The 72,089-nt window shown below is 31.2% G+C and overlaps 3 protein-coding genes across 9 annotated transcripts; all 3 read left to right on the top strand.

Annotated features, from left to right (window-relative positions):
* Window positions 1-13,908: 13,908 nt before the first annotated feature.
* LOC129303017 (pentatricopeptide repeat-containing protein At1g77360, mitochondrial) lies at window positions 13,909-20,018 on the top strand. Of its 5 annotated transcripts, none has more exons than XR_008591383.1 (4): window positions 13,909-14,315; window positions 15,500-16,358; window positions 17,222-19,191; window positions 19,462-20,018. XR_008591383.1 is itself a non-coding variant. In XM_054942006.1 (4 exons), the coding sequence occupies exon 4, from the start codon at window positions 17,261-17,263 to the stop codon at window positions 18,701-18,703; it is 1,443 nt and encodes a 480-aa protein (XP_054797981.1). In that variant the 5' UTR covers window positions 13,909-14,113; window positions 14,186-14,315; window positions 15,500-16,358; window positions 17,222-17,260; the 3' UTR covers window positions 18,704-19,304. The 5 variants fall into 5 exon arrangements, 4 of the variants coding, with proteins under 4 accessions (XP_054797981.1, XP_054797980.1, XP_054797982.1 ...); XM_054942006.1 differs by lacking the exon at window positions 19,462-20,018 and having other exon boundaries at window positions 13,909-14,113; window positions 14,186-14,315; window positions 17,222-19,304; XM_054942005.1 differs by lacking the exon at window positions 19,462-20,018 and having other exon boundaries at window positions 15,500-15,686; window positions 16,019-16,358; window positions 17,222-19,304.
* Window positions 20,019-23,895: 3,877 nt separating this feature from the next.
* Window positions 23,896-43,259, top strand: LOC129298264 (villin-1). 3 transcript variants are annotated; one of them, XM_054936650.1, is made up of 23 exons: window positions 23,896-24,192; window positions 25,066-25,172; window positions 25,616-25,715; window positions 25,994-26,062; window positions 28,312-28,545; window positions 29,227-29,404; window positions 29,486-29,615; window positions 30,012-30,177; window positions 31,007-31,157; window positions 31,244-31,329; window positions 31,407-31,562; window positions 31,858-31,926; window positions 32,159-32,227; window positions 32,344-32,481; window positions 37,012-37,140; window positions 37,349-37,496; window positions 37,633-37,643; window positions 38,574-38,714; window positions 39,149-39,274; window positions 39,537-39,599; window positions 40,895-41,102; window positions 41,839-42,008; window positions 42,914-43,259. In XM_054936650.1, exons 2-23 carry the CDS (start codon window positions 25,117-25,119, stop codon window positions 43,025-43,027), a joined length of 2,712 nt encoding a protein of 903 aa, XP_054792625.1. In that variant the 5' UTR covers window positions 23,896-24,192; window positions 25,066-25,116; the 3' UTR covers window positions 43,028-43,259. The 3 variants fall into 3 exon arrangements, with proteins under 3 accessions (XP_054792625.1, XP_054792642.1, XP_054792632.1); XM_054936667.1 differs by having other exon boundaries at window positions 23,908-24,192; window positions 41,851-42,008; XM_054936657.1 differs by lacking the exon at window positions 23,896-24,192 and adding an exon at window positions 24,372-24,390.
* A 10,037-nt stretch (window positions 43,260-53,296) lies between these two features.
* Window positions 53,297-60,608, top strand: LOC129303159 (non-specific phospholipase C1-like). Its single transcript, XM_054942267.1, has 3 exons — window positions 53,297-54,528; window positions 55,582-55,758; window positions 60,078-60,608. Exons 1-3 carry the CDS (start codon window positions 53,421-53,423, stop codon window positions 60,398-60,400), a joined length of 1,608 nt encoding a protein of 535 aa, XP_054798242.1. The 5' UTR covers window positions 53,297-53,420; the 3' UTR covers window positions 60,401-60,608.
* The last annotated feature ends 11,481 nt before the right edge of the window (window positions 60,609-72,089 follow it).

Raw genomic sequence — 72,089 nt, 5'->3', positions numbered from 1 at the left:
TTTCATACAACACGCCGCGACGTGTGGCACAGAGAACAACACACCCCGACGTAGCGTGCACAAGCCGCGATGTACTGCTCTGTCACACATTATAAGAGTCATTTTTCACTTGTTTTCAATTTCTTTCACTCTTCTGAGGTATCCCATGCTTCTGTAACTTATTTTTACTCTGATATAAAGGATTTGGTGGTTGTTTTAAACTCATTTTTATTTAGAAAACTTGGGATCCCTTGAATTTAGACAAAAGCTTGGTAATCATTTTTATGTATTAATCTTTTGATTACCATGAGTTCTAATGTTTAATGTGTTTAATAGAGTGAGATATAACACACTAAAACACTAAAAAACTATAAGATTAAAATTTAATTGAATTCATCTATAATTTTTTTCCAAATTTTAATAAAATTATGCACTAAGCAACACTTTTTTAGCTAGTTATTTACAAAGTAAAATCCATAAAATATGATTTTAATAAAATAGATAAAATTTGTTTTATATAGAACTTATTGAAATAAACCCGTTTAAAATTATATATATATATATATATATATATATATATTACAGCCATTTTGTTTTGATGAATTTTATTTTCTTCTGATGTTTAATTAGGATTTATTTTTAGTGTGACTTCCATTGCTATAATGACAATTATTTTGTGCTTTATAAATTTAAGGGTTCATTATAAATTCACTTATTTTCACCTTTTTTATATCTCTCACATGTGAATTATAATTGTGTTGTTTAATGGATCAAAATATTTACTACAGTTTTGTACCAAAAAAAAAAAGACATATATGCTGCAATTAGGTTATTTCCTCCCAAAATATCAAAATATAATATTAACACAAATTAGTAGTTTTAAATAATAAAATAGAGACTATTAATTATAAATTTCAATTAGCAATAGGGAAGCTACGAAACACATCATGTTCCTAATGCAACTACTAAATTGATATAATATATACTGGCAAAAAAAAAAGATATAATATATATTATGTTAAAAGATACTATGTGAGACATGTAGTATATTTTTGGTTTTGCATATATAAAAATATTATTTATTTATTTTTTAAAAATAAAAATAATTTAATATATTCTTAACATAGGATAATATGAGTAAATAAGATATTACCCCCAATTAGTGGCATCCTATTTTATAGATATTTTACATATACTAAATTGCTTCATGTTAGATATTATTTGTTTCTTTTAGTGTTTGTTTTTATTAAAGTATTAAATATTTGATTAACTCACATGTTAAAAAGGTCTAATTAATTATTGGATTATAAGGTCTAGGGTTCAAACCCTACTTTATCACTTAGATGTGTGAGTTGCATGTTTAAATAAAAAATTTAATGATTAAATTGTGCTTGGACACGTCATAATTCAATTAAAATTTTGTATTTATATATTAAAAATGAAAATTTTAAAAATAATAACAAAAATATATAAAAAATATATAATTCAAATAAAAATAGAAAAAAATTGTTAACAAAGTAAGCGAGAGAACATGATAAAAGTGCGGTATTGTTAATTTAAATTTAAAATTTAAAAAGACTAATATTTTCTAATTAAATAATGTTATTATATTTTCTAATTATAGTATTAATTAATTTAATGATGCTTCTTTTTAATTGATTTTTTTATTAGTAAATATTAGGATGTGAAATTCAAATATGTCACCAAGATAAATTAAAGGTGCAAAACAATATCAAGGTGAAAACAATTATCATAGTCATGTATTTTCATAAAATGATTTTCCCAAATTGATCATAACTTTAGGAAGTATTTGAAATTTTGGTAATACTGCAATTTATGTATGCTAAGTTAATAATATTAATTAATATATTCAACTACGTTGAATTGTCAATATAATGTACTTAATAATAAAAAAACTTTAGATTTAAATTTTTAATTTTAAGCTAAGTCAACAGATTCAATATATCGTGATTGGATAATATTTTCAATTTTAATTCAAATTTTGCTTCCAAATAGATGCTATCTTAATTATAAATAAATAGTATTAGCTATTATTTCATTCCAACATATATTATACCAATTAAATAATATTATTTATATTATTTTCTTAAATAATGTCCTTTATATTTGCTAATTAAATAATAGTACTCATCAATTTAATGATAATCATTTGTTAATTCATAATTTTATTTAATTAGTGAATATTAAAATTTCAAGTCAAATTATTGAACCTATATAAGTTAACGGTGTAAAAAATCGGTTTGTTAAAGGCGTAAAAAATTCTCATAAACATATATCTTTGGAAAAAAATATTTTTTTAGAATTAATCATACCTTTTGGAAGTATTTAAAATTTTTGAAATATTATAATTTGGTTAGGATATATTAATAATATCAGTCAATATGTTCAGTCATTTTGGATTGCTAGCATTAGATAATTATAAAAGGGCTTTAAGTTTAAATTCTAGATTTTAAGCCTGGTCAGTTAAAGTTACAATATCTAGTGATTAGATAAAATTGATAATCTAATTCAAATTTTCCTTCCATTTATTCGTTATACCAGTTATAAATCAATAGTATTCGTTCAGGCAAAAAAAAAAAAAAAATCAATGGTATTCATGACTATTTAATTCCACACTGATAATATACCATTTATATAATATTATTAGTATTTTTTGATTAAATAATGTTCTTTATATTTTTTGATGAAACAATAATATTCATTAATTTAATTATAATTTTTTGTTAACTAATAATTTTAGTAAATTAGTAAATTAGTAAATATTGGGTGATGAAAACCAAATATGGAACTAAGTTGAAGATGCAAAAAATATCAACTAATTAAATATGCAAAAAATTATCAAAGTCACATATATTTGAAAAAAATGATTTTTCACAATTAGTCATGCCTTCAAGAAGGGCTAGCAAAGGATATTATTAATTACATTATGTTGATATTTTTTAAATACTGTAATTTAAAAAGGATAAGTTAATAATCTTGGTCAATCTATTAAACCATTCTGGATAGCCAACATAATGTAATTAATAATATCAAATAAATTATATGTGTTATTATGCTAATATGGATGCATGGGCTAAAAATAAAAATGATAATCAGGATCGTATATTGATCCCTTGTGGCGAGTAACAAATTAGAAATCATGTGATATGGGTATATTGGTTGACTAGAGTATGATATATTTGCATAGTAAGTATGACTCTTGAAAAAAAGATAAACTAATGGTTATATTTATCTAGCATTTTGAATGGCCACCAATTTACTAACTTAAAAGAATTAAAAGTTATTATACAATACTATTTTCAAGAATTGGTATGATATTAAACCATTTGAGCTCTATATTTAATGTGCAGTTTTGACAAAATTTGTCTACCTTAAAGAAATTAAAATGTGCCTTTATTTAACATGTCAAGTTTGGATGCAAGTGAGTATAGATTAATAAGAAATAAACTAAATTATAGTAAGATTGTATTGTCTGTTGAATTGACAAGGTTGCTTTAGACCTTGACTTCTAAACAAATGATGATTTATGATAAAATCATTGATGTTGTTGTATATAGCGAAAGAGGAGTTTTTTTCTTGCATTAATATGGTGGTACTCAAAAGAAGTATGTTTGGAGGACATTATCTGCTTCATTACAATCTAAAAATAAAATTATTCTCAATGTGGTATCAAGTAGATAGCTTCTTTATTACTTCCAAGAGCATAGATAGCTTACTCAGAATTTTGTGTTTCTCTAACAGAATACATTGTATATAGCATAAGACAAAAGAGTAACTTGGTTCACACACCATTAATTATATTAAATGTGACTCAAATAATGCATAAGTTTTGTTTTGAACCTCTTGATAAATGATTAAATGATATTTTAAAGCTGAGAAACTCATTAGTCGCCAATCTTTTATTTAGAGGAAAAGTTGTTGTGTTTGGTTGAAAATTCAGGCAAATCCTTCCTAGTATTATAGGGGGGTCCAAAGAAAATATTATTTTTGCTACCATTAACTCTTTGTATATTTGGGTTAATTGTCAATTGCTTATACTAACAAGAGATATGAGACTTTTGGCAACAAATAATGGAGTCTCTATTAATGTTCTAATTGGATTATATCAATTGATAATGGGACTACTAATACAGTTAATGAAGGATATGTGAATATTAAGATTCTAACTGATTTGTTAATAGATAGTTCATATAATCCAATAAAGTCCATTGTTGATTTGTGATGACTTTCGATATTTTATTGAATTTATTGGTGTTTTTAATATAATTGAAAGTCATTTATTTGAATTTTGTTAGCAAAAATATGATTAAGTAAATAAATGTGTGTAAAAATGGGCTTGGAAATGTGTTATAAGTTAGTGAACTAATTCTAGCATTAATTTTAGATTTTATGCATATAAGAAGGCTCAATTTAGGGGCTTAAAGAAGAAAATTTTGGGGCCCAAGTCAAAAGAATTACATCTAAAAAGAAACTCTAAGCAATTTGTTGCAGCGAAGTGTGATTTCAGTAAAACACACAATTTTGATTATCAACAAATTTTTAAGGCTTGGGCACCTCATTTTCAACCATTCTTCACTCCAGCAATTGCAGAATGTCCAGGAAAATGGAAAAGAGCCAAATAGGGGTTGGAAAAGCTTGGGTTTAGACGAAAATCAAGAGTTTCACTCAAAATTGCTCAAATTAAGCTTTTCTTCTCTTTCTTCTCTTTACTATATGTATTGCTGATTTTGCTATCATGAAAGCCATGTTTGGCTGATTTTCTCTTAATCTAGAGTAGCTATGAATTGATTCTTAGATTAGAGCATGTCTGAACCATTTATTTGAGCTTAATATTAGTTTTGTTTATTTAATCTTGTGCTTATTTTTCTATTTAATGCTGGGCTATCATTGAGTGTGAATTTGAGAGTTTGAGTTTTGCCTTAGAAGAGAAAAATCTGAATTTGACCATTAGATTGAGTAATGTGGGATAAATTTATTCTAATTTGCCAATAAAATAGGAATACACCTATTGGACCCATATAATTATATTAAAGTGAATTTGTTTCATTTTGCCTCTTGGGTAATTATGTTAGAAATAGCAAATTAATTCAAGAGAGGGGTGTAATTAATTGAAAGATAATTATTCCTATTAATATTCTAGATTAACATATTAATATTAAGTAAATTTACTTAGGTAATTACATGCTCTATGAATTGAAGAAGGGATTAACCACCCTAAGTTGCCTTAATTGTTTGTGTGCATCAAGTGCTGTTGTCGGGGAATCTAGGCAATTGGTGATTAGAAATAGAAGACCTTGAGTAGTTTTAGCTTGAGCATTCATTTTATCATTTTTTTTGTTTTGTTTGTTCAGTTAGATCCTTGATCTTGTCTTATTTTTGCAGGACTATTTTGCATGCCATGTAAAGCTAGATTGAAAAAGACACTTGTGAGAACAAGGAGTCTCAAAGAAATCTTGGAAGCTATTTCACCTCAAACTCAACCTCCAATTGATGAAAAAGTTACAAGTGAAGAGATGGCTGAGGATGAGAATGACAGGCTGTGTCACTAATTTCTTGTGTAGACAAGCTAGAGGATACCAGTCTGGGATTAAAGTGCCTAACTTCCAAGCGAACAACTTTGAGATTAAGCAAACCATGCTTAAGATGATCGAGATGAATAGGCAATTTGCGAGAAATCAAGATGAGGATCCTCATAGATATTTAGTGAACTTCCTTGACATATGTGATTCATTCAAGAAAAATGGGGTTCCTTAAGATGTCATCTTTCTTCGCCTCTTCCCTTACTCTCCATAAGGGAAAGCTAAGAATTGGCTCAACAATTTCGATGACAATAGTGTCTCATCATAGGAGGAAATGCAAGGCAAGTTTAGATCTAGATTTTTTCCACATAACAAGATGGTCAATTCTAAAGCCAACATTTTTAATTTTAATCAACAATTTAGTGAAAATTTGTATGAAGCTTGGGAAATGTTAAAGTAATTGGTGAAGTAGAGTCCTGGGCATAATCAAGAAAAATAGGTTTTGATTTAAGTTTTCAATAGCCAGTTGACACCTGAGTCTAAGTCTGAAATGAATGCGGTCACAAATGGTGGTATTATAAAGTAACCAGTAAACTATGTTTGAAATTGTTTGGATGATCTAGCTACTAATTACATCTAAAACAATAGTGAGAGGAGATTTGGGAGACCATTAGAGAGAGTCGCTAATGACTCTTCATCTTCCCAAGTAGTGGCTATGCTTTAAACTCTTAATAAGAGATTTGATCACCTTAAAGCCCGAGTTGATCAATTCAATAATAGACATATGGGAGTTCACGCTATATATGCTCTTTATGATTATTGTAGAAATGCATATGTTATTAGACAATGCCCTTTCTCTCAACAAGTAGAAATAGTAAACTATGCTAGAAATTATCATAGTAACAATCAAGGTAATCCCTACTCAAATACCTACAATTCTTAGTGGAATAGTCTACCTAACCTTTCTTGGAAACCTAATGCATCATTTAACCAAGCATTTACTTCTGGTGTAAGGCCAACTAATCTACCGAGTTTCTCACAAGTTGAAAAGCAAGTTATTCCAATTCAAGGGTCAAAAGTTAACTTAGAAGATATGATGGCTAAGTTGATAAGTTCTCAGATAAAGAGTAATCAAGAGCAAGCTAACATTAATGCAAGGGTTGACTCATCTCTTAAAAATATTGAAACACAAATTGGTCAATTAGCTACTGTTATAAATGCCTTGAGACAAGGTAGCCTACCAAGTGACACAATTCAAAACCCAAGACAAGGAGAAAAGAGACCTATGGAAGAATGCAATGCTATCATGATAAAGAATGAGAAAGAACTAAATGATAGCTCATCGAGACTTCAACTTGTTGAAAAGAAAAGAAAAACTGAAATGATGGATTTTGAAAATGAAGGACAAAGTCAATGGTTATCTCATGGTGTCAAGAGTAGTGAAGAATTTGTTCAAAGGAAGAAAGACAATAAAGAAGAAGTTCACATAAGAGGTGAGAAGAGGAAGAAAGAAAGTGCACCAGAAATAGAGAAAGAGGTAAAGTCAAAGCCACTATTTGTTCTTCCTTTACCTTTTTCTCAAAGATTTGTTAAGAAGAAGATTGATGAAGAATATTTTAAGTTTTTAGAAGTGTTGAAGCAGTTGCCTGTCAATATTCCATTTATGGAGATGCTTGAAATGTGCCAAGCGATGTAAAATTTATGAAGGAAGTATTTTTTAAGAAGAAAAAATTTCATGAATTTGAAATAGTAGCACTTACTGAAAAGTGCTCTTTCATGATAAACAAAAGATTCCACCAAAAGTTCTAGATCCAGGACAATTTATAGTTCCATGTAATGTTGGAGATATTTTTAATGGTAATGCACTTTGTGACCTAATAGGAAGTGTGAATTTGATGCCACTTTTTGTGTGCAAGCAACTAGGTCTTAGAATTGCCAAACCCACCACTGTTATCTTAAAATTAGCAGATCAATGCTTACAATATCCAATGGGGGTTCTTGAAGATGTCTTGGTGAAGATAGATAATTTAATAATCCCAGTAGATTTTATTGTGGTTGATTTTTAGGGGGATAAGGAAGCACCACTTATTTTCGGTCATCCTGCATTAGCGATAGCAAGAACTATTGTGGATGTTTATAAAGGAAAAATTACCATGAGGGTATTGGTATAAGAGGTCAAATTCAAGGTTGCAAAAGAGATAAAGGGAAGAAACAAAAAAAACGAGTAAAGAATGAGAATGCACAAGAAGATGAAAAAATTAGTTTTGGGAGCCTTACAAATACCATGGTGTTCAATAGGAATGAATGGAATCCACCTTGACAATTTGAGAAAGTCTAGCTGATGACTATAAACTAAGCGCTTTTTGGGAGGCAACTCAAGTTTTATTTCTTTTTTACTTGTATTTTTTTGTTTGTTTATTTAGTTGTCTTTTGTATGATCTTCTTTTATTTTGGTGTGTTTGTAGGAGTGTAGAGTTCTTGAAGAATTTGGAAGCTCAAAGCCAAGTTTTGGAATCAAATGAGTCAATATTTTAAGGGAGTATTCTATCCTTGTACTTAATTGATGATATTTATATGTGTTTATATGGGATCAAGATCTTGTGTTGATGAATTTTTGGATTGAAAGTTGTTAATTAAATGTTAGGAGATGTGGAAGCGAGTTTGATATGATAATTGTGTTGATTGGGAGATGTTTGGGCTATTTTCTTTATAAGTTTTTAGTTTATTTGCATATTTTTCTTAAATTTTGAGTATTTTTGTTCTTTGTTTTGTTCACTTCAGTAAAAGAAGATTTTACCCCAACAAAGGGTCTCCCTATGTTCTTGTCAAAAATTTCAAAGAACATTTTCACTGTAGTAAAATCTCATTTTGCTCTAGTAATAGATGCTTTTGTGACTTTTTATCAAAAATTTCAGAGAGTACTTTTGCTATAGTAAAATCTTATTTCGCTCTAGCGGTAGATGCCTCTGTGACTTTTCATCAAAAATTTCAGAGAGCACCTTCGCTGGAGCGAAACTTTGTTTTGCGAGAGCAAAAAACTATTCTGTGAAATGCTTAATCAATTTATAAAAAGCATCTTTATTAGAGTGAAACTTTGCTTTACTGGAGCGAAATCTTTGGTTGAGTTAAAAAAATTCTTAATTTTCTTTTTAGTTTAATAAGAACAAATTTGTAAATATTTGTTAAAAAAATTCATATTTAAAAAATAAAAAAATTAATTCAAAAAAATTTGTAAATGTTTGTTTTAATTACTTTGGAAAAAAATTAAAAATTACTTAAAAAAACTTATTGCTTTGTTTGTGTATGTATATTTTTTCATATACATTTAAAACTAAAAAAATATTTTCTTTTCTTTTTATTGCTTGCACCTTTCCTGTTTTAAATTTTATCATAGAGATTTACTCTTCTCTTATTCCTTTAGTCATCAACCCTCCTATTTGTAATATTTGGTGGCACTTACCTTGTTATTTACTGAAGGATGACATGCTTTTATTCATAGTTGGGTGGCTAAGAAAGGACAAACATCAAAGAATTCTAATCAAATATCATCAAATGAAAGTTAAGCCATCTAGATGAAGTAATAATTAGATTCCATGCAAGATTTAATTAAAACAATGGAAGAGAATTAATGTGCTAGATTTTGAGCTTTGAGCTCCATCATTGGTTCCTTCTCTTGTTACTCTTGTTGTTACCCTGAGCTTCTATTCTGATGGAATTTTGTCTTTTCTCTTATTTTTAGATTTTTTTTCTTTGACTACTTAGTTTGGCTCTTATTCTCTTAGGGTTGTAATTGATAATTCAAAACTTACTATTTGATGGTCTGTATTTAATTTTTTTATCTCCAACTTATCCACTTTTCTATTGGATGCTATTAGCAGGTACTGTATTTTCTTGAGGATATGTCACTCTCATCCCTCTCTCAAAGTCTTTCTATCTGTTAACTCGCCACGTCTGTTAGTCAGGGAAGTTTCAGTGTCCCTATCTTCTTATTTGTTTTCTTTCTTTAAACATTTAGGACAATGTTTAATTTAAGTGTGGGGGAAGGGGTACTTGCTATTACATTTGGTATTTTGCTTGTCTTTAAATTTTTTTAAGAGTTGGTTGTATATTTTGTATATAGTAAAAAAATGATAAAAAAATTTTAAAATTTTAAAAATCTCGTAAACATTTTGTTTTAATCATTTTGTTGGTTTGTTTTTCTTGTGAATGTGGAAAAGGTTGGATTGATTTGACCTTGAAAAAATTAAATTTGATTAGAAGTCAATCTTACCTTCCTAGAATTTTAGTAAATAGGCAATGGATTAAGTTTGGATGATTGACAATAGTTTGTCCAAAAAACTTATGAGAATTTTGAGCCTAAATATTCATTTCCTTTAAGAGAGAGTATACTTATTATGATTTCATCTCTAGAACTTATTTTGAATCTTTGTTGAGACTTATAATAGCCATTTGCATGCACAACAATGATTTAGGCATTCATTTTTTTAGCTAGTATGGCCAAATATCCATCCCTTTTTCATATAAATCTTTTGTTTCACCCATTTGCTAAGATTTACCCACTTCTTATCCATTTTCATTTCCATTTACTACTTTAGTTAGTGCTAAGTGTTACATCCATGAAACAAAATGAAGGACTTAAAATTTAGTTGGGGTTTAATAAGTGGTTCAAAAGAAAAAAAATAGGAAACAAAAGAAAAGAAGATGAAGAAAGAAGGAAAAAATATGGAAAGTTTAAAGAAAAATGATGAAAATACAAAAAAAAAATCAAGTGAAAAAAAAGGATGTTGATCTTCATTGATACCTCTTGTAAATAGTTGTGATTTATCCTTCAATATTCTTAATTCTCATTTAATATGCTTAGTACTAATTAGAGTATGTAATTTCAACTCATTGAATAATTTCATTTCATTATCCTACCAATAACATTACAACCTTTCAAACATCTTTTAAATTTGTGTGTGTAATGGCATAATTTAGTGGATATTAAGATGAGAAACAACCTTATGACAGATGAATTATAATACGTGGAATTAAGTAAAACACAACCCTTAGACACCTTAAGTGTAGAGTATAAATACTTGACTGTATTAGAATTTATCTTTGCTTAATTAAGTGTTGCTATTATTATTTTTTGGAAGGGAGGAAAGATTTCTCATTAAATTGAGTTCTTGAAAGTTTGAATTGCATTTGATCTTAAAATATTTACATTTGCTTTTGCCATTTTTGTATAGTTATTTTCTTTTGCTTGAGGACAAGCAAACATTCAAGTGTGGGGGCTTGATGATTTTCAATATTTTATTAAATTTATTGGTGTTTTTAATGTAATTGAAAGTTATTTATTTAAATTTTATTAGCAAAAATATGATTAAGTGGATGAATGTATGTAAAAATGGGCTTGGCAATATGTTAGAAGTTAGTAGACCAATTTTAGCATTAATTCTGGGTTTTACACATGTAAGGAGGCCCAATTTAGGGGCTTAAAGAAGAAAATTTCGAAGCCTAAATCAAAAGAATTAAATCTGAAAAGAAAATCTGAACAGGTCATATTCGCTGCAGTGAAGCGCGATTTTAGTAAAATGCACAGCTTTGATTGTCAGTTAATTTTTAAGGCTTGGGCACCTCATTTTTCACCATTCTTCACCTCCAGCAGTTGCAAAACGTTCAAGAAGAGGGAAAAGAGCCAAAGAAGGGTTGGAGAAGCTTGGGTTTAGAGGAAAATTAAGAATTTTACTCAAGATTGCTTTGATTAAGCTTTTCTTCTCCTTCTTCTCTTTATGTTGCTGTATATATTGCTGATTTTGCTATCATAGAAGCCATGTATGGCTGATTTTCTCTTAATCTAAGGTAGCTATGAACTCATTCTTAGATTGGAGCATGTTTGAACTATTTATTTGAGCTTAATATTAGTTTTGTTTATTTAATCTTGTGCTTGCTTGTTTACTTAATGCTTGGTCCCCATTGACTGTGAATTTGGGAGTTTAAGTTTTGCCTTGGAAGAGGAAAATCTGAATTTGACCATTAGATTGAGTAATGTGGGATTAGAATTTATTCTAATTTGCCAATATGATAAGAATATACCTATTGGACCCATATAATCACATAGAGTGAATTTGTGCCATTTTACCTCTTAGGTTTTGTGTTAGAAATAGAAAATTAATTCAAGAGAGGGGTGTAATTAATCGAAAGATAATTATTTCTATTAATACTCTAGATTAACATATTAATATTAAATAAATTTATTTGGGTAATTACATGCTCTATGAATTGAAGAAGGGATTAGCCACTCTAGGTTGCCTTGATCATTTGTGGTTGTTGAAATTTTAATTTTAATGCATTTTTCTAATTTCAATTCTTATTTTGCAAAAATTAAATCCATATCTTGCTTTACTCAACTTAAATGAAAATGAAAACTTTATTATCTAATTACTAATTAACTTAATGCTTTATGGGATCGACCTTGATTTGCTACTTATTAATTACAAACCATACACTTGCGGTAAAACATATTTGTGTGCATCAGATTTGAGTTTCACATATTTTCATAATAATATATGTAATTATTCGTATTTTAAAGATATGGTTATATTAGCTACTACATTGACTATGATTGAAGAAGTAAATGGGTACATGTTGTCCTTACTTCTTAAAGAGGAAGTTGTATACTTTAGCTCTAATAGTGTTCTAAAAGATGATAGGGACATGAATTCATTTGATGACCTATACTCTACAAATTTTATTAATGCAATTACAATGTCAAGCCTCTCGAATCATGAAACAAGGCTTAAAGTAAGTGCCCTAATTATTTTAATGTAGAACATTGATAAGTCTATAGGATTGTGCAATAATACATGTCTCATAGTTACACAAATTGAAAAACATGTTATTAAAGCCTACGAAATATCTAAGTCAATTGCATGGACGAAAGTGTGTATATCATGTATTGCTATATGTTCATCTGATTTCAAGTTACCATTTAATATGAGAAAGAGGTAGTTTTCTAGTATGTTGGCCTTTACGGTGACCATTAATAAGAGTCAAGGCTAAAGACTATGTTATGTCAATTTGTACCTGCCTCGTACTGTTTTCATGCACGGCCAGTTATACTTTGCTGTTTCTTGTGTTTGAAGCAAGTAGGGTTCAAAAATATTAGTTTTTGATAAGGATGGTAATTCACAAGCAGAACTTCTAATATTCTTTATAGGGAAATATTTGATAATTTGATTTAATTAATTATGAATTTTTTTAAATTTGCTTCCAATCACATCCGTTTACAGTATATGCATTTAGTTTTTATCATTTACTTAACTCTAATATACCCATTTAAGATTGAAGAAGATAATTGCGTAGCCCTACTGTTTATAGAATGATATGGAGATGATATGTTATAAGTTATTCTTTTGAGAAAGATCTTCTCACAAAATTGATACTTCTTTATAAAAACTGTAATATCAAATCCGTACAGAGCACGAGTGCTTTACTAGTTTACTACTAAATGTAAGTGTTAATTTATTACCCATTTACTTAAATGAGATTTAGTGTGAGAAATATTATAATTATTAAAAATTTCAACTAGCTGTTTAGAACTATTGCATTACATGTATAAAAAGAGAAATTAAGGAAAAAAATACTTTACCTATGAAATTTATTAAATGCATGTCAGTACATTAAAACTCTCTCATCTTAGGTTCATCCTTGCATGAACGAATGAGGCAGAAAATCTTCAAGAAAACATGTGGATGGCATCTAGAACTTGTGAGCAAGCATGGGTTTGACAAGTTTGAACGCTTGATAAAACTATTTGGCTCAGATGGTTAAGGTTTAAATTTAGGCAAACTTGAGTACAACTTTAAGGCTTGTGTGTATTTCAGTGGAACTCTCAAAGATGAGCAGACACAATAACTCAAGTTACAACATGTGGACAAAAAATTGTGAGAACAAGAATTTATTCTTTGGGCGAAAGATGAGAAGTCAACAATCTTAATTTATTTGTAAATATTATTATTTACAAATTTTCACACATAATTTATAAATTATAAATTTCTTAAAAATTTATTTGGACTGTTAATATTTTAAAAAATAATTTATAAATTTTAAATAAATATTTATAAATAATATCTAAATTATTTAATATTTTTACCATGATTTTATTAAAATAAATATTTATTAAATTTTATTTAACAAATATTTAATATTTCATGACATGAAAAAATCAAATCAACCTAAACTATAATAGATAGAATAGGAGAAAAGATCGAGCTTGAAAGACAACTTATTAAAACCCATTTTTTATAAGGGCTTCTGTTTAAAAAATTGATTGTTTTTTAAAAAGTCCAGTTTTGAAGCCTGACCTTGAGGGGCATTAGAAAAACGGCCTTGGCCTCAGTCAGCCCTCTGAGCTGAGTTTCCTCTTCTCTTCTTTTCCCCCTTTCACCCCTGATCTAGAGACACACCGTGTCAGCGACAACACTGCGGACTTGCTCTCTCTGCCTCTCCTCCCTTTAGTTCGTGGCCTCACGGTCTGTGGCTCAGCCTCTCCTCCCTCTCGGCATCGCAATCTGGGATCTCGATCCCTCAATCTCGACAAGTGACTCACGGTACTCTCGCTGCTCGCTCACGATTTCAGATTCTTGGCCTCTCCTCCCTCACAGTGCTCATTTCTTGGCCAGCTCGATCTCAGCGACGGACTGCTCGCGACGGACTCCTCTAGGTGCCAGCGAGTCACGACGGCAAGTTGCTTCAGGTGCTTGCCCTCTGACTCCATCAGCTTGCGATTCAAGTCTCTGCTTCGGCCTTCAGGTACTTCTAGTTCTGTTCTCTGATTCTGGTTTAAATTTGTTCTGTATTATATTTCACTAGTCATAATAGGTGACCCCCTGAATTGACATCTTAGAATTTACACCTGAAAAGCTGTCGTCCTTGAATTTGATCTGTATAATAGATGCAATCTGTTGTAAGGCTTATTCATGTCTTGCTTCGATCTGAGGGCATTATTGTCTTGGTTGCTGCTGTGTTATTTAATTTTTGATTTTGATTCTGTGATTCATCCCTTTGTTCGCATTATGTCATCATCTAATGCCAAGACTAACGAAACTAATAGGAGTTTCCTGCGCCTAATCACCGGGTAGAGAAGAGGCTTCAAAACACTGGAAATAGGTGCCAAAATAGAACCCTAGCAAAGCACAGTCGCCTCTCTCTTCCGAACCTGTCTCAAACTTTCTCTGTCTGGCTGCCCAATAAGCTTTTTGTGAATTTTAAAATTCACAGCATCCGCCGTGGCCAATAAGGCCATCCGTGCAGTGAATTGCTCTGAACGGCAATCCTTCTAAAGCCCAAAAATCCCCTAGGCCCTATTTTAAGTCCCATATAGGATCTAATAGACCCAAATGATCATCCAAAGTCCCTAAGTAACATCCAATTACCTTAATTAACTAATTACACCTCCCAATTAATTTATTTAATCCTTATTTTAAATTTTGGGATGTTATATGTACCCTGTTTTAAAAAAGGTTTCACTATCCTATCTAAAGGACAAGCTTCTAACAGGTTTTCATCGGCTAAGATTTCGTCTCTTTTATGGAAGCTACACCTTCCTTATAAAAATCTTCTGTTCATTTGAAAATTAATACATGGAGTTATTCCTTTGGGTGACATTCTTCTTAATCATCATTTACAAGTTAAATCAACTTGCAGTTTTAGTAGTGAAGCTGCAAAATTCATTGATAATTATTTTTTCTTTTGCCCCTATTTAGGGCTAGCTCTTCCTATTCAGTCGTATGTTATTGTAAATATGGGTTTGGTTTCTTGGCTTATCCAAATTTCTGACTATTTGTTTTCAAATGGGAAACAACAGATCCTAGAAAGCTTTTTTCTCATTTTGCATCTAATCTGATAGGGAAAAAATTATTCTTCATCATGGTAAGCACTCCTCACCAATGCAGGTTATCAAAGAATCTCAAAACCACTTCTCCTTTCTTAAATAGGTCTGTATCTAAAATTCTACACTAAATGAGGAGCGATATATGGAGCCGAACAAAGTTACTTGAGAACATTCCAATGACAAGGATTTCAACAACATGCAAAGTTTTGATCAACCACTATCCTCTTACCAAAAATGGGTTACTTGAGAACGTCATATGCCGTCAAGACCATTAGATGACATTAGCGAAGGTAATTTGCTGTAATTCTACTAACACCTTTGCTAACATAGTAAAAATGTACTGATGACATGAAAATAGGTTGACCATGAAAATATAAGCAATCTAGTACATGTAAATTTTTTCCCCTATTTTATCTCTTGTATTTATTAACCTATATCTTTGTGTAAATATATCCCTCACTTATCATGGAGTACACCGGTAATTTCTAGGGGCAAAAAGGAAAAACAATATATATTTTTATGGGAATGAGAACTTTATTCGTATGCAGATTTTTCCTAAAAACTACTTATATTTTTTTATCAAAGGAGTAATTAATTAAAAATGATCAGTTAAAAACTTTAGATCCCAGCCATTCATTTCTGGACCAGTCAAAGTTCAATCTCGCCACCATGTATGATGTATCACAATTGATAGTCCTCATCAAACCCAACTATCATTTGAGGATTTTTGGGAGGCACAAAGCTCCTCCTCTGCACAATTGCACCCATTGTTGAGCCACTGCCAGGGATGAGACTTGCATCAGGGTTATTAGCAACAACATAAAGGGTTGCTTGAAGGGTGCTGCGTCAGTGTAGGAGATGATTGGCTGAATTGAGTAGTGGCTTGCTTCTCCTTTCCATTTGACAGCACTGCATCGGTGCAACAGACAACAGTGAATCTCTGCTGGCCAATGCATCTGCAGGTAAGCTATCATTAGCTCTCTCTCCCTTCCCCCTCTCATGCTTTTGATGATTTTTCAAACTGAAGTTGGAGTCCATTTTATTTTAAGCACACAGATGAGTGCAAAACAAAAACCATAACAATAACATACAAAAACTATTATCACTGCAAGCAAGAAACTTGTTGATGTTGTGAAGAGAATGAGCGTATGCAGCAATTGTTGGTAATGGCTTCATTGACAAGTTTTCATGGCATCTGTGGTTCTCACTGTTGCACCTTACAGTGAAGTGCATTGAATTGCCGCATTTTATTTCTGGCCCTTTTTGAGTTCCCGGAGAAGACTGTCAAATCAACCTCACATTGGTAATCTTTGACAGTGTTGCCTCTCCAAATTGTATTTTGCCCCTTTATTTCTTTTACAAATGATTCATGCTCATTGCAGGATCTCTAATTCCTTTCCGACCATTTCTCTAATACAAGCATACATCTTGTTTAGGATTTTTTGGATTTATAGCTTTATTCTAGTGTGCTCTGGGATTCCCCTGTTAAAATTGATAGAATTTTAAAAACTTTAAATTATAACATGCATGATACAATTCAGGTATGTACCCTATTACTATTACATACTCATTCATCTAAGATATGTATCTAGCACTGGTACTTCTGCCCGAATGAATTATTAATGCTTCAATCATGCCTGTTTTCATTTCGTCTGCCAATTAGTTTGTAGTTGTTCAGATCAATAGTTGAATTGTTTGATCAATTTTCTGCCTCCTTCTGGCAAATTTTACAAAAAAAATGCGCTCTATCTAAGAAGACAAACTTATATTTATTATATGTTATCAAAATTTATCATTGCATTTGAAGCCCCTGTTATTTTTTCAGCGATTCAGGTGAACTGTGATTCCTTGTTTTGGTTAAGCAATGATTAAACTTTGTGACCCCAGAAGAAAGTTATACTTGAATTGGAGGGTTTTTGCCAAAATGTACTGTGCAAATGAACAACTGCAGGACATTTTAGATATAACTAGAAAATTATGCAAGGTTATAATGTCGTCTCCCACATTAGCACTTGATACTGCTCTTAATCAAACTGGAATTAGAGTTTCACCAGATATAGTTGAGAATGTTCTTAAGAGATTTGAGAATGCTGGTATGGTGGCGTATAGGTTTTTTGAATGGGCTGAGAAGCAGCAAAATTACTCACACAGCATCAGGGCATACCACACAATGATCAAATCTTTGGCAAAGATAAGGCAGTATCAAATCATGTGGGACCTGGTAAATGCTATGAAGAAAAAGGAAATGCTAAATGTTGAGACCTTTTGTATTATTATGAGAAATTATGCTAGGGCTCAGAAGGTAGATGAGGCCCTTTACACATTTAATGTCATGGAAAAATATAATATATCTCCGAATCTAGCTGCCTTCAATGGTTTGCTGAGCGCTTTATGCAAGTCCAAGAATGTAAGGAAGGCTCAAGAGATCTTTGACCATACAAAGGATCGATTTGTTCCAGACTCAAAAACTTACAGCATATTGCTTGAGGGATGGGGAAAGGCTCCAAATCTTCCAAAAGCAAGAGAGATTTTCAGAGAAATGGTTGACATGGGATGCAACCCTGATATAGTCACCTATGGCATAATGGTTGACGTTCTTTGTAAAGCAGGAAGAGTTGATGAGGCTGTTGAGGTTGTTAAGGACATGGATGCCAACAATTGCAGGCCAACATCTTTCATTTATAGTGTCCTGGTTCATACATATGGAGTTGAACTTCGGATTGAAGATGCTATTGATACATTCCTAGAGATGGAAAGGAATGGAGTTAAGGCAGATATTGTGGTTTATAATGCCTTGATCAGTGCTTTTTGTAAAGTAAACAAATTTAAAAACGTGTATAGAGTCTTAAACGAAATGGAATGCAAGGGTGTCATTCCTAATTCTAGGACCTATAACATAATCATAAGCAGCTTGATTGGTAATGATGAGAGTGATGAGGCTTATGGTGTCTTCCGCAGGATGATCAAGTCTTGCGAACCAGATGCTGATACTTATACAATGATGATAAAAATGTTTTGTGAGGGAAATGATTTGGAGAGGGCTCTGAAGATATGGAAATATATGAAACTAAAACGGTTTGTCCCAAGCATGCACACTTTTGCAGTGCTTATAAATGGGCTGTGTGAGAAGGGCAATGTTACAGAAGCTTGTGTTTTATTGGAGGATATGATAGAGAAGGGAATTCGGCCATCAGGTGTCACATTTGGGAAGCTAAGACAGTTGCTTATTAAGGAAGGAAGAGAAGATGTGCTCAAATTTCTTCAGGAGAAGATGAATCTTCTTGTCAAGGAGCCGCTGTGTGACTAAAAAGCATTCCTGGAAACCAGAAACTGGTAACATGTTATAAATGTGGTGAGGCAATCAATTTTGCAGCCAATACTGTTGGATTTTGATGCCCTATCGATTAGGTTGGATATTAGCTGCTGACAGGTCAACTTTTCCCCTTTCACTGCCTGCAGTTGTTTGAATATTTGTGCACATCTTTTATTGTGCCAGTTTTTTATTATAATCCACATGTAATTGCCACATAGTGCTACATCAATCGTTACAGAAGAACAGTCAGATGGACATTTGGTTAAGTTTTCAAAAGTCAAAACAAGCAAGGAATCTGGAAGTGGAAGAAGGGGACAGAGAATTACAAAGTTGGGTGAACACCTGGCAGGGCTTGCCCAGGTTTACACTTGATCTTTGTATTTCAGTACAATGCATGCCCATCCTGATGGCCTAGTGGCATACATCTCGCCTGACACCAGATCTCTAGCACAATCCCACATGCAACCTTTTATAATTTAAAGGTATAATGCATGCCCTTGAACTTGATTAGGCCTCATTTGTTTAACAAGGTGCAAATGTAATACCATTACATATTCATGGTGTAGCTTATAAAATATCCTTTTAACTTTTTTTATTTTTTTGGGGGTTGAATTAGCTATATCCTTGTGGTTAGCATTTAAGTATCATTTTTTCCCATTTCATTCATTTTCTAGAGTAGCCCTTCGGCTGAAGTTTTGAGTTTTTCTCTCTTTGCAAAGTTGTATATCTAATTTATACCTTCTAACGAGCAGATAAAGGATCAACATTTTTATGAGTAAAGATCAAAGCTGCTACACGGTGTTATGTATAGAGATTAAAGCTCACTGTGTGTTGATGGCGAAAAGAATTCCCTTTATCAAATCATGTGGACTTGAAACCAGGAGCTTCAAATACACTTCGTGATCTTAGTCAGATCTTCATTTTTCATTGGGCAAAAAGAAAAAGCTATTCATTTTTCAATTGGCTAAGAACCATAATATATTATTCGCCATGCACAAGTGCCTGTTAGTTGTATTCCGATGCTGGAAATCGTGATTTTGAAGTCCAAACCACGTTTTGCCAAGAGCGGTTACCGATCGCCGCAATTTCTGAAACCATATTTAGGAACTTTAAAACCAAGCACATTTTGACTTCGAATCACGTTTAAGATCAAAACCTTGATTAGGGAAGGGGTGACATACAGCGTGAGTTTGAATTGTAAGTTATAAAACGGAAGTTTTTACTATAAAGGTTTGTTTGTATATCCATTAGAAAAAAATTAGTTATCATGATTGATTTTGAATATAATTGATTATGCTATTTTTTAAAATTTGAAAATTCTCAATCAAATTCTCATAATAATCAATTTGTAGAGTGACTGGAGTCAATGTGTTAAATTTCAGCGTATTGCCAAAAAGAGAATGAGGCTCTGCAGAGATCATTCTCCAAATTTGTTTATCCAGAAGAGCAAGATTCATTTGGATATTACTTTTTAATCCTAAATCTCTAGATTCCATAGGTCTAAAAGCCAAATGTAAATCTTTTTTTTTTTATTTGCTAGATGAATTTGCTTCTATGAACCATTGAATCCCCTAAAAAAATCTAAAAGCTTGACATCCATTAAAGAACACAACTTCATTGATAATTTAAGGCAAGACAACATGTAGATATTTGAAGTAGACAAAACACATTTGATTAGAGTTAACCCAGGAACTTGAGACAAATATTTAAGACATGTTTGGTTTCTGTTTTCATTTTTTATTTTTAAAAACTATTTTGTAATATAGTTTTATACAATTGTTTTTCAAAATAAAATAAAAAATATTTTTTATTGTGTTAATTTAAAAACAATTTTAGAATTTAAAAATCAGTCAACAATAATGATTACTAGCAGTTAATGGTGATAGCTTATGATAATTATTGGTCAAGGTAATTATAATTTTTAATAATTAAATGTAATGTATTTAAAAAATAAGAATAATAAAATGAAAACAATTTTAAGATGTTTCTATTAAAAAATGAGAATAATTTTAGAAATAATTAGATTCAAAACACTCATCCAACAAAGTTTTTAATTTTCGTTTTAAAACAAAAACTATTTTGAAAATAAAAGCTAAACAGGCCTTTACCCTTCCACGACAATTTCTTTTTGTCTATTGAGTCAAGTATTTGAGGGGGAAAAATCGCATATTTATCTTTTTATATATATATATATATACTCTTTTCGTTCAAAAATAAAAAATATTTTTTGAGGAGTTGAATGTTAAAAAATATAAGACATTTTTATTCTTTTGAGATGTAATCATTGCCTTTTTTTTAAAAGTACCCTATTGATAATAATTTTATATTTATTATAGGTATTTAATAGGGATAAATATGAAAAAATAGGGTTAATTTGAAAGTAGGTATCTACTTTATTGAGGGATGAGATTCGGTTAAAAATGCCTTACATTTTTTAATGGAAAGAATACATATATTTGTTTTGACCAAGATAAGATATATTTATCTTTTTATGCATCAATCGGACAAATACCAAATATATATATATTTGTTTTGACCAAGATGAGATATATTTATCTTTATATGCATCAATCGGACAAATACCAAATATTTATCAAAAGAAGGTGGAATGCCCAAATTATTTGAAATCTCATTTTTTACCACTGTTGGTATGTTAAGACTAAGAACCAGATATTTACCAAAATTTTGTTTACTGTATATATATATATATATATATATTAAAATAAAAACTATTAAAAATTCAACACAAGCTAATTTTAAATTTATAAATATTATGGTAAAATCTTTCTGGGGATAACTGAGGAGCAGGGTTTCGAAATACAGTGATTATCTTCTACGAAAAATAAGCATGCTTAGCTCACCAAACAATGCTCAAGTTTGCTGTTCAGGAGACATGGTCATAGGAAACTAATCATTCATGTCTGCTGATACTTATTATCTCATTAAGAGTAGTATTTAAAAAATGGCACAAAAAAAGTGTTCTTTATTTGGTTTTGTAACCAGACTGAAATCAAACCAACTCTATCAATGAGAATTGAATTTAGTGAAAGATGTTAATTTCTTATAATATAATGAAGTAAAATTTAAATACTCATCAAAAAAAGTATTTATATTTAATATTTGATTGTATTTCTTACATGATTGACACCACATCCCTTCTCCATTAAAAAAAAAATACTCATCTCTTCACTAAATCTACAGTTCTAGCATGAAAAAAAGGTTTCTTGAAATGTTTTTTTTTTTTTTGCTTCTCTTTGGTAATGTTTTTTGGGAAATTTGGATGATAGAGAATTAGATATGTATATAAATACATTAATTTGGATCAAACTTGATAGGGCAGTCTTAATAAGGTCGAAAAATCTAAGGATCGAGCTTGAAAATTTAAAAATTTTTCTTTACTTTAAACTTATTTGGGCTACCTGAATAAATCTAAAGAAATTCAGGCCAAGCTCAGACCCAAATACCTGAATTCCTTATTATTAATAAATAATATAAAAATTAAAAATATTAATTTTTTAAATGAAAATTTACATTAGATAAAAACAAAAATAAAAAAAATAATATTTAACGATTTGGGTATTTGAGCTAAATTAGATAAGTCTGAAAGCTTGAAAAATTAGAGTCAAACTTGATCATATGGGCTTTTTCTATATGGTAAAATATTTTTAAGCTCGATTTATTCAAATCAAGCTTGAATTGAGCTTGGGCTGCTTGAATTACCAGGTTTAGATGTACATAAATCCTAAACCCTAAGCCTACGAAAATGGTACTCTCTAGCTTCACTTGATACTTTGTATCCTCTCACAAGCATGGTATAATGTTTTGAATTGTGGATATAGCATATAAGACGATGAAGACTCCTTCAAATTGCTGGTATAAACCTTTGATAGGGATAAAAGAGTAGGAGGAGTCAGTCTTCTTTCTCAAAATCTCAACATTTCGTTTCAGTGAAATAGAGTTTTTATAATTCTCTTAAATGAAGGGTTAAATAAGGTTTTTAGTGTAGAGAGAGGATAGCAAGATGAAGGTAAAAAGAGAGAGAGAAAAAAAAAATACAGCCCTAGAGGACTTGAAAGGCAATGAAAGTATAAAGGCAAAACATGACTATTAATTTCTATAGTTTTTTTTTTTTATTGTTTTAAGTTCTTCTAGTTTATCCTATGTGCAACATTATACTTTCTATTTTTCAATATGTTGAGGTGGCATTAATAATATCAAAGGTATGTTTGAATAACCCTTAAAAGTACATTTAAATTTTATTTGAGATGTGCTTTTGTCAAATCTAATAAATAATTGGATATCTCAAATGTGTTTTTGTTATATATAAACTAAAAATCAAACACATACTAAATATGCTGACTTGTGAGTAACATCGTTAATTTTTGTATTGAGGTGAAATTATGTTTCAACAGATTGAAACTTGAAATAAAATAAGAGTAAACAACATTGTTAATTTTCTGGATCATAATTCCATTCAGCAAATATTAATGATGTTAGTCACAAGTTAACTGTCAACATATTTGACAATGTTAGTGTCATTTCATAGCCTTTTTGGACATATTTAAAAGTAAAAAGACTAATATTGCATGCAAGAAAAACTAAATGAATCTTGCATAATGAAAAAATATTTTAGGGATATATATCAAAAGATATAAAATTATAAGAACTAACAATTATATTTTTTCAATTATAAAACATGACAAATTTTATATTTTATGGCAGTATTAACTGTTGACAACAACCTCAAACTTCTGCAATTAATTAGAACCTTTAAAATTTTCAACATACCTTCTAATTTTGATATTATGATCTTCGATGAACCTCACAAGATTATAGAAGTTTCTTGGTATTAAGTATGATTAAATTTTAATTTTGTTACATGGTTTTTGTATAGCAATGTATTTAAAAAAAATTTCCAACAAACCGACATTTCATGAAAGCCAAAGGAAAATAATTCTGTTGAAAAAGATAGATATTAGCAGACACAACATTGAGATAAGATCAGCAGAAAATACGAGGATGTGCAAGAAAAAGAAATGATCCAAAAAAAAAAAAAAAATGCACACAAAGATTATCTTCTCATTGGTCTTCACTCTTCTCTAACCTGCGAGCAACGTACACACGTATAGCTACGTCCCTCTCATCATCTGCTTTTCCTCAGTAAGCAGGCGGAGACAACTAGAAATTTTCGCTACTGGGTCCCTCCGTTAGCTGGACAATAAAGTCAGTCAAGTACTCAAGCATCGTGCTTTTTTATATTGCTTTTCTTTCTCTCTCTTTCGGCACCAAACACTGCCTCCAAAATTCTTTATCAATATATTCAAAATCAACAACCAGTATAAATGTCCTTTGTGTTTCTCCACTCTTTCGTCATTTTCTCTCTCAGAAAGAGGGAATATCCTCCCTCTTGTTCTATCCCTTACAACCATCCAAATCAGTTTCGCCTTTTAGCTGTTGATTCTACTTGAATCTGCTACAGAAAGGTATGATCTTACCACTGATCCAAATTGCATAATCTGTCTTTCTTCCTAAGTTCAGATCATATATTGCTTTCCTTTCATTTGTATTACTTTTACCCCCATTTGAGGGTACCACTTTTGAGCTTGAGATAGGAGTTTCAGAGTCTTAATAATTACACAGAGCATGTGATAGGTTGGATAGAGGTTCTGTTACGTCACATGGTGGGTTTTTGATTTTTTCTGGGGATATCTTTGTGTTTTTTTCCTCATACATTTCTGGAAAGTTGAGGCAATGTTTTTGGATCAGCTACCCGCTTGCAATTCAAAAGTTAATTTAAGCATTACGGAATTTGTATAACTCACCAAGCCAAATGTCTTCTCCCTGCAATCACCAAGCCAGATTGATGTACATAGTAACAAGAAAGAGAAGCCAGAGGTGTGCTATAATGGTGAAGGTTCGGGGCATTTGTGAGGAATGCTGTTATTTATGCGAAAATAAATAAGTGATAAGAGAAGTCTCATTTTGGATGCCATAATATGGCTTCCATTTATCTGTTTATCACTGTGTCAGGACTAAGGATTATATTCAAACTTTTAACTTTTGTTACTAAAGCATTTCTGCTGGTTTATTAATGGACAGAACATTGACATAAATTCCTGGTTTTCTTTCTACTTTTATTTTTGAATGATGATAAACATTTAGATAATTTGCTCTGAAAAGTGCAGGCACATCTTTGCAATGTTTGATAGGTAGTAAATTGTTTTCTAAAAGGCAATGAAAAATGCACTTACCCAAATACATTTCTTATTTCCTTTCTAAAATACATTTTTCTGCCTATCAAACGTTCACTAATTATATCTTACTCGCACTAACATAACTAAAATACCAAGCTGCAGAATAATTTAGGGTCCAGCTATTTTGGTCGAGTGTTTAAGTCATGAGAGACAATGCCTCTATTTACTAAGGACTTGGATTCAGCGTTCCAGACTGCAGGAGCAAAGCCGTATCCTGATAATTGTTTTTCTTTTAAATTGCCTTATAGCTTCTGTTTACTCTCTTGACTAGATATTGGCAGATTCTGTTTTTACTGCTAAGCAAAGCAAAATTGTGTTAACTTCTAATGACAAAATCACATAAAACCAAAGTACTAGTCTATTTGCATGAGCCTATCTCAATTAAAAATGGCATCTGCAGCCTTTAAAACTTGCCTTCTTGACAGTAGAGATAAAGTTAAAGCCTGATGAAAATATTATTTCTTGTATTCTGTAGTTGTAATTTTTAAAATATCTGTGGGCGGACATAACTTAAAGTTGTGGCCTGGATATTTATTAGTTCACTAAATTTTGTTTCAAGATATCTCCTGATTTAACCAGCCAATATGGTCTCAACTGTTATTATCATTTTCCATGCAAGCTTGCTGCTTTGCACTTAGCTATTTTTTCTTAGAGGCATAGAAGTTTGGTGTATTGAGAACCAGCATTTGGTGTTGGTGCCACAGTCTTGCCATGGGAAGTTCTATACTGGAAGTGCATACATAGTTTTAAATGTAAGATTGTCGTCAGTTCATTATCTTGTAGTTCTTTCAAATTTGCAAACAAACGAGCATGTTAGCAACCCATATTTCAATTGATATCCCAAGATCTAAAAATTTTCACCCTAATAATATCTTTCACTATGTCTGCTTGGAAGTTGATATTTTACTTTGAAGTGCACATGTAACATGATGGATTTTCAGTGGTTTCCTGTCAGTTTGAACCTTATATTCTTCAAGTTTTCTTGACCGTCAACTGATCTTTACCTCTGTTTGCATGTCTGTCATGACAGACAGTCTTTCCGAAAAGTGGTCCGCCTCAGCATGACCTACATTATTGGTTGGGAAATGATGCAAATAAGGTCTTATCCTTTCTCATTTTATCTTATGGTTGGCTTTCCCTGAACAACGTTAATTTTCTGCAGAAAAAGTAATTCATTGCTTTATATACTCTCTTAAGTAATTGCTGTCTTCCAATTTGGTTCCTATTGTTTCCTTTGAATGTCATCCTCTATTTTTAACAGCAATCAATCCTTTTCTAATGAGATGAGAGTTGGGAATGTGGGAAGGTGTCTTGTGAAAGGGATCTTATTGTAAACAGTATGAACTGATAGGGAGCTAAGGACTAGGAGCATATTCAAATGTTTTTCTTACTTTTTGATATACAAACAAGAATTTACTCGGCCATAGCAGTTTTTACTTGTTAGATTTCCATCAAGATCTGTTTGCTGCAGAATTTCAGGTAATTAAACAGTTAAATAATAAGGAGTATGTGTTAAGGAGCCAAGAAAGATAAAGGTTACAGTATATGCACTATATTTCGAGGGATTAGGGGCACAAAATCAGGGAAGGAAATCAAGAAAATAAAAATATATTAATACCCCCAAGAAATCAGCACCTATTTGCAGAAAATCATTTCCTAATAATTACATAATCAAAGCTGATTTAACCACACTCCCCCTCAAGTTGGACCACAGATACTTATCAAATCCAACTTGCTTACATGATCTTCAAATAAATGTCTTGGAAGACTTTTGAGGAAGATATCAATTGTTTGTCTGTGTGTTGGCACATAAGTCATGCATACAATCTTATGTTCTATCTTTTCTTTAATGAAATCCCTATTCACTTCAACGTGCTTGGTTCTACCATGTTAACTGGTCTATGTGCAATATTATGCTAGCTTTATTGTTGCAATAAAGTTTTATAATTTACTTTTTAGGTACCTGTAACTCATCTAATAATCTTTTAAGCCATAAGCCTTCATTGATTCCTTGTTCAACAGCCCTAAACTTAGCTTCTACACTGCTCCTTGCCACAATATTCTTTTTGTTGCTTCTCCATGTAACAAGGTTGCTCCATGCAAAAGTGCAATACCCTGAAGTTGATTTTCTATCCTCTATAGACCCAGTTTAGTCATCATTTGTGCATACCTCTATATTGCTCTTGCTACCACTCTTAAATAATAGTCCTCTTCTCCAAGTGCTTTTCAGATGTCTCAGAATTCTGTAAACTGCTTCAAGGTGCCTCTCTTTCAGAGAATGCATATGCTGGCTTAGAACACTTACTGCAAATGTGTTATCTAGTCTAATATCAACAAGTTCCCCATTTTCGCCACTTCTTCTATAGGAGTACCATTTCGTTTACAGCAAGCACTTTAGTTACCCTTTGAAGGTTAAGGATATATTTCCTTCTAGAAATGTAGATCCCTTTCTTTGATCTAGGTATCTCCATTCCTAACAGGTACTAAATCACTACAAGGTCCTTCACTTCAAATTCTTTTGCTAGAGATTTCTTTAGTCTTTCCATTCTTCTATATCATCTCTAGAAAGAACAATATCATCTTGCTTTGATACGGAGGAGAAATGGAGGGAATGATTTAAAAATGCTTACTTGATTGATTCTTTGAGAGGTTACATATAAAAGAGGGAGGAGGCGTGTATTAATGGCTCATTAATTAATAGATATCAATTCCCTAACCACTTGGATGACAATATTTACAATCAAATCGTGTTAACTCTAATTCTCTATCCTATAACATCCATAAACGATCAGAATTGCCTTTTGTGTTTAATCTCCTCTATGTTTATACAACGTGATATGATCTGACTATCCTGGTCTATAGCCCCAAGAAATCAGCACCTATTTACAGAAAATAATTTCCTAATAATTACACAGTTAAAACTGATTTACTGGAGAGTAAGGCTCTTGTGTGAATGAAAGGTATACCTTATTTTGGTTTTTGTTTTTGTTTTTGTTTTTTTTTGGGGGGGGGGGGTTTCAGGCATGAAATGGCTGCCCAAAAGACAGCCTCAAAGCTGGAGTTGCTAAAGCAATTAGAACTGCACCGTGGCATGAAAATTTCAAGCTACATTTTTTTAAAATGTCATTAATAGTGACTCATTTTTGTCAAATGTTTCATTCAAGAATATGATAGAGCACAATGGCGTCTTGCAATCCATGTAGCCGACCCCATCTAGTGGGATAAAGGCTTGTTGTTGTTGTTTCATTCAAGAATGTTTGTTATTCTTGGACATATATTAATATTGAACTAAATGGTTCTGATTAAATACTATTTTCTACATTGTTATGTTGTGGTTTGCATTTGCAGGTTGACTCGGGCTTGGTGTCAGACAAAGCCCTTGAGTTGGATGCAGCCTTAGGATCTTGCAGTGTTCAATACAGAGAAGTTCAAGGCCAAGAATCACAGAAGTTTCTATCTTATTTCAAGCCTTGTATCATACCTATTGAAGGTGTATTTACTTCAAAGGAAGGAAACTTACGTGGTGAATACCAAGTCAGTCTGTTCTCATGCAAGGGAGACCATGTTGTTCGTGTGAAAGAAGTGAGTTTTCTTTTAAGCTTGTAATGAATTTTTATATCCGGATATTAAAACTCTTATAGATTGCGGAGTGCACCTATGAAAGAATGAAAGAATTATTGCAAACCTTATAGTTTTATGATTACTGTTGAAAAATATATAGAAGCAGTAGAGAGGAAAAAGTTGAGGAAGAGTACACATTGGAGAGAAAGGAAAGATTCTCGGCTTCAGTGTATTACAACTTAGCCTTGACCTATATTCATATTAGAAAATTAGCAGAGATTATTCACACAGGAATCTTCTAATTTACTCCTCAAAAGCATAGATGATAAATTAATGATAGATTTTCTTTGCTTAGTCAGCACTCCGTGGTTTTATTTCTAGTTCCTGCCAAATCCTTCTGTCTCTGATAAGAATTCAATTTTGTCCTCTCTTGTCTTCCAGCTTTCTTAGTCATGGGGGAGTATTAATGATGAAGATTTTGAACTCTCCAATTCTTTACTGTTGCATGATTTTCTGCTAGATTTCAGACAATTTTTTGGGGGTATTATCCAGACAGAATTTTCAAAATTTTGTTTTTTCATTCTTTTCTTCTGCGGGTCTAATTTCTCATATGTATTCTCTGATTATCTTTGATCAATTTTTCTTTATGTTTAATTGGAAATGGCTTGTCTAGCCTGCTTGATGAGCTTCTGAATTCACCAGGTTCCTTTCCTACGGTCATCATTGAATCATGATGATGTGTTCATACTCGACACTGCATCAAAAATTTTCCTCTTCAGTGGGTGCAACTCTACCATACAAGAAAGAGCAAAAGCTTTGGAGGTCATTCAGTATATTAAAGAGAATAAGCATAATGGAAATTGTGAGGTGGCAACAATAGGTTGGAATATATTTTTTATACTATTGTATGTTTTTCTTACTGGAAAGATGTCGCAAATCTTAAATGATCAATCTTCTGTAGAGGATGGAAAATTTGTTGGAGACTCTGATGCGGGAGAATTCTGGAATTTATTTGGTGGTTATGCTCCCATCCCTCATGAATTACCTTCTGCTCAGGAGCAACCTGTTGATTCATCTATAAAACTGTTCTGGTGAGCCTTCCTTAAGTTCAAAATGATTCAAGTTGGCCCAAAGTACTGATTAAAACATATGACTGCACAGATATAAGCTTATGCAAATGCATGAGTGGTTTTGTTGAGAATTAATCCTGGTTTCAACCTTTTCTCTCCCAAAACGCCCAACAAATTTGCATTGAACCTAAGAAGAGACTTGAACTGATTTGTAGACAAATTTGACTTTAAATGCGCCTCTTACTAGGTGAGCTTATTGTCATCTTCCAAAGGCCAAAACAACTTATTTTGGATTGTTAGTAAAATTTGAAGTACCTTGCTAAGGCAATGTGTTTGAGAGAAATAGGAAGTGAATATAACTTCCTTTAATAAATAATTTTGTGACTCCAAACTTAAGAGCTGTCTTCTTTTTGATAGGATAAATTTGCAGGGAAAGCTTTGTCAAACTGGAAATGATGCTTTGAGCAAAGAAATGCTTGAGACAGACAAATGTTATATGTTGGACTGTGGTACTGAGATTTATGTCTGGATGGGAAGACAAACCTTATTGACAGAAAGAAAAACATCAATATCAGCTGCAGAAGTACGGATCCTTTGTTTTCTTCAGATTCCTTTCTCTTCTTTCCTCACTTAATGTTTGGATACTTAAGAATGAATTGCAAATGGTGAGATAATTGAAAAGTCATAGCATGACAATGTCACAATGCTACCTAAAAGTGGTGTGATTTAATGGCTGAAATTTGTTAGATCATCTAGTGAAGTATAATTGGGTCTTGAAAGTTGGACTTCAGAAAACATCTTTGCTTCTCCCAATCTTTGGTGCAATCATGCAAGAAATCCTTTTACTTCCCTTCTGCCACAAAATTAGGCATATCTGATTTCATAGCTCAAACTTCCCTTCTTTTACCACACTGTCTTCCACCAACCTGCCTCTTTCCAATTGCAGTAGATCTCTGCCATTTACCGGCTATTCTCCTGCATTTATGAAACTTGTATCTTGCTCCCTACCAAACATTCTTAAATCTTAATTTCTAGTAGAGGCTCCCTCTGGAAGCACCAATATTTCTAGAAAAGAGAAACCAAAATATTATATGATATTTACATTAACTCTTCTTTGCTAAGGTTTTGAATATTATGTCAGACTGAAGTTCTCATTTTTACTACTATACATTGTCCATATGTAGCATTTTACAACTTCCAAAGCTAAACTATGAGTCATCAATACAACGATGCTGAATTAAAAATTGCATTAGTACTTATAATTCTTAATGTGAATTAATGAGGTTAACTCATTTCTGATCAAACATGTCCAAATGAAGGGCCCTTTTTTATGAACGAATGCTATCAATAATTTTTTCCATAAGCATTGAGTTAATGGTTTCCCTATTCTCACTACATCTCCATTTTGCCAGAATTTCCTCAGGAATGAAGGCAGATCAAATGGTACCCATTTGACATTTTTATCTGAGGGATTAGAAAGTGCCATATTTCGGTCATACTTTGGTAATTGGCCCAAAACAGTGGAGACTACATTGTATGAAGAAGGTCGAGAAAAAGTGGCAGGTTTAGTGCCTTGACACAGTATAGCTTTGCTTATAAAGCATGCAGTCAATTTTGTGTCCTCTAATTTCTTTCTTTCTTTGCCACAGCAATTTTTAAGTATCAGGGTTATGATGTGAAAGAGCTGCCTGAAGAGTACAGTGAACCACTTATAAATTGCAGGGGCACGCTAAAAGTAGCTTCTTTCTCAAAATTTTAATGTATTTTTATGGTAATTCCTTTCCCCATGCTAATCCAATTCTGCAATTTCAGGTTTGGAGGGTGGATGGTGATAAATTGTCACTTCTTTCAGATACAGAACAGACAAAACTTTACAGCGGGGATTGCTATATAGCACAGTTTACATTCCCTGGAAATGAGAGGGATGAGACTCTAATTTATGCTTGGCTTGGTCACCAATGTATCAAGGTAGGCAAAGTTTTCTGTATATAAGCAGGTGGAATTTTCACCTGGAATTATAGGAATACTTTTGTTGTTGCTAGATTGTATGCTTGATTGCAGATTACCATTTTTTTTTTAATCTTCTCCCTATGACATCTTGTATGGAATTGAAACAACATAAATAATAAATAAATAAGAGTAAGAAATTCTATTTTCTGACTAGAATCATTATAACTGTTGCCCTTCAATTTGTAGAAGACTAGCAGTTAAAAAACTTTCATAACTCAAGATTTCCTTTTTTTCAATGATTATTGGCTTGCAGGAGGATAAGACAGCAGCCATTTCCCACATGAATGCTATGGTTGATTCGGTTAGAACTAATCCAGTTATGGTTAGTGCTTTTTTTCATGATTATTCTGAAATATCTTGATGCTTTAGTTGAATAAATTTGTGAAATAATCCAAAACCAATATTTTTGGGAAAACTCTAAATAACAATTATCTCTTCTACAAATTCTGTCTTCCTATTGCTACATTCTGCATTCTGAACAGCTCCGGTTAGAAGATTCCTGACTTTGCCAATTTGCTCGCTCTAACATTTCCTAAATCAAATCACGTGTTTAGGCTCAGATTCATGAGGGTGAGGAGCCAGCTCAGTTTTTTGAAATTTTCCAGAGACTATTCATATTTAAGGTAGGCATGCACTATAATTTTATCTAACTGCAGCAAATCAAGATTCAAGGTTATTTTAGCATGTAACATTAAAGTAATAAATGTTTTAGATCTCTCAGTAAATTTTCTTGTGGTAGGGGGGAATCAGTTTGGGATATAAGAACTTTATAGAAGAAAGCGGTATGATGGATGAAACTTATGGTGAAAACAAGGTAGCTCTTTTTCGAGTCCAAGGTACAAGTCCAGATAATATGCAGGCCATCCAAGTCGATCATGTATGTACCAATGATTCTTCTTACACCATAATCCATACAGACTCCTGTTGTATTGTGCAATGTCATACTTTATCATGGATTACTAGAAAACTGATGCCCAAGATTCAAAGCAATGCTCTTCCTGAGTAGGCTATTATAATGCAGAACTTATTCTGCTAATTCCATTTTCTGATGAAAGAGTAGGAATGCTGTGTGAAACTCCATCTTGTAGAACAGCATCTATATAATAAACCCATTAATAACCTTCCATCTATTTGCTGGAATCATGATAACCTTATAATTAAATAATCTCAAATTAATAAAGCACAATGGCATTGTGCAATCCATATAGCCGACCTCACCTAATGGGATAAGATTATATGTTGTTGTTGTTGTGATGATTTCAAATTGATATCTTAATGGCCTTTTTTACTTGCCAGTCTTAGTTAATAGTTGTTAAAGATTGTAATAAAACTATTGGGCATAGGTTTTAAGATAGTTATTTTAAGTTGAAGTGGTTCTTGAAGGTATTAAAGCATAAGGTATTGTTATGATTTTATAATATTCGAGATCAGTTAGTTAGTTGTTAGGTACTGTAGGTAGCCATTGGGTTCTATTAGTGGGTAAAATCCCTATATGTCTATATATATCCTCACATTAGAATGTGTGGTACGATTGGACAGATTAATAAACTCATAATTCTCAGGATCTCTCTCTTCTTTAATATCTCTCAACCTCTTTCCCTTCGATTCCTCTTCCCTTCTTGTTCTTCTCTTGTCTTCTTCTCTATTTCCTCCTATGGCTCTCCAAATTTTATAATTCTACAACAGTGGTATTAGAGCACTCGTTCCTTGGCCACTTTTCTTTTCTTTTCTTTTTCTATCATCTGACGGCATATGGTGAAGACCCGTAACCAAAGCCAACAAAAGATGGAAGAAAGATTGTACGAGATAGAACAAAGACTCACCAAAATTGACTCTATTGACATGCTTAGTGACCAAGTCGCTGGTCTCTCACAACAGATTCAGTCTTTGATGCATGAAAGGGACGACGAGTCTACTACCCATAGTCGTCGAAACAGAGAAGGCAGAAATGGGCATCAATGTTTTTGCGAAGAAGATCTGAGGCATAGAGAAGATTACCGATGGCCTATCCAGTTCACAAAAATGAACTTTTCCAAATTTTCTCGGTTTGACATGTTGGGTTGGATCATGAGATGTGAGAGATACTTCAACCTTGACAACACACCTGAAAATGAGAAAGTCAAGATGGCATCTATTTTGGACAAAAAAGCTTGGTTATGGCACACCGCTATGGAGAAGAATTGGTTTGGTTTCACTCCAATTTGGGTGGAGTATGTCGAAGCCTTGAAGCAGCGATTCGGACCCACTCATGAGACACCGATGGGCGACTTGATGCGCCTACGGCAAAAAGGATCCTTGGCCGAGTACAATGACGCCACCTTTGACACCATTGCTTGCAAACTAGATCTTTCACAAGAATACTTGGTTGAAGCTTACATGGAAGGTCTGATGGAGGATTACATAGGTCCATTTAGACTCTTTAAACCTAGAACACTCCAAGAAGCTCGCTCTTTGGCGCGCATGCAAGAGATCACCTTGCAAAGACTAGTAGACAAGCGAACAAGTGTAAAGAATGTCGCACACGTGGCTGCACCCCCTTCTGCATCATCACAAGGGTCTCAGAATAATTGGGCCTCTTATAAACATGCTTAGCTCAGTGGTGGGACCCCACAGAAAGAGAAGTCAACATTCGTGCCTTCAAAAACTTTCACTTCTTTTAAAAATAATATTAATGCTCCTAAAATTCTTTCTGCAGAAGAAGAAGCAGAACATAGGAGCAAAAATCTTTGTTTTTATTGTCACGAAAAGTTCTCTAGGGACCACAAATGTCCTCAAAGACAAAAGATGCAATTGCATTTTATTGCAATACAAGAGGACCCAGAAGAAGAATTGCCAAATGAGGAGTCAGAAGAAGCAGCATGCAAAGAAGATGAAACTCCACTCATTTCTTTGTATGCAATGGAAGGTGTGGAGGGTGCATCTTCAATGAGAGTGGCAGGGTACTATAGGCTGTTTGTCAAGGGATATGGAGTTGTGTCTAAACCTCTGACCCTTCTTAAAAAAAATGGGTTTTCTTGGTCTCCGGAAGCTGCTGTATCTTTCAATCATCTTAAACAAATTTTAATGACTGCTCCAGTGTTTTGACTTCCAGATTTTTCTAAACAATTTGTGGCAGAAACTGATGCATATGGAATCAGTGTGGGTGCTGTCTTGATGCAAGAAGGTCAACCTATTGCCTATTTTAGCGAAGGGTTAGCTGATAGACATAAAAAACTTTCTATATATGAGAAGGAGTTGATGGCTATGGTGTTAGCAATACAATATTGGCATCAATATTTGGAACGCCAAAGGTCATAATCAGGTCAGATCAAAGAAGCCTGAAATACCTGCTTGAACAGATATTAAAAACATCTTTTCAGATGTTTTGGGTTGCTAAGCTAGCAGGATTTGACTCTGAGATACAATATAAAAAGGAGCACGAAAATTCTGCTGCTGATGCCCTTTCTAGAGTGCCAAAACAACAACTGATGCAGATGGTCTTAGACACTTCTTTGCCTGAATTACTTGAGAAAATTAAAGGGAGTTGGCAAAATGATGCTGTGATAGCAGGTACACAGAGGAAAGTTCAAGCAAAAGATGGAGTTTGGGGACATTTTTCATGGGATGGTTGTTTGCTAAGGAGAAAGGGGAAGTTAGTGGTAGGAAATGATATGAATTTAAGACAACAAATTCTGGAGTGGCTCCGTGCTAGTGCACAAGGAGGTCATTTGGGAATACAAGTGACTTACCACAGAATTAAGGCTCTATTTTGGGGGAAAAAGTTGATTTATGATGTGATGGATTTTGTTAAGTGTTGTGACACATGTGCTAGATGTAAATATGAAGCTATCAGCTCACCAGGATTATTACAACCTCTTCCCATACCAAGCAGAATTTGGGAAAGCATTACAATGGATTTTATTGAGAGGCTCCTTAGATCTCATGGTAAGGATACAATATGGGTTTTAATAGATAGATTGAGTAAGTATGCACATTTTATTCCTCTTACTCATCCTTATTCAGCATCTTCATTAGCACAGATTTTTATGGATTATATTTATAAGTTACATGGTGCACTAGCTGAGATTATTAATGATCATGACACAATTTTTGTGAGTAATTTTTGGAAGGAGTTTCTGCATATATTAGGTATTCAGCAGCATCTTTCTACGGCTTATCATCATCAAACCGATAGACAATTTGAAGTTCTTAATAGGTGCCTTGAAACCTATTTAAGATGCATGTGTTGGGAGCAACCTAAGGAATGGAACAAATGGCTGTCACAAGCTGAGTGGTGGTTCAACACTACTTATCATACGGCAACAAACGCTACTCCATATGAACTCTTATATGGTCAGAGTCCTCCTATCTATTGTCCTTCTTTACCCCATAATACTGTTTTGGATGTGTTAGACAGGTCATTTACAGCAAGGGAGGAAATGTAAAGATTTTGAAGCATCATTTACATCGTGCTGCCAACATAATGAAGCAAAAAGCTGATGCTCATAGGACTGATCGTGAGTTCATGGTGGGACGGCAGGTCTTCCTCAAGTTGCAACCTTATTGACAGTTGTCTGTGGCTGCGAGGAGTTCCCAGAAATTAGCACCTTGATTTTTTGGTCCTTACAAGGTGCTGGAATGAGTAGGAGCTGTTGCATAGAAGCTTGGGCTGCCAACAGACCCTAGAATCCATCCTACTTTTCATGTGTTTCTTTTAAAAGCTTTGCCCTGATCTTAAAGTGAAGCAACGACATCCATCTTTGAATTGGCCAGAATTACCATCAGTGGCAGAACCTGATAGTTAGCCGTTAGATACTGTAGGTAGCCGTTGGGTTCTGTTAGTGGGTAAAATCCCTATATGTTTATATATATCCTCACATTAGAATGCGTGGTACAAATGGACAGATTAATAAACTCATAATTCTCAGAATCTCTCTCTTGTCTAATATCTCTCAACCTCTTTCCCTTTGACTCCTCTTCCCTTCTTGTTCTTCTCTCATCTTCTCTATTTCTTCCTATGGCTCTCCAAATTTTATAATTCTACAACAGGTATTGTGTGGTCATATTTCAAACCCAGTATGCCTTAAAGTGAGAGGTCCATAAAAAGTTGTATTAACAATAGCGATCAAATCATGTCTCTTTACTCCCTTTTACTTTTTGATGTTAATTTTCATCTTCTTCTGCATCTGAAATATCAGAGTATGTCAATGATCCAACTGTTTAGTCTATCTAGGATTAAAGATAATATCATGACTTGTCCTGTTTTCTGTCCTTGAATGTTTGTAATTTTTGGAAGATATGTATGGAGTGTTTGTTCCAGTTACCATGGTGGTGCTGTCTTGTAAAAACTTGCATCTGTTTTTCAGATACCACAAAACCTAGGCCACTATTAATGTGTTTTGATTGACCCTGTATTAAAATTTTATAGGTTTCTGCCTCTCTGAATTCATCCTATTGCTATATTTTGCAAACTGGAGCATCTGTCTTTACTTGGATGGGGAGCCTATCTACAGCCCAAGACCACAATCTTCTTGATCGAATGGTGGAGCTGCTTAAGGTATGTGGTTATAAATCTTGTGCTGGAAGTATTTATCTTCATTATTTCACTGCAGTGGAATTATGAAATGGTAACTATAAAAGTTTAGCATCAACATCGGTACTAAATTATTGGCCAAAAAATGTTGGTATTAATCATGTGACTGGACTTTACTGTTTTCTTTCTTTTTGTTTCCTCAAATTTTTTGTTTCCTTGATGTAACTTGCAGCCAACATGGCAACCTGTATCTGTGAGGGAAGGGAATGAACCTGATGATTTCTGGGATACTCTTGGAGGAAAAGCAGAGTATCCAAGAGTAAAAGAAATTCAAAAATATCCAGAGGATCCTCATTTGTTTGTATTAAACATTAGTGGAGGTAATTAAAGCACCCTTGTTGAGAAATATAATTTGTTTCTAACTTGCTTTAGAATTATCACGGATCAAATGACAGGGAAAGCATGTCTAATTGACGGTTCTGTTTCTTGTGCAAATTGATTGGAATGTCGTTTTAGGAGATTTCAAGGTATGTTGCTGGTATAAATTTTAGCTTGTGTTCTAAATAAATCTCAAATGCAATAATAATCTATGGATGACACTTTCATTTTTCTTCTTTATTGTTATTTTTGTGTGAAATTTGAATATCCATGTAGATTCCGTTAGGCCATTGACTGTTCTGTGAAACGGCAGCATTACCATAGAACAATATAAGGTCCATGAACCATGATGTGCTGGAAATCTAAATGCAAAATTGTTCAAAATATCTCAACAAAATTAAAGACGAGGATAAAGCTGTTTTGTTGGTTGTCTCATTGCCTCTTTTAAAAAACATTTTAAAGAAATTATGCTTTATGTAAATTTAGACACCTTAGCATTTGAAGATGTAAAATCTAATTTATTATCCAAAGAAAAGCTTGATCTTGAAATTTATTCTAGGGACAAAGGTGAAGATTTAAATGTGGGGCGGGGGGAGAAGTGATGAAAAGGAAAGTACTGGAAAATTTAGATCTAAGTTTAGGCGACATAAATCTAGCAACAATGATAAAACCTGTAATTAATTTACAAGTCAGGTTATGAGATATCTCAGTGTTATAGGCTTAAAAAGAAGCGTGAAAGAAAAGGAAAAAATAAACAACCTCAAAAATCATCTACTGAAGCTAGTGTTGTTGAGACTGAGTCAGATAGTGATATTTTGTTGTCTGTTTCCTCCATTGATTAGAGGAATTTGGAAGTAGAATTCCTTTGTTCTCGTTGAAACTACTATCTTGTTTATGTCTTCTCTATTCCATTTCCTCAAATAAAAATGAGCTTCCAAAAGTGAAAAAACATCAAGTCTCAACCTTTACTACAATAAGATATGTAAATTCTTGTATTATGGTTTCATTTGTTTCAAAATTTCCATTCTTCGTTGTTAAATTCAAAGTGACTGGTTTAGTGTGGCCTTATAAAATTTCAGGTGAGAGAGGTCTACAATTTTACACAGGATGACTTAGTTACTGAAGACATTTTATTGCTTGACTGCCAAAAAGAGATTTATGTTTGGATGGGCTTACATTCAATCGTCAGATCAAAGCAAGAAGCTCTTAATCTTGGCTTGGTAAATTGATTGCTTTTTATCATTGTTGTTATTTAATTGTGTACTTTTTCTGCGTTGAAAGCCTTTATACTGATGTCATTTTTTAGTCAATTATACTGATGTTAATCGGCACACCATGTTTTCATCCAAATATCTTCCTTTGGATATCTACCCCATGACTTAAACACACACACCCAAGGGGGGGCAGTGTTGAGAGCAGACCACTGAGAAAGCCTTACATGAAAGTTATTGTTCACAGTTCTTATTTTATACCATTGAGAACATGTTTTAATTTTTTGTGTTTGCATGTTTAGAACTTGTTTGATGGCCACATTATAGGAACGAATTCATAACTCATCCCTAAAATGTAATCAAGGTCTAATGTGTTATCTTTCTTAAGTTGGCTCACTCTTCTATATATAACTGTCTTCTTACTTTGACACTGAAATGAGCAGAGATTTATTGAAATGGACATTCTAGTCGAGGGTCTATCTCTGGAAACCCCTATTTATGTTGTCACCGAAGGCCATGAGCCACCACTTTTCACTCGTTTCTTTGCATGGGACTGCTCAAAGGCAAATGTAAGTCCATTCCCTGTCTCAATATTATACATGCTAACATGCTGGCTTTGATATATTAAATTTAATACTTACAGTTTTGTTGTTTATTAATCACTCACACACTACATACTTGATGTTGTATTTATTTGTTGCTTGGATCAGTTTTATAGATCTCGCAATCGCATATTGTTGTGTTAATAAATCTCTTGCACATAAAACTCTATAACAAGAGTTAATGTTATGTGAGATTTCATGAACTGAATCTAAAATGCTTATGTTGCAGATGCATGGAAACTCATTTGAGCGGAAGCTTGCAATTCTGAAAGGAAAGCAACATACCCTAGAAGTGAGTGATTTACATAAGTGTCACATCATTGAATGAAATTCTTTTCATTTCTTCTACTCTTGGAGTAAGCTTTTGTTGTTTACTCAACATACCACTTGTTAGAGAATGAAGTATTATCGTATAGTTTTCAGGCCTGGAAACTTGAAAGGTAATTTTGAAGTTCGATAATTGTCAGGGATTCAGCTTAAGCATGCTTTTCATTTTCTTCCACTACATTGTATTTCCTCTTAGATTACTTGCTAGGAGGATGCATTCTTTGCTGTGCACTTGTTTTTGTTTTGGCCAACTTGTTATAATCTTTATGTTCTAACGAAACTTTTAGTTTCTTAAGTTTGTCTCTATAATCAATTTGGTCCTTCAAGTTTAGTTTTTATTGATTTAGTCCTTTAAGTTTGTCTTAGTTATTGATTTGATCTCATTGTTTAAAGAGGAGATAACTTGTTAAAATTTATTGGCAGAGATAACAGAATACTAATGACAACAATATAAGTTAATGAAAAGAAGTGTAATTATTTAAGTAGGAAAATAAAGACTCAGAACTTTTAAAACATAAAAGGAAAAACACAATCATCAGCTCCTATATTCTTATCAGGTTTTGCTTTTAGTTTTTGTATTTTTTTCCCCTAATATTTTCAGTCCCTATAGTTTTAGCAAGATTGATGATATTTGCTACTAAGGTTCCTATAGTTTTAGTTTTAGTATGTTTAGTCCCTATAAGGACTGAAAATATTGAAAAAACTACAATGATTAAAAGCAAAATTCAATAAAACTATAAGGACCAATAATTGTGTTTTCCCAAAATAAAATAACAAAACTTAACATAAGGGACTATATTCCTAAAAATTAAATTTATTTGATGACTAATTTGTTCTCAATTAACTACATATACCTGCCAACTCATCATTATACTTTACACATTAGATTAATTTGAGAGTTAATTTGTGTTTTTAAAATTTAAAGGACTGACATGATAAGTTAAGAAAATGTATGGGACCAAATTGATACAAATTAAACTTAGAGGACCAAATCATTAATTGAGACAAACTTGAGGGGTGAAAAGTTGTGTTATCCCTTTTTCTTTGAATACAGTCAGGTTCTCATATTAGTAAAATTTATGACGTTTTATGAGCATACTGCTAGTGTTCACAATAAAAATACAGGGCAAAGGTTTCCTAGTTATCATGTTCTTTGGTATTGGTCTTGTTATGATAATCTTAGCAACAGCTATCTTAAGAGTGATTTCAGTTATTGGTTTCTCTTTTGTTCCTGCATCATCATCTTCATCAATTTTTCAGGGACGCAATAGAACTCCACGGAAAGTGAACTCTAGGGACTCTACCCCTGATAGTCGGAGAAGTATTTCTGTCAGTTCCAATGGGCGAGGAAGAAGTAGTTCAGCTGCATCCTTTGGCATGTGCTCGGATTACAAGTCTTCAAATGTTTCTACGCCGGATTTAGTTGCAAAAAAGCTCTTCCAAGGATCTCCTTCCTATAATAGTCCTGGTAATAAAAGTCTCATCAAGTAATGATATGAAACTTCTCTTCTGTACAGTTGACTTATTGTGTTCTTTGGAATTAGCAATTCAGAATTTCATGCTATTTGGTATAGCATATCTGCTTTTGTTGCAAAATATGAGAAAATATGTCAAAAGATCCTGTTCAAATCAACCTTTGTTTTTGTATTAATATAATTTCTAGATGTGAAAATTAATCAATGCTTCCATGTGCTTCATTTAACTAATCCAAATATTGATCCAGTCAAATTCTAAAACATCTATTATTTACTCCACTAAATTTCCTTTCATGTTTTTCCTCCAGCCAATTAATATGGACCGCCTGTATTTTATATATTGCTAACCATCTTAAAACAACAACTAGACTTAATATACGATGAAAATACAGTTATTTTAATATTCTTATCTATTGATGCCTGTGGTTTATCTATTGTCTCATCTTATGTAGATGAGACAGTGATTTGATCATGCCTTGAGCATTATTTTCTATCGTTTTGTTGTGTTGAGTCCCATATTGGAAAATCTCACAAATAAAATGTGGTTTGTAAGTTCAAGAGGCTCTTTACCAACGGACTAGTCTTTTAAGATGTGTTTTCCTTTTAAACTCGTATTCCTGTTATTTTTCCAACAATTTTAATACAAGCAGGACTAGTCCTACAATAGAATCTAACCAGATTGTTCCTATCCAGTTTACCTTGTTTTTCTTTCTTACCTGGAAGAATCAGTTTCTTTTTCAGGTTCTCCAGCTATGGAACCAAATGCATCATCTGGGACTATAGAATCCTTTCAGAGGAATGGAAACAACAATCGTGAAAACTTGCCGACCCATCCGTATGATCGTCTTAGAGTCATTTCTAGCAACCCAGTAGTTGGCATCAATGTGACTATAAGAGAGGTACCTCCTGAACTGAATCAGCCTAATCAATGATTTTTCTAAGACTTCACATCCAACATCCTTATCTGACCTGTAGAACATGCTTTTCAACCTTTTAAGAATCATTGAAAAAGACCAATGTCTCAAAATTTCTGATAAAAACATATCAATAATTATAATTCTGACAAATGGTTTCTTCTTTTTATTGACTAACCTAATGTGAAACTGCAAAGCCACTTGTAAATGTGAGTTTTTAGTCCCTGAACTTAAACATGTAATGGTATTTCAGATTCAATAAATAGGTTTCTGTTACTGTCATCTCCCCTGATAGTGAAACGAAAACCAGCCATTAGTAGTGATTTCATGTAATGAGGTTAGTTTGCTTTGCGTGACACAATTGAAAAATGGCCACAAATAATAGATGTTGCGGCAATTATAGTGTCTATTTTTTATTTTTTTTTAAATGTTCAGTTTTGCTTGACTGTGCAGCATGTATATGAGTTGCAAAGACATGGAAAGATAGCTAAGGCTTTTCTAGGTCATTTGGTACACATAATAGAATGAGACTGTTGAGAAAGTGGAATAAAATAATGATTTTGTGGATGAAAAATTATACAGTACTTGTTTCCTTAAGTATAAATTGAATTAAAAAAGCACAAAATGTGCCAGTTTTTCTTTTCTTCTTCTATTAATGAAATATATAGACTAACACCACTTCTGGTTGCTTTATGGGAAAGGCATTCCTTTTTTGTTATAAAAAGCGTGAAATATGTAATGTTTATTATAATTTTGTTGTCATTACTTTATTATTATTCAAGGGTGTAAAAGATATTTCTTATTTGTAATTTTTTTTTTAAATTCTATTACATTTTACGTACCAAACAGTATATTAACATGCATCTACTTTTTTGTCTTAATTGGTATAGGCATATCTGTCTGATGAAGAGTTTCGTGAGAAATTTGGCATGACAAAAGCTGCCTTCTATAAGCTTCCTAAGTGGAAACAGAACAAGTTGAAGATGTCCCTTGATCTATTTTAAAACATGTGTGCTTGTGAAAAAACAAAGTAAAAAAATTTTGGTGTTCAACATCCACAATTTCTCAGTTGACCAGAGACCCAACAAGATAAAAAAAAAAAAAAAGTCAAGAACTTCTCAGCTCCATATAATTTTTTTTTTTTAAACTTCCATATCATAAAAGAGCATTTTTGATTGAATACACAGTGATTGTGTTTGTGGTGGGAAATGACACATGGAGGATTTCATTGTTTTTTTTTTTTTGCCTCATTTTTGAATGACTCATTATGTTGTTATGTTTTTTGTCAAATTGATTGACTTGAAGTCTTGTTATGAAAAAAGAGGTGGAAAAAAAAAAAAGACTTGGAAGAGTTTTCTTGCCAATGAAACACAACATTTCATTATTCTTGAGATGGAAAAAAACAGAGAGAATGTATTGAACTTGGAGATGATGTAAAGCATAGGAGTTTAGTTGTTCATTAGGTCTCTTGAATAATTAAGATTGGGCAACTAAAACCACCTCATTTCCAAAACAACACTAGTTAATGTAGTCAACTCCAACTCCTTTGGATCTTGTTTTTAAGATGTGTTTCTGTATATTTATTTCATGCTTTATATTTGTTGTGAACTGTTGTTATTATATTATTATGATATAGTAGAGGCCTCTTACTTTTCACATTACAATAAATTGTTATCTTCAAAATTGAGACTATATATATAAAGATTGTAAAAAAAAAAATAGTTGAATAATTTCATGCAATATTTAGACATACATGATCTACAAATTAATCAAGTTGTCCTCATTTTCTTTACAATTGAAAACATTATCTACATTTGTAAAGAAGGCACCACTAGCACAAAATAACTTAAAGAAGGAAGGTGGAGAAAATTTCCCTCCAAACAAGATATCTCAAACTACGGAAGTTTTGAATTCAAGAGTTCTCGTGAAAGATAAAAAGTTGGGCTATATGGAAGACAATTTTTTTTAGAAAATCAGAAATAAGGTTTTTCAAATATGGCAAATAACTAAACAGGATCACAAAATTATGACATTAAATTTTAGGACCGTTCTTTTTTGTTTTTTTTTTGTATTTTTAAAAGTAATACTTTGATTAAAATGCCCCTGTATAGTAACCAAGTTTGCAAGATTGGGATTAAAAAAAAAAATTCAACTCAAATAAAGTGATTTATAATCTCTTTCAACTAAATTTTCAATTCAATTAAAGTTATTTTAACACTAACGGACTTTAAGTTGGCTAATTGCAAGTCTTGTGACCAAGTTTGCAAATATGATAGTAAAACATTTTTTGACTCAAATAAAGTGATTTTAGCAATGATAAATTTTTAGTCAGTGGTCAATTGCGAATCTAGGAGTAAAACCTTTTCCAACTTAAATAGAGTGATTCTATGACTCTTTTTTACTAAATTTTCAACTCAATTAAAATGATTTCAGCACTAACAAATTTTAAACTAGCACTTTAGACATGAATATTTTAGTCAAAATATTATTTTTAAAACAAACAAAAAAGACCATAGTCATAGAATTTAATTTCATAATTTCGTGGTTCTAATTAATTATTTACGATATTCGAAATTCTTTACATGTGATTCTCCACCACTTTTTTTTTTTTTTTAACATTCTCGTAGCATCTATCTACAATGAGCTTTACACACATACTCCTTATATATGGAAAAATTACATTTAGGTTTTACATGAGAAAATTTATTATTAAGAAATCTCATAAAATTTATAAAATACTCCTAAATTTTAAATCTTGTGCATTTCCAATTAGACTATGAACATTGACAATTGGGTAATGGTCATTTACAACTTGCTATTATAAGTTATTATTTTTCTTTATAAGTAATAAATAACCATTGCCTAGTTGTCAATACTCATAATTTAATTGCACATGCACAGGATTTGATACTTGAGAATATTTTATGAATTTCATAAGACTTCTTGATAATAAATTCTTTTCATTTGAACATAGTTGTAATTTTTCCATACACACACAATATATATATATATATATAGAGAGAGAGAGAGAGAGAGAGAGAGAGATCATAGTTCAAGAAACCATGTTATAGTACATTTTTGATCTGAACATGCTGCATAATTTATCTTCATTTCCTTTGTGGCAAATTCTTCCATACCTATGATTGCAAGCACAATATACAAAGGGTCAACTTTCTACTGATAATATTTTGTCGTCCACCCCAACAAGAAGACAGATATGACAACACTCAATTTGAGTCCCATTTCATCCTGCAAGTTCTTATCTGCATATTAGAAGAAAAAAATTATAAATAACAAATCCAGGTTAATGATCACAATCATGAAAATAAATAGTAGTGAAGGGGAAAAAAATTCAAATATCAAAGTTCACCTATTATAAAAGTTGTGAATAATCTCTTCTTCATCTCAAAGCATTCGGAGCTCCAAAAGATGAAATGACAAGAACAAAATCACCAGGTCAGCCATGGCTTCTATCTTTTCCTCTCCAAAATCAGTCTCCAATTCTGCTTTTTCATTCATAAAAACTGGCTTTACTTAAATGATCAACTACGTGATCCCAGATATATTTAGCGAGATATATATATATATATGTACATATAAAGTGCTGGTTTGCAATAGTCTTGCCTATCCAATGATAAATATTATTTATCTAACCACATTTTATTAACTAAATTAAATCATTATGTTTAAAGATGATATGAGAAGTAGTAATGAGATATAAAGTTTTACTTTAATACATTTTGGTATTTCATTGATATAATTTCTTTTCAATGGCAAACCCCTACAGTGGCATTATACGGTGATCGCCTTTGTCGTCTTCATCTGCATTGAATTTCATAGATAATTTCTCTACAAAATCTAAGGCAAATAAAATTTGATATGGAGATTGATTTACAAGTTTGCATCTCAAACTAATGATGTTTTATAGATGAGATATTAGGTGTAAAAAAAAAAAAACAATGAGCGATCAAAAACTATGGATTCTCAAACCATGTGCTTTTACATGGAATAACTCAAATTTTGCATGATACATGACCATGTTCATTGATTTATTAATTACATAAATAATGAATAAAATGTAGCATTTCATTAAAACTTGAAAATGGGTCATGCCATTTCTCTCACCATATATGAAAACCAGGATAAAAAAATTCTTTTTTATTAATAAAAGTCTAGTTTAAATTAAAAAAAAGTCCATGTAGTATTTAACAAGAAAAATGATATGTAACTAATTCTTGCCATTATTATTTTTGATTTATATTTAAATTTAATAAAAAAATTAATTAGCAGGTTCTTATAATTTTCCTTACTTTTGAATTAGGTCCCAATAGTTTATTTTGTTTTAATAAAATTTTTATATTTTAATTCATTAGATATATTAATCCCATAAAGTTTATAGAAAATTTGATTTAATATAATGTTTACTTTTTATTAAGTTTTAACATGAGAATTCTCTATGTATAAAAATTATTTAAAAGACAAAACCTAATTATATAAAATTTGAGTTATAAAAATTATGTAATTAATTCTAAAGTTATATAATTTTTTAATAAAAATGTAAAAGTTCTTAATTTTATGTTATAAAATAAAAAATTCAAGAATTTATACGTTCATGAATTAATAAAACTCACAGATCAAACTATGAGAATTTGATTAAAATAAAATAAACTATATAAATCTAATTTAAAATTGAAAAAAACTATAAAAACTTGTAGATTAATTTTCCTTAAATTTAACATCCACTTGTTCTAATTTCATCAAATACAAGTACAATAAGTACAAAAACTAAATATTTAAATCTTTTCCTTCTATAAATTAGAGCTGGTCTCTTTGATGAAAAATTAACAAATTTTAATAATTTTTTCCAAAAATTTATTTTAATTTTTCAAATTTATATTAGATTTTAATTTAATTTCATAATTATAAGTGTTATTTTAGTCCTCTAATATTAACAGAGTTAATATAATTAATATAAAATGGTGATGAAATAATTTTAAATATTAATAAAATATTTATAAATGATACTTTCTTTGTTAAAAAATATAAGGTATTTTTAATCTTTTGAGGTGTCATCATTGTCTTTTTTTTTAAAGTGCCTTTATTAATAATGATTTTATATTTATTACAGGCCGTTTAATAAGGATGAATATAAAAAGATAGGATTAGTTTAAAAATAAATAATTACTTTATTTAAAGGTGAAATTTAATTAAAAATATTTTATATAATTAAACGGAGGGAGTAATATATATGTCCTAAATACTTGTAAATTGAAAAAAAAAATAAAAAAGAAATTCCACGTTCAAAATAAAAACCTAGTAAACCTGATGGAAGCTATTCGGTGGGGTCAAGTGCAACCTTGCTCTATGCCTTCTGCATCATCAACTCCTTGATCTAAGTGCACAAGTGTTCAAAATTGTCGAGTTAATATTTTTTGTTAAAGAGATTTTTTTCCCTTTTTCGGTAAATATGAGAAGTAAGTTTTGTTAGACAGTAAAAAATATTTCTCCTAAAATATTGAGAATAGTGGGTGGGCATCTCTAAATTAAATTGTTACACACATAAATGTTGAAATCCAAACATTTAACCACTTACTTCAGCGACGAAAACTTCTATTACACATACCAACTTTATTGGTTAGAGATTAATAGTATTTAAATTAGAGAAATAAAAATGCACTTTATAAACAAAGTGGATGTGAAACAAATGGTAGCGATCTAGGTCTCTTAAACATTATTCTAGAGTTTAATTCTTAGAGAAGTGTATGGAGAGCATTACTTGAAAGATGATAACCTTTTAAATGACACTCAAGTTTTTCAAGAGATTAAACTCATAGCTATTAACTATGGGAATACCTTAAGATAAAAATGCATGTCTTGCACCCAATCAACCTTGAGCTAGGCCTCTAGTCTAGCGATAAGAACTATTTTTTAACATTGATAATAGGTTGTTGAATTTTTTTAGGATAAGGAAAAATATGATATAGTAAAGTATGTGCATAAATCAATTTTTTTTTCAAATACCATATATCATGAAAAATATGGGAGAATGATAGTTAGGTGCTAGAACACTGAATTAATGACAATTAAATCTCAAACAAAATTTTTTAGAAAATAAATTGAAAATATCAATTTAAATAGTTACAAATAGAAATTCCTATTTCAATCTAAGAGTTACATTTAATACTTAAATACTTATTTGTAATTGAAACTCTTAAATTTTAATTATCTGAATCGATATTTTCAATTAATTTTTTTAAAAAAAATTATTGGAGATTTAACTATCATAATGAATTCAAAATTTTGAGATCTAACTATCATTAACTACTATATACTTTTAAGCCACTTGTTCTATAGTTATAATTAACTATTAATTATTATATTTATGAAAACAATTAAGTATCACTATAGTTTAATTTCTCTAGTATTTCTTATCATCAAAATTTATATTAAACATAATGTCATAAATTATTATGTCCAACATAGAAGAAATAAATTAAACAACCTATATATCTTTGTTAAAATTAAAAGGGTAAATAAGCAAATTACCCCCTCAACATTTGGTCAAGTAGCACCATGGATCCTTTACTTATTTACTATATAAATTATTCCATCAAATTTTGAAAATAATATAATTTGGCCTTTGCTATTAACAAAAGTTAATTTTGTCTGTTAATTAATAAAAAAATGACAGAAAAAACTTTAAAAATTATGAGAAAACCAAAACATTACAATAAAGAACCCAAAAAAAATAGACAAGGACCAAGAAAATTATAGAAAAGGGCCAAAAATTAATGTCATTTTTCGATCAACTAATAGTTAAAATTAACTTTTATTAACAACAAGGGTCATATTGTATTATTTTTAAAAATTAATAGAATAATTTGTACAATAAAAAAGTTTAGTATCTATAATGCTTCTAGATATAAAGTTTAGGGAGTATTTTGCTCATTTGCCTAAATTAAAATATTAAATTAAATAAGATTGAAAAAAAAAAGATGGCACCACGCCTTACCTGTTTGGAAAAGCAAGTTAAATTGAGTGGCTTATATTCTGGCAGTGAAGAAAGTGTATGAAATGCAGCCATCAACCAAAAGCATAAGAAAGAATATGCCATTTGGTCCTATAAGATACTTTAAAGATGCTTCCAGTTTCTTTAACTGCACTTTGAATGCCATTGAGTTTGATTTGATATTTAGATTGAATTGACCAGGTCAACTTCAATACGAATAGGTTTATTTATCAACCTTTAAAAATAAAAATAGTACCAGTTTAATTAATTTTAATAGTTTAATTAATTTTAATATTTTAAATCAGAAAAAAATTCCATACAATTATACAATGCAGTAATAAGTCAAAATTATATACTATTATCAAGATACCTCCCAGAGAAATTCCAACATGCTTTAGATGTAAAAAGTTATTATTTTACATCAGAATGTCCATATTTAATATTTAATTATACCTTAAACATGATTTCTTTAAATAGGAAGATACTGTAAGTAATCAGAAAAGTTATTTCACATGTTTGTCTCTTTGGATAACAAAAAGAAAAATTATTTTTCATTTGTATTCATTTTATTGTAATTTATAAAAATGTTTAACAATTTTAAATTGCTTATTTCCCATAACTTAACTTTAATAATTTTTTTATTTGAACCATATAAGACATATGTTTAGAATATATTACGTTATTTAGAGTCTTAAAATTGAGTTACCACCTGTATAATTCATAACAGAGTGTTAATTTTATGATATAAGATGATATTGAAATATGGAAAATCACAACCAAGACTATCGTGCAACATTTATTGCTTCCCAAGATCCAATAATTTTGATTTTGCTCTGCATGACCAAGAGACTTAAATATAACTAAAATTTAATTGTGTGTGTGGTGTTGTATTTGAGAAATTAATTATCGTTAAAATAAAAATAAAACTTAACTTTTTTTTTAAATCAGAATTTTCACTGGATCACAATATTTAGTCTCTACCATCAAGTTAATATTTTGGTGTTGTTAATGAATAAATTGATTATTATTAAAATGAAATGAGACTTATTTTTCTTGAATAGGAACTTGTTTACTAAATCACAACACATATTTATCTTTACCACCATGTCTAGAGTTGTTCATGAGAAAAATTGATTGTTTTTAAAATAAAAATAAGACTTCTTTTTTCAGAATAGGGACATATTGTTTAAAGAGTATATCTTTTCACAATAAATTTCAATTACATTTTTGTTCTTGGGTCCTTCAGAGCAATATTAGAAATATTTGGTCTTGCATAATAATAAATATGGTTTAGTGGTTTTTGATTGAGATTTTTCCTTAGAATATTGATAATGATAATGAAAGGGAAAATGACAATTTTAGTCCTTCAAACTTGGCTCAATTATAAATTTGAACCCTTAAATTTAATTTTTATTAATTTATTCTTTTAAAAAAATTTTAATTATTAATTTGGTATTTATTATTTAAAAGAAGGCAATATTATCTATTTTTTTTGGAACAAAAGTGAATTTATTAAAATAAAACGATTGCAATACAAAAGACCTGGAAAAGTAATGAACAAATCTTCCAGACCTAGAAGATTAATGAACAAATCTTCCAGGCAGAAAGGCAAACACAAATAGACTCATAGTTAAAAAAAACAAACAAACAAACAAACCAGAAACAAAACCACAAAAAAAAGAAAAGACAGACACATAAACCAAACAACAAAATATAATGGCCTTCCAAACTTCCATGCAATTTCATGACATAGATAATAATAAATCAATAGCAGTTAAATATATTAATTAAAAGGATAATTGTTTATGTAAAAAATAAAATTTTAAATTTTTAAAAATAAAAACAAAAGAAAATAAAATATTCGTGACTATATTAATAAAAATTAAATTGATTTAAAAGCTAATTTGTTTTCATTTAATTGTATATACATACTAAATTATCAAAATACTTTACATATTATATTAATTTAAAAGATAATTTGTGTTTTTAAATTTAAAGGATTAATATAATAATTTAAGAAATATAATAAATTAAATTGATAAAAAGATTAAACTTGTAAAATTAAATTAATAACTAAGAATAATTCTAAGGACTCAAAATTTTAATAATATTCCTCATTTAAAATTGAAAATCAGTGAAAAAGGGGGCCCACAATAACGCAATAAGGCGTATAGACGAATGAAATTTGAGTAATGCAGAAAAATCCAAAGGAAAGGTCAATTTTGGAGGAAACGATACTGATGGATATTTATTTTATATTAAAATAAAAATGTAAACAATTTTAATTTTTTTATTTATGTGACACGGTGTCCACAAACTAATTTCCAAGAAAAGGACTTATACTGCTGCAAATTATTATCAAACTCACAAACCAAAAGCATTTATACTATTGTTATCAAACTCTCCAATCAACTTTGTGAGTTTATTATTTTTATATTTTTAATTTATAAAATTATACTAATTCATTTATAAATTAGGACAAGATAAAACTTAGTTACATTCAAAAATTGATTTTTTAAATTTATTATTTTTATATTTTTAACTTATAAAATCATGTCAATCCGTTTATAAACTTGCTGAACAAAATATATATATACTATGTGAAACTTATTCATAAAAGCAGTGGGATTTAATTCAATGAAAAATAAAACAAAAAAAATTAATATTAATAAAAAATAAAAAATATATAAAAATAAGTAATCATATTTTGAAATATTTATATTGAGTATAATATTTTATAAATATAAATAGATTTAATTTTAATGATTTATACATAAAATATATTCAAATTAAATTATGATCATATGTTGTATTTTAATTATTTAATTATATATTTTTAAAAATTATTTATTAATAAAGAAACTGTTAAGATTTTAAGATTTGAATTTATATTTTTATTATAAATTTATTTAAATTCGTGAGTTTAACAACTTTATTCATCATTATTCCTCCACATTATCACTATTATTATCTATTTCATAAAAATCTGATTTCATATGAACTTAATTCGATTTACGTATCTCTTATGGTTACCACTAAAACTCGTTGGACTTTGGATTTCTTTATATCATATGATCTTAATTCGATTTACGTAACTATTATGGTTACCACTAAAACTCGATGGACTTTGAATTTCTTCATATCATGATAGTTTTTGTTTGCCGACTGTAGAAGAATATACTATTGGACAAAATTTTTGCTACAAAAGATTACGAAGAAAAAGATAAAGCATTCTCGAACACACAAAAAGTCAGAGATGACATTACCCAGGAAAATCACATCTTATGGACTTGGACTTTTAGATTTTGCACCCTTTTTTTAATATTTTGAATGTTAACCCTCAAAAAGAAAAGTTGAGAAAAAAAATAAAAAAATTCTTTTTTAATGTAGCAACAATTGACTTTTCAGAAGAGAAAAAATATTTGTTTTACTTAACAATAAGCCATTAGATATGTTTTTAATATCATAATAAAAAAAATTAATCATTTAATTTTTATAATTTTAATTCAATTATAATGCAATTCCTCAATTTTAATTCGTTATAATTTAATTCCTAAAGTTTTGATTTAGTTATAAATCAGTCCCGAACTTTGTCTCTTACAACTTAGTCCCTAAAATTTCAACCTCTTAAATATTAGTTCTTATATTTTAAAAAATAAATTTATAAACATTAAAATTTTTAATATTTTTGATATTTACAAAGATTAAAACGGTTTAATAATTTAAAATATTAATAATAAATTTTAAAATATTTTTAATCTTTATAATTTTATTTTTTAAAATATAAGAATTAATATTTAAGAAGTTAAAACTTTAGGGATTAAATTACAAGAGATAAAGTTCAGGGATTAATTTATAATTGAATCAAAATTTTAGGAATTAAATTATAACAAGTCAAAGTTTACAGATTGAGTTATAATTAAATTAAAACTATAAGGATTAAAAAAATTAATTTTTTTAATAAAAATTTCATGCTTCTAAAATGATTTTTTTTTGGAGAGAATCACATTTAAGGAACCTTTAAAAAAATTAATTATAAATAAAAATTAATACAAAATAAATTTGTGTTAAAATAAAAACATGATTTATTTTTTTTAAGTGAGACTTGTCATTAATATTTATTTATAAATAATTTTTTGAGAGATTCTTACATGTGGTTGTCCCTTTTAAAAAGCAAAAGAAAGGAAGAGTAAATTTTGAATTTTCAAAATAAAATGGATAAATAATCTGAAAAGAATATAGCGCATGTAATTCTCATGGTTGGTAGCCTGGTACCTAGTCATTATTGTTGACATTAAGCTTCCTTCTCAATTTGCTTGTACTTCTCGCTCGGTGAAACGAATCTTTTGTCCAGCTTCACTTTTTCTCTGAATCTCCGGCTGCCGGAGATGAGTCTCCGGCAAGTTCGTTTGACCCTTTTCTTCTTCCTTTACCTCTTGGTCTCATCCCATGGCATTGATGTCAATGGCTTCGGCAAAAGGAAGCGCAAAATCGATGGACCCATCAAAACCGTGGTCGTCATCGTGATGGAAAACCGATCGTTCGACCACATATTGGGATGGCTCAAACGGACCCGACCCGACATCGACGGTCTGACCGGCACCGAATCGAACCGTGTATCCGTCTCTGACCCGAACTCGCCGGAGGTCCACGTCTCCGATGCTTCTCTGTTCGTTGATTCCGATCCGGGGCACTCATTTCAGGCCATAAGGGAACAAATATTCGGATCGAATGATAGCTCAGCGAATCCGGCTCCGATGAATGGTTTTGCTCAGCAGGCAGAGAGTATGCAAAAGGGAATGTCGAAAACCGTCATGAGCGGATTCAAACCGGAACTCTTGCCGGTTTATAGAGAGTTTGCTAACGAATTCGCCGTGTTCAATAGATGGTTCGCTTCGTGTCCTACGTCAACTCAGCCGAACCGGTTCTACGTGCACTCGGCGACCTCCCATGGTGCCATGAGCAACGTTCGTAAGGACCTGGTACATGGATTTCCTCAGAAAACCATATTCGACTCTCTGGAAGAAAGTGGCCTCTCATTTGGTATTTATTACCAGAATATCCCCGCGACCTTGTTCTTCAAGAGCCTGCGGAAGCTCAAGCACGTCATCAAGTTCCATAACTACGCTTTAAAGTTCAAATTGCATGCCAGATTGGGCAAGCTTCCGAATTACGTGGTCATTGAGCAGCGTTACTTCGATGTGAACCTCTTTCCGGCCAATGACGATCATCCGTCGCATGATGTGGCTATTGGGCAGAAGTTCGTGAAGGAAGTCTATGAGACACTGAGAGCTAGTCCTCAGTGGAAAGAGATGGCCTTATTGATTACATATGACGAACATGGTGGGTTCTATGACCATGTGCCTACCCCTGTTTCTGGTGTACCCAACCCAGATGGTATTATTGGCCATGTTGACCCTTATTACTTTCGGTTTGACCGGCTTGGAGTTCGGGTCCCGACTTTTCTGATCTCACCATGGATCGATAAGGGTACTGGTAAGTGTCAGTGCTTCGTTTTTTTCCTTATTCTGGGATTGCTTTTCAATTCTATAACTGCTTTTATGTGTTTTATGGTTTCTTAATCTCTGCTAATCATGGGAGTGCTAAGAGCACAAATTTGATCTTTTGGCACTTATAAGGGCAATATAGTGCTTTTGGTTTCTTGTTGATTGTTTGTTAATGACTTCAAAACCTGCGTTTATTTACAAGCTTATTTGAAAGTGCCCAAAATGGTACTAATGCTTTGGTTTGTCCGATTGCATGAATATGATTATGCTGATTTTAGGACATATATGTTATATAACTCTGCGATCTGACATTTTTGTCTTTCTATAGTCACTTTTGGCCTACACTTAAGTTTTGTATGCTTTCTAATGCTGTTTTCCTTCTGCTAGTGGATTTTTTTTTTTTTTTTGTTTTTTTGTTTTTGGTATTTTGACTTCAGAGTGACATACAAAATTTTAAACTTCAGGTTGGGAATTCTCTTTGGTTACTATTGTCTATAGTTCTCTCTTAATTCTTTACTCTCTGTTTTTTGTTTTTTTTTTTTTTTTGTTTCACTCTTAATTCTTTACTTTGTATCAGCACTGAGAAACTGTTTCAAATTTCTAACGCTTTAAATAATGGCCCTTAACTTGAGAGACTGATATAACATTTGTGATCATTGGTAAACTTTGAAGTTTACTGCTTAATCCTTAAGACTCTTGCTGATTTTCTTCCCTTTGTAAGCTTCGTTCTTTGGCTCGGGAGAGTTAAGAAAAAAAGCCTACTAGTTCCTTCCTAAAAAAACTACTAGTTCATTGTAATTTCAGCTCGGTGTACTTATGCTGTCACATCTGATCTGGGTAAGAAAGTCTCATCATCACCAGAAGTGAAAGTAGATATTTAGGAAGTGACCGTACTGTATGCTAGATCATGAATGTCACCAACTAATTTGCCTGTTACTGGTCCCCATATGAACCAAATTTAAGAGATTTAATTTGTTGTGTAATTTGCCATTGGTTACTTGGAGGCTTCCTAAGCACAGGCTGGCTCGGTTTTTTGTTGCAGTGATTCATGAACCAGATGGGCCAACACCAAGTTCCCAGTTTGAACACTCTTCTATTCCTGCCACAGTGAAGAAACTTTTCAATCTGAAATCTAATTTCTTGACAAAGAGAGATGCATGGGCTGGTACCTTTGAGAAATACCTTCACATTCGAGATACTCCTCGTGATGATTGTCCAGGTTTGCATTGCATCTGTTTTCTTGATTGCTATGATCTAGAGAGAACCCATGACTCTGGTCCTTTAATTTGCCTTTAAGTAACCCTCTCTGCTGTTCAGACTTATTGATGTGTCATTATATGTTTTGGTTCTCATAATGAACTTCAAAGTCATGTCTAGAAACATTGAATATTTTGGTGTTCATAACGAACTTAAAATCATGTCTAGAAACATTGAATATTTTTTTTTTTTGACCACCTAGAAACATTGAATATTTATCTGCAACTTTTGTAGAGCTCAAGATCCTTGTGCATACTGTTCCAATATGTTATATATTCCCAAGCATCTCCATATTTTAGTTTTTCATTGATCTTGACCTCGTTCTCCAACGGCCGGAAGCTTAATATTGTCCTTGGGTAGGCATTAAGCGCACTATTGTAGAAATTTCTGGCTTCTCTTTTCCTTACTGTAACGGGACATTATAAGTTTCCACTTCTGTGTCCGTCTTAAATTAGTCCAATCCACTGAAGTTCATTTGACCTGAAGTTTAGAGAGAGAGAAGGGGGGGCTTTGGTAGGATTTTCCTCTGGTATGTGGATAAAACATGAATGTTAAGAGTTAAGATTTGTGAACTTACAAGGTGGGTAAAGCAAATCTATCATGCTGTTAAGAGGTAAGATTTACCCAGAAGTGTGTCTAACATGCTTAAATAAATACGGATTTAAATTCGGCGAGTAGCCTAAGTCTACTCAGTAAATGAGTATCTCAGTTACAACCATTAGATTTCATCTATACTTGAAAATAATGAAGATGCATTTTCCTTTAAAAATTCAAAACAATCATTATAATCAAAACACTCCTCACATCTATTATCCCCTTCAAAAATTTGAAATTTAATACTTTTTGAATATCATATGACAAAATCTTTTATAATACAACAACAACAACAACAACAACAAGCCTTTATCCCACTAGGTGGGGTCGGCTACATGGATTGCAAGACGCCATTGTGCTCTATCATTTATTAAGCTTTTAGAAATATTATTAATTAAGAGATCACGTTCAACAACTTCCAAGAGTGTTCTCTTAGGCCTTCCTCTACCTCTCTTAATCGGACTCAAAGTTATATGTTCCACTCTTCTCACTGGTGCCTCCCTTGGTCTTCTTTGTACATGCCCAAACCATCTCAACCGATTTTCTACCATTTTTTCCTCAATAGGTGCCACCCTCACTTTTTCACGTATGTGCTCATTTCGAATTTTATCTTTACGTGTATGTCCGCACATCCATCGTAACATTCTCATCTCTGCTACTCCAACTTTATGCTCTTGCTGTCCCGTTAGAGCCCAGCATTCACTACTATATAACATTGCCGGTCTGATAGCAGTACGATAAAACTTTCCTTTAAGTTTATTAGGCACCTTACGGTCACAAATAACTCCTTTAGCTTTTCTCCAATTAAACCACCCAGCTTGAATTCTATGTGAAATATCTCCACTGATTTCGCCATCATTTTGGATAATGGCTCCCAAATATCTAAACTTTTCCACTTGAGGTATAATTTGATCTCCCAATTTCACTTCCAAATTATTTTCGAATAGTCCTTTATCAAATTTACAATATAAATATTCCGTCTTACTTCTACTCAGACGAAAACCTTTCGACTCCAATGTCCTCCTCCATAACTCAAGTTTGCAATTAACCTCTTCTCTTGTCTCTGCTATAAGAACTATATCATCCGCGAAGAGCATACATTTCGGGATTTCCTCTTGAATATGTTCCGTCAAAACATTTAAAATCAAGTTGAACAAATAAGGACTCAGAGATGATCCCTGATGTAGCCCAATCTTTATAGGAAAATCCTTTGTTTGACCACTAGGCGTTCTTATACTAGTTTTTACCCCCTCATACATATCTTGTATGGCTTTAATATAAGCAATCCGTACTCCCTTTTTTTCCAACGCTTTCCAAAGCACTTCTCTTGGTATACGGTCATAAGCTTTTTCCAAATCAATAAAAACCATGTGTAGATCTTTATCTTTACAACGATACTTTTCCATTAATCCCCTTAGTAGATAAATCGCCTCTGTAGTTGATCTACCTGGCATAAAACCAAATTGATTCTCAGAAATACTTGTCTCCAATCTCAACCTGTGCTCAATTACTTTCTCCCACAATTTCATTGTGTGGCTCATGAGTTTAATCCCTCTATAGTTAGTACAATTCTGAATATCTCCTTTATTTTTATAAATAGGAATTAATGTACTTCTCCTCCACTCATCAGGCATTTTCTTGGACCGTAAAATCACATTAAATAACTTAGTTAACCATCTCACCCCTTCTTCACCTAAACATTTCCACGCTTCGATAGATATACAATCAGGTCCGTTAGCTCTACCATTTGCCATTTTCTTAAGAGCTTCCTTTACCTCCTTATCACGTATTTTTCGATAGAATGACAAATTTTGTTCTCCTTCACCAGTTACTAAATCCTCCAAGTTACTAGATGAATCCTCTCCATCATTGAAAAGTTTAGAAAAATAAGTCTCCCATCTATTTTTAATTTCATCATCTGTAACTAAAATTCTTCCCTCTTCATCCTTAATACACCTTACCTGTTCTAGATCTCTTGATTTTCTTTCCCTACTCTTGGCAATCTTATAAATATTTTGCTCTCCTTCCTTCGTCTCAAGGTTCTTATAAAATTCTTCAAAAGCTTTAGAACGAGCTTCACCCACAGCTCTCTTAGTTTCCTTCTTAGCCATACGGTACCTCTCCCAATTTTCCTCATTGTTACACAAATGTATGGCTTTAAAACAGTTCTTCTTATACTTGATTTTGTCCTGTACACTATTATTCCACCACCAAGACTCCTTATCTCTCGGACCAGGACCTTTCGATTCTCCCAAAACTACTTTTGCAACCTCCCGTATCTTTTTAGCCATATCCTCCCATATGATGTTAGCACTTCCCTGAGAATCCCAAATTCCTTTATCCAAAAGATTTCGCTTGAAAATATCTTGCTTCTCACCTTTTAATTGCCACCACCTAATCCTTGGTGTTACTACTTGTCGACGTTTTTGGATTTTACTCATAATACACACATCAAGGACTAGGACCCTATGTTGTGTCGTTACAGCATCTCCAGGGATCACCTTACAATTTTTACAAAGTTTTCTATCTGTGTTCCTAACCAAAAGAAAATCAATCTGCGACCTTGAGGTTCCACTTTTGTAGGTGATGAGATGCTCATCTCTCTTCTTGAAACAAGTGTTGGCAATCTTAAAATCATACGCCAATGAGAAATCAAGAAGAGTTTGCCCTTCATTGTTTAGCTCTCCAAAACCAAAACCACCATGCACCCTCGCATACTGACCAGCTTCCCTCCCGACATGCCCATTAAAGTCTCCTCCAATAAAAATCTTTTCACTCTGTGGTATGTGTCGAATCAACCCCTCCAGATCCTCCCAAAATAATTCCTTAAGACTGGCTTCTGTCCCGACTTGCGGCGCATAAGCGCTAACAATATTAACAGTCTCACGTCCAATTATCATTTTTAAAGAAATAATTCTGTCTCCAATTCTGCTAACTTCTACAACGTTCTTCTTCCACTCCTTATCTATAATGATGCCTACTCCATTGCGTGCACTTACTTTTCCTGTATACCAAAGTTTGAAACCTTGAATATCCTTAGCTTCTTCTCCACGCCATTTTGTTTCTTGCAAGCAAAGGATATTGATTTTCCTTTGAATCATAACCCCTACAACCTCTACAGATTTACAATTTAATGTCCCAACATTCCAAGTACCAAATCTAATTTTGCTCTTATGGACTAACTTCTTTAGCCGCGTGCGTCCAGAATGACGCGGTAGCCCTTGCTCATTTAACACTACATCCGGGCGCCGATGCAGCGGCTCTAACTCACTTATCACTGTACTCGAGCCATGCAGCGCGTTACTTACGGGCAACGACCTAGCATTAACATTATAACGTCTATTGTCCATGTTCATGATAGATTCAACAAATTTTTACATTGGCTGTTGATGGCCTAACACAACCCTCCTCCTTTACCCGAGCTTGGGACCGGCTATAAAATCTTTTATAATCATTTGATTAAATCAAACGTATCACGTTAAGATACTTATTGAGTGAGCAGACTTAGATCACTCACCATTCAATTTGGTACTTATCTTTTTTAAAAAATAAAAATCAAAATGTGCTATCTTTTGTGAACACGATTCATCTAAGAATTTGTCCAGGATACAAAGTTCTCTGCCTTTCTTTTTCAATAATACAGCAATTATGTTTCAAGTTTCAACAGTTTCCTCAATGACTTTTCAGAAAAGCTCCCTGAGGTGAAGAGATCACTGAGGCCATGGGGACCCAGAGGAGACAAAGAGCTCTCAGAATTCCAGGTTGAGCTAATCCAGCTGGCATCGCAGCTCAACGGCGATTATGTGCTCAAAACCTATCCAGATATTGGGAAAACCATGAATGTCGAAGAAGCAAACAGGTATGTTGAAGATGCAGTGAAGAGGTTCCTGGAAGCTGGAAAGGCAGCTCTCAGAGCAGGTGCCAATGAATCTGCCATTGTCACAATGAGACCTTCACTTACTAGCAGAGTTGCTGCTGGGGATAGCCAAAATCATTTGAAAACTCAGTAGTTCTTCCATAACAAGTTGTGTAAATAATAGATTTATACCATTCTGTGCCAACAAATAAAAATTATGCATATATATTTTTATTATGGCACAAGACATATCATTAGGTTATGTTTTATGTGATTACCACCATTATGTTCTTCATTGAAAAACATTGAACTATATGATGAGTTAATCTTATGACAATGAAATATCAAAAACATTTATGTAATGTGTCTTTCGTTTTATCTTTTAGGAAAAATATAATTATTAGTCCCTATAATTTTAATGTTTGTTTAGTATAGATCTCTATACTTTTTTTGGTGATGTTTCAGATCCCTCTAGTTTTTTCCATCTGTAACCTTCATCCTTTTATTTTTAAATATGTTAAGAACGATGATATGATACTAATGATGTTAAATATAACGACCTACCATTAATAATATTAAAGAAGATGTTGAAGTGTTAAAATCTCAAAAGACACCAAAACTTATGTCCAATAGAATAAAAAAAAAAAAAACAAAGCTTGCTTGGTCAAATGAAAGAAAGCAACTACTTTAGCATGCCACCACATCAAAATTTCAACACTTTAGCATTTTCACTAACACTATTAAGGATAGGTCAGTATATTTAACACCATTAGTATCGTATCATTGTCTCTTTAAGTATACTTAAAGGTAGAAAGAGTCAGAAGAACTTGGAACAATGAAAATAGAAGTAGAAGGACTTGTATCAAAACATTTTAAAACTATAGGACAAATATTGCCTTGTGACATGAATGAAGCACAAATCAATTTGCATCAAGGCATGTGTGATCCTATACAGTGAACATGCACGTACATTTTATAAACCATGACCTGGCGCAAAATCACCCCATATTATTTCCAATGTGATCTTTTCTTTCTTTTATTTCCTATTTTTGTTTTTGTTTTTACCGCTAAATATGTGGTCTTTTCAAACTTAATGTTGAAAAAATTATTTATTTTGAGAAGGTAAATTTTCATTTATTCTTTTGCATGTAACTCATTTTATACTATTTTTTAAATATTTGTTACGCTTTTAAAGTTCATATAGTACATAAAATAATAAAAAATGTTTTATGAGAATGAATAAAAATAATTTTGAAAGTTAAAATAATTTATCATTCATACTTGAAAAATCAATAAAAAAGAAACGTTATAACACAATAACTGACAAAATAAAAGATAAATACATTAATTTAAGATACCCTTGGCTTATTCTATATATATTTATTATGATAAATAATAATTATTTTTACATATACAAAATCACACACACAATTCACACACACACGCACGGCCTTGTTCTTAAGCGTATTTTCTTGGGGATAAGAGGTGGTATTTTTAATAAAAGAAAATTGGCTACATAATAATTTATATTTTATCCTTTATTTAATTTTATATTAGAATTTTTTAAATTTCTTAAAAAAATTATTTTTATTTTTATATTTAAAAACAATAATTAAATCATTTAAAAGAAGTTATGTTATTTGGGGGGAAAATGTTGCTTTATTTATTTGCTTTAACTAATAGATAACTTAAATTAGAACATAACACAATTTTATGTGAATTTTACCTTAATTATAAAATATTAAATTTAGGCTCTTTTATGAAACCCAAAGAACGATCATGTACATCTCCATATCAATGCAAATTGTGGTTTGATCTTTTTACACCTCTTATATTTATGGGACACATAGAGCACAACACAAGATAGACATCTACTATGGAATATGGAATTGGAATAGAATGAAAAAGGTTGATCCTTGGCTTTCAATAAGGGATTTCGATCAAATTTTTATTTCTAAAGGATAAAAGTAATTTGGGTTAATATTCAATTTCTATTTAACTGAGTCAAATTTGAGCATTTTTGGGCCCAATTAGAGGTAGCTCTTTCAAAAACAGGTTTTTGCATCTGCACAAACTTAAACTTGACATCATGTTTAAGTGATTGTAATCCTTTCTACTAAGACCAATGCCCATTAGTTTGTTTCAATTTTAGATGAATCATTTAAGCAATGCCTGCAAACTACCTGGATTAATAGAAGCCCAACACAGAATGAGCCAAACTTCACATGGTCAAGTAACAAAAAAGAAAGATAGTAAATACTCTTAAATCTCATGGAACAGTTGAAATACTCTGTAGTCCCTAGTACCGTCAATGTAAATAATTTTTATGTTAAATTACTAGATTGTCCACAATTTGAAAGGGAAAATGAAGTTAAAAAAAAAAAGGTCCCACACGCTTGACATGAAGAGAACACCTAAACCCATTTTGCCTTTAATTTCTTGCATCTTCTTCATTATTGGCAGTTATTTCTCAATGAAAGGCATTGAAATTCAGTTCCTAATCGTCATCGAAGCCAGTTGTTAAGTTTGTTTGTTATACGATAATGGAGAATGAATGCAAATGCTCAAGTTCTTCGATAGGTTCTTGATAGGTGTTAGTGAGCCTGTAATCTCACCTTCTTTCAATTCTCATCCTCTATTTCTTGGTGTGAAATTTGTTTGTGACAACAGTCAATACCAACGGGATGGGGTTTACTAAAAAAGACTAACATAGGGTAATATTAAATTTTTGATTATATATATTATTTTGTATGACTATAATTAGGATGGTTATAATTATTTTATTTCCTGTTAATATTTTATTCTATAATAGATCTTTATTTTATTTTCTAATAAATCTTGATAAATCATCTTTTTTTCTTTTGTATAATATATATCTTATAGTGGAATTAATAAAATAAGTTATTATTTTTACAAATTGTATTATGGTACGAAAGCCAATGAATTTCTTTTTATATTTTTTTCCCCCTTTGCTTTTTTTGGTGCTTTTGGAGCCGCTTGGCACGCGAACCCATCATTCTATCTTCCACCATTATGACTACTCTGAATGCTTCTGTACCTCTTTGTCGTTCACTTGGGATTAATGCGATAGGCTTCTTACTCTTGTGCAAACCCTTGCACCTGCTACTTCATCAACTCCTACAACACAAGTTAATCTTATGATTACCTCTCCTTCCACTCCTTTTTTCAATGCATCTTTAACACGAAGTATTTCTCATTTACTTTCCTCTAAACGCCATTCATCTTCCTGAATCATTGGTAGTGGCACAAACGATTATATATGTTCTTCTATTGATCACTATAACATCTTGAATTTCTTAATCCCATGATTAACTGCTCATCAAGGGTAAAGTGGTAATTAGAGACTTGGATGATTAGTTGATGATTTGGCTTATTGGGATGTTAAATAAACAGATACGAGTGGAAAGATAGTGTTTCGAGTTGAAGCAAATGTGCGTGATGAGAATTGTTCTCGCTATGCCACGTGCCGCAGCTTATGTTGCACGTGCCGCGGCTCATGGATTAGAAAATAACCCTTTAAATTGTGAATTTTGGCTGATTTTCAGAAGGAAGAATATGAAAACTCATGAAAGGAGAGGAGAGATAGCTGAGGTATACTAGGGCAAGCTATTTTGGAGTGGTGGAAGGTGCTTCTAATTGATAATCTAGTGGGTAAGCTACGTATAATCTTTACCTTCCATTCTACCCAAATTTCTTTAAATATGAGTTATAGAGAAATTAAATTGGTGAAATTTAAGGGATTTAATTCTTGCCCAATAGTAATAAAAGAGTTTTCAGAAATTAAATTAGAACTTTGTAACTGATTTAAAGCTGAACGATATAGGTTTTAACCTGTAGGCTCAATTTGACCTTAATTCAAGAGGATTTTAGCGTGAAAATAATGTTTGGATAAAATGAGACTAGTTGAGGTAATGTTAAGTAGTAATTAAGTAGTAATAGACTTAAAATAGATAAATGGAAAAGAATTTATGGCTGAAGATACCCATAAGCAGTAAATATGTGTTTTTTGTCAAAATAGCCTAAATGACTAAAATGTGCCAAATGTGTTTAAATTGGCCTTTCAAGTGTATGAGTAGAAAAAGGAAGCTTGTGATAAGTTGTAGTGATAATTGAAATTCATGGGTAACCTTTCTAATGACAGAAGGGTTGATATACCAAATAACTTTCTTTATTTAACTATTTATTATAACTGTGTGTGAGTATGCTATGTAGTGTATGAAATAATTTTCAAGTAAGCATGATTTATGATATTTTGTGAATGTTACATGAAATGACTTTTGACTAGATAAAAGGATTGAAAAATGTGATTTCATATGGTTGGTATATATATGTGTTATGTATGAGAAAACATGTAAAGTGATGATGAGGAACCTTGAATAGTTTGGAAAGCATGACTATAGGGGTGGGAGTTCACCTGAGCAGAGAGGTGGTGATAAGATCATATGACATATTCTCTTTAGTGCCCGACGGGGTACAGTGTTAGAGAATTATACCTCCTTAGTGCCTTTTAATGTGAGGTGTTGAAGAAGATCTTTTTAGTACCTATTGAGATATGGTATTGGAGATTTAGGACTCCTCAGTGTCTATGTGATATAGTGTTAGAGTCAACGACACTCCATTATGTGTATTAGGAAAAACTATAGTCCGAAAGTAAGAAAGAACATATTTGGCCGAGTAATTCTACCACTAAAGGTGAGTTCAAAGTTAATAAGAGTATACATTAGTCTATGGAAAGCCTATGGTTTCAAGTTGGGGTGATTTGAAGGTTCGGATAGTAAAGACCTTGTTTATGTTATAAAAGTAGTGAAAAGCAGTGAAAGTGGTGAAATGTGCTATGTTGATGTGATTTGAAATGAGATATGTGATATATATGCTATATTAATAAGGTTTAAATAGTATATTATGCTTTACTTTTATATAGTTGCATGTGATAGTTAATAGGAGTAAGTTATTCTGTTACTGAGATTTTTATCTCACCCCCGTGATTACATTTTACATGATATAGCAATGATCAGGGTAAGGAAAAAGAGTCTGGGCCAGCTTAGAGTTGTTAAAGCTGTGTGAACTCAGAGTTTGTGTAATGAACTAATCTAGTATGAATTTTGTTTATGAGTTTTCAGAAGGTTGCATGTATGTTTTGAGTAGTAATTTTTATGAAATCTTAACTCGTTGTGTATATATGTGGTGAAATGAGTCAAGGGCTTAGATTTAGATATGTATGTGTTGAAAACTTGTGAGTTTGATGAATTTTAAGCCCACGTGTAGAATTATGATGAAATGAGTAATTTGAGACTAAGATTGAGTAGTAAATATGTCATGGTTGTGATTCTATGTGAATATGTTGAGAAAATGGCCAAGTTGGCCAAGATGTGTAAATGTGTTTTTTTATAAAAGGTTGTGAAATGTAAAAATTGATCGTTAAGGGGTCAAATTTTAATATATGTATGTATATGTGATATATTATGATTAATCAAGTATATTAAGTCTTTTTGGACTTGATTCAAGGCCTTGTGTGGTCTAATGAGAGAAAGAAATCGATTTAAATGCTTAGGTGTGTCAAATTTTTAGAAAAAAGTGACTTTTTTCCTCGAGTGTTTAAATTTTGATCAATTCGTCAAATCATGTCCAAACATGTCTCATTAGATAGCTTATGAGATAAGCATCATGTGAAAGCTTGAATTACTCCAATCAGATGTCGTATGTGAAAACGGTGCATGGTGTCACATGCCATGGCACACGTATTGCACACCGCAGCACATGACTGAGTTTTCAACTTGAATTTGTGGTATTTATTTCCATTGCGTATTGCTCTGATGCATTATGATTTTTGATAATTTTGCAAAATGAATCTTTGGCCAAAGCTTTTCAAACAAATTCTTTAAGTACTTATTAGTGCGTATGATGTGGTGATTTAGTTAATCTTCTCCTATATCAGGTAGATATAGGGGAGAGTTACAATCACTTTTCTAATTTAGTTTCTATTTCTCCTATTTCTGTTTAGTTACATGATAATTCTATGTTGTTTAAGCTTATCATTCTGGAACCATTTATCTTTCCTTTGATTTATATCTTACTAATGTTTTGTTTATTTCTCAAATTGACTATCATTTGATTTTTATTTCTAAACTTAGTTTTCACCTTTGTTGTTTCTTAATCCTTAATGTCACTTATTGTTTCATTCAAGCCTAGACTCTTGGACAATGATTGGTATAGCTAAGGTTCAAAATGGTCTTCATGTTCTTCAAGATCATACAAGTAGATTCTTATCTTCTTCAGTTTCTCTTGTTACCTTATATTCTAAATCTGTACCTTCTTTTGATTTGTGGCATCTTAGGTTAAGACATGCTTTCTTTACTGCTATTAGTATTCTAGGTCAAAAATCATCTTCAATCACTTGTAAACCTACTTTAAATAAAATTTGCAATGTTTGTCATTTTTGCCAAACAAAGAAAATTATCATTTCTTGTTAGTGTTTCTCACACTACTCGTCCTCTTGAACTTTTACATGTTGATATCTGAGGTTTATTTAATGCCAGTTCTGTTCATGGCCATCATTATTTTTTGATTGTTACCAATGATTACTTTCACTTTACTTGGGTCATTTTGATGAAATTAAAATCTAAAACTAGAACTCATTTTGAGTGCCTTATTCTATTTTTAGAAAATCAATTTTTTATGTAAAAATTATTTACTCAGGCAATGGTCCTGATTCCTCATGTATTCTTTCTCTAATTCAAAAGGCATTTTTTCATCAAACAACTTGTGTTGGCCTAAACAAAATAGTCTTGTGGAATGAAAACGCCAGCATATTCTTGATGTTGCTCGAGCTTTATTGTTTCAAAGTCATTTTATATACTTTTAGCTTAGTGGTCTTATGCTATTTTACATGATATTCACATCATTAATCATCTTCCCACCCCTATTTTGCAACAGCAAACATCTTACGAACTTTTTCATAACCAGTTCCATGATTTTTTCCAATTTTCCAATAGCCCTAACAATCCTCCAGTCTTCCTCTATTGCCCCTTCAAGTTTCCTCTTCTCCTCATTCTCTTTTCCATGGGTATGTGCAATATGATATATTCATATTTTTGCACATCTATTGCGATGCATGGCACATCTGCAGCTACGAATGGCACAGTGGAATCCAACTGAAATTTGAGCCCCACCTAATGCCTGGTCCATACAAACTCCAATCTAGTCCTCTTTCAAGGTTGTCTAATAACTCAAAAACCTCATTAGTTATTTGAAAACATTCTTAACTTATAAATTTATAAATTTTTGTCACTTTAATCCTTTTAAACACTTAAAACATCAAGGTTGAAAATTAAGGATGTTACAGCTGGTCCCTTCAATGATCTCCTACCCAAGCTGGGCATGTATGACATACATTCTCCAGCTTGTTGGGGTAACAAAGGATACTATTAGATTTTTTATTATATATATTATTCTATATAGTTATAGATAGGGTGGTTATAACTATTTTATTTTTTAATAGATTATTATTTTATTCTCTGATAGATCTTTTTTTTTGTATAAATATATCTCATATTAAAATCAGTAAGATAAGTCACTATTTTTACAAATTGTATTAGGGGCTAATATTTCACAATATAATGAATCAATGTTCAAATTCTCATTGAGAGAGGTGTTTATATTTAGTATCTAACTTGATATTGGTGACTTGATATTTGAGCCCCTAAATGCTATTAATAACAAGTGTAGTTAAGAAAATGATAATTTAGATTTTATGAAATGACAATTGGGCTCAAACAAATTGATAGTTATTCCATTTTAAAAAGTCATTGTCTCATTGAATTGACAACTAATGAATGGTTAATGTAACTTCTTGATGAGTAGACTACAAAGAAAATGGAAAACATACACTTGACATTACTAAGTTGGCATTTGGCCCCCTGAATGATATCAATTGGCTTAAGAAAATGACAACTTTGATTCTAGGAAATGACAATAGGACTTAATATATTAACAACCTTTTCATTTTTAAACCCCTATATTTAATTGAAATAATGATGACCAACCATCAATAGGAGTTGAGTTTAATGAAAAGGGTTAGTTGTTAGTATTTTATAATATAACGAATCAATGTTTGAATCATCGTTAGAAGTGGTGTCAATATTTAATACTCGATCGTATTTCAAATAAAATTATTTCAATAAGAGAATACTTATAAATTATTTTTAAAAAAATGGCGACAAATCAGCGGTTAATGACAACTTATTTTTAATGCATTGACAACTCCAAATTGTTTTTTTTTTTTTCTATTGCTGTCTTTCGATTGTTCTTCTCTATGTTTTTGGTGCAGAGGTTGATCAATTTAACTGATTGGCAAAGTGTAACTTAGGAGGTCTCACTTAACTTTTTAATTTGAGAGTAAAATATACTCTATTAAAATAACTTAAATTATTTAATTAAATATTTTTTAAATTTATATATTTATATTCTCTGTTTTAATTTTTAAATATAAAACTTCTTTTATATTCTAACAGAGTGGCATCTGCGGTGGAGTGATGGAATCAACACCAACAGGGATTTCTCTCGTCCACCCATGATTAAGCAAAGAGAAACACTAGAATGCTCTGTTTTTACCGCTTCTCTCCGGCGTCCGTCACCGGCGTTTCAGCGGCTGGCCTAGCCTCAGTCGCATTAAGGTGATCGTCACTCTCAAGCCCACCTTCCTATGGTGAGTGTTAGTTACGCCGTTCGTTCCTGGAGAAAGCAGCTTGAAGATTGAAGTGCTTTTTCCAATCGGCCTCTGATACTTCAAACTACGCTCAAAACAAAGTTGGCAGAATCTTCAGAGAGGGGAAATTTGATTCCTTTATGTTGATGCATATTCTCTCATCAGCTTACCCCTCTTCACAGAGGATGTCAGAAGAAGGGATGGGGAGGTGAGGTTGAGGAGGATGCTGGCGTCCCCCCCCCGGGCGCGCGCACTTTAAAAAAAAATATAATTTTTAATTTTTATACTTTACTTATATTTTATTTTTAATTTTTATATTTTTTATATTTTAAATTCTTAAATTTTTAATTTTTATTATTTTCGATCTCTTCAAAATTTTTACACTTTATTCATAAAAAAATAAAAAATAAAAATTTAAATATTTAAAATATTAAAAAAGTACAAAAATTAAAAATAAAATGCGTAATATGTATAAGAATCAAAAATTATATTTGTATACGTGTGTAGGGAGCCACTGCAACGTTGGTCATCTTCTAAATGTTTTTTCTAACCTCAAATATAGAATATTAAGTAATTTTTATAATTAATTTGTTAATTATATCTCCATTTTATTTATTTTTTTAAAAAAATAATTTATTAAAATTTTAATTTTAATTATAAAAAAACTTGTATAATATATTTAATAAAGGTATAATTAAAATTATGTAAATTTTTTTTAAAATTTAAATTTTAACTAATATTTTTTTAAAAATAGTGAATTAATTACTAAAGTTTTATATTGTGATTGGAAGAAGTGTAAATATAAGATGGCCTTCAACTTTACTCATCAGGGCAATAATGGATCTCCTCGTCACTCTACAAACTTTGTTTACACAGCAAAATATTTTTATATATCACGCTTTCCCATTTTCATTATTTTCTTCCTCAATTAATTCCTCAGTTTTCACTTGACCATCAACTCTTAACCTTTGTTGTGCCTTGTTTATATGCTGTGTCAGGCCTAATATGAGCCCGCGAGACTTTATCATAATACAGAGAAGTCTGGCTTTATTATTCTTGTTCTTCCTTTCTCCTCATTTATATATATATATATATATATATATTGCATTCCATCTCGTAGATTATTCAAAATTTGTCCTCTTGTATAAAAAAAAAAATAGTTGTTTTCCCAAAAATGTCAGCCATATAGCATATCAACTTGTAGCAAACACTAATCTTACCATATCTACAATTAAAGCTTAAGGTATTGACAACACAAATTATCTTTTCCATAACAGAGGATTTGCACTATATTCACATTGTACCAGCTTTAGGTTTACACCATTATAGCCATCTAAAATCAATGAAAATCAACAACATATTCCCTCGGTTTTTATCTATAGAAGAAAAAACTATATCACAAAATTTAAAAAAAATCAGTTAACTTTATTAATTATGTTTGAAAATAAAAGAATTGGATTAAAATACCCTTTATTAATTATATTAATTAAGTCTTAATTAATTGTTTCTTATGACTATGAATAATAAAATTATAAGGGATAATTTAAGAAGTTTGTAATAAATGTTTATTGAAAAATGTGATTTTGATCATATAAAAAAAGAAGTTAAAAATGATAGTTTCTTCTATAAATAAAAAGAGATGTAATATGTACTCAAAAATGGAGAAAGAGAGAGGCCACAATACAATAAACTACCCATAAACTATAAAAACCAGAAATGAAATGAATGAGGGAACAACGAATCTGCAAGTTCATCATTCACCTAGTTCAGTGCAAGGAATATCCGAATAAGCTGAAGGTTAAGGAACATTGAAAAAGTTTTGAAAGTTTTAAGACACTGGGCAATATATAATCACAAGTTTTAGTTTTGAAATGAATTACAAGTGCAGATTCTCTTCCTAGTTCATCATTTTGCATAAATGTTGAAGAGCTCGAACGTAAAAATGGTGACTTGAAGAGCCGAACAAACTAATCTTTCTGTTTAGGTTAGAGTCAATAATTTAGGTCAACTCCAACAGATAAACTCGCACCTACATAAAAAAAATAATAATTTCTTTAATGTTTTGAGACAATTTGAGCCAAGTCCGATTGGGTTTAGGCTTAGTCTGAATATCTAAATAAAAAAATAACTTTTTTAAAAAATATATAAAATATAATAAATATTAATTAATTCTTTAAATTTTATGTCATTTCATATTAAAATATTATATATTTAAGTGTATTACTATAGTTATTTTTAAAAAAATTAAAATATTTATATTTTCATATTATTATTATTTTTAATCAATAAAATATCTCAAAATAATATTTAAAATATATTTTAATATTAATTTTCATATTTTAAGACCCAATTTTTTAAAACTTTTTGAATCCTATAAATCATTTACGTATCCAAAAATATATATTTTATATTTTTATAAAATAAGATAATTAATTTTAAAATAAAAATAAAATTTAAGATAATTTTAAAAATAAAATTTGGGCATATATGAATCCCCAACTCTACTATTAGATAAGCATAATAAATAGAAAAATATTTTAAATAATTATTTGGTTATCATCCATGCCAAATTTAATTAAAAATTAAGAATAAACTAAAGTAAATACCTCATGTATGTAGGGTTAAACAATATAAAAAGTTAAAAAAAATAATTCTTAAAAAAATTATTTTACTCATAATTAAATAATTTTTTTTTATATAATATAATGATGGCTATTTTTCTCATATTTTTAAAAACAAAAAGTATAATTTATCTAAAAGTTATTAAAAACTTTGAATTAATTGAGATAATAATTTTAAGTTAGTAGTCTAACCGTAAATTGAGATCAACTTAATTATAATTAAAATAATATAATTTAATTAAAATATATAAAATATTTATATATAACCATGATAAGAGTACTACTTAAACAACTAAAATATTAATTTATAAGTAAAGAAAACATTTATGAATAAATTACACATAATATAACAAAATAATAATAGAGCTATTTAAGTACAAAGTTGATAAGTTATTATTTTTTTTTTTTTTTATTTTAAATTTAAAATAATATTTTATGCTAAACAAAATTATTTAAAAATTAAAATTGATTCAAAAAATAAAGAAAAAAAATATTTT

The sequence above is a fragment of the Prosopis cineraria genome, unplaced genomic scaffold (genome assembly GCF_029017545.1).
Source record: "Prosopis cineraria cultivar Desert tree isolate PC_DT_omini unplaced genomic scaffold, ASM2901754v1 PC2, whole genome shotgun sequence".
Classification (NCBI taxonomy): domain Eukaryota; kingdom Viridiplantae; phylum Streptophyta; class Magnoliopsida; order Fabales; family Fabaceae; genus Prosopis; species Prosopis cineraria.
Note: the sequence above shows the minus strand (reverse complement) of the source record. Positions and strands in the feature narration are given on the sequence as shown.

Coding starts and splice junctions, on each gene's coding strand:
- LOC129303159 (XM_054942267.1), top strand. CDS start 53,421: ATGAGTCTCCGGCAAGTTCGTTTGACCCTTTTCTTCTTCCTTTACCTC. Junction 54,529..55,581: donor ATGGATCGATAAGGGTACTG/GTAAGTGTCAGT, acceptor TTTTTGTTGCAG/TGATTCATGAACCAGATGGG. Junction 55,759..60,077: donor TCCTCGTGATGATTGTCCAG/GTTTGCATTGCA, acceptor ATGACTTTTCAG/AAAAGCTCCCTGAGGTGAAG.
- LOC129298264 (XM_054936650.1), top strand. CDS start 25,117: ATGCCTCTATTTACTAAGGACTTGGATTCAGCGTTCCAGACTGCAGGA. Junction 31,330..31,406: donor ATTGCAGGGGCACGCTAAAA/GTAGCTTCTTTC, acceptor CTGCAATTTCAG/GTTTGGAGGGTGGATGGTGA. Junction 42,009..42,913: donor TCAATGTGACTATAAGAGAG/GTACCTCCTGAA, acceptor TAATTGGTATAG/GCATATCTGTCTGATGAAGA.
- LOC129303017 (XM_054942006.1), top strand. CDS start 17,261: ATGATTAAACTTTGTGACCCCAGAAGAAAGTTATACTTGAATTGGAGG.